Source organism: Phaseolus vulgaris, chromosome 7 (assembly GCF_051622355.1).
Source record: "Phaseolus vulgaris cultivar YP4 chromosome 7, ASM5162235v1, whole genome shotgun sequence".
Lineage (NCBI taxonomy): Eukaryota > Viridiplantae > Streptophyta > Magnoliopsida > Fabales > Fabaceae > Phaseolus > Phaseolus vulgaris.
Window position 1 is genome coordinate 19,507,150 of NC_143504.1, and position 72,089 is coordinate 19,579,238.

General features: G+C 39.7%; 2 protein-coding genes across 2 annotated transcripts in view; one reads left to right on the forward strand and one right to left on the reverse strand.

Annotated features, from left to right (window-relative positions):
* The window catches only part of LOC150025817 (uncharacterized), a 1,269-nt gene extending 765 nt beyond the window's left edge, over window positions 1–504 (reverse strand). The window contains exon 1 of the mRNA XM_090304754.1: window positions 1–504. This exon is cut by the window's left edge and continues 765 nt beyond it. Within this exon, the coding sequence (XP_090160880.1) occupies window positions 1–504 (504 nt within the window).
* A 3,110-nt stretch (window positions 505–3,614) lies between these two features.
* LOC150025818 (uncharacterized) lies at window positions 3,615–41,939 on the forward strand. Its single transcript, XM_090304755.1, has 3 exons — window positions 3,615–4,288; window positions 14,895–14,924; window positions 41,450–41,939. The coding sequence occupies exons 1-3, from the start codon at window positions 3,615–3,617 to the stop codon at window positions 41,937–41,939; spliced, it is 1,194 nt and encodes a 397-aa protein (XP_090160881.1).
* The last annotated feature ends 30,150 nt before the right edge of the window (window positions 41,940–72,089 follow it).

Genomic DNA, 72,089 nt, shown 5'->3' on the forward strand with positions numbered 1-72,089 from the left:
TCTGAACTCTTTCTTGGGATAAAAGTTAGAGTAAGGGCTCACCTTTTGACTTGACGTTTTGCGTAAGATTTGTTGCTCAAATTTAATGCAAAGTTGAACCAAGTCATTCAAGTCTTGGTAAGGTAAGAGCTCCACTCTATCTCTTATCTCAAGTGATAGGCCACTAAGGAACCTAGCTATTGTGGTATCCTCCTCTTCTCTAATGGATGCTCTCATCATGTAGAGCTCCATTTTTTGTCTATACTCTTCCACACTCATGTTTTTTTGTTGGAGTCTTTGAAGCTTGTCCATCAACTCCCTATGGTAGTCGGAAGGTATGTGTCGGCGTCTTAGGGCAACCCTAAGGCCATTCCAATATGTAATGGGAGGTTCCCTATGAAGACGCCTTTCTCTTTCGAGAGAGGTCCACCAATACATGGCGTTCCCTTGGAAGCTAAGGGTGGCTAAGGGTACCTTACGTTCCTCACTTACCCTATGGTAAGCAAAGAGTTGTTCTACCTTCATCTCCCAATCTAGATAGATTTCTACATTTTCCTTACCATGAAAATGAGGTAGGTCTACTCTAGTTTCCCTTGGCACCTCTTGCTCCCTTTGCCTATTCCTTCTAAGGGGTGGTTGGTAGTAGTCATTAATTCTAAGGCTTCCCTCCCCTAGAGACTCATTACTCCTAGATGCATGAGTATGAGTTTTCTTTGATTTTTGTGATTTTTGGGATTTCTCCTCTTGGGCTTTAGCCAATTCATTGATTTTATTCTCATTCTCCAATTGTCTAAAGGAAATCATTTGTACAGCTTGTGAAACTTCTTTTAAAAGAGATTTTATAGATTTGACTTCACTTTCAATAGACTTTGGAGAGTGAGGAGGAGAAGACATGGCTAAAGTTTTTTGTGTATATAAGTGTTTTACCTTAAGGAAATTTAGGAAAGTCAAAGAAGGTAGTTTTCCAGGTAAGGGAGGTGAGTCACAAAGGACTACTTAAGTACCAAGCCTTTGCCTTAGCCAAAAACTATCCCTCAATGTCTTCACACAAAACTTCCTCTTAGTAAACTACTTAGAACACAATTAAGTTGAGAAATCAAAATTTTTTTTTTCAATGCAAGAAAACAATGTATGCTAACTAATCAACAAAGCTAGACGGTTTATCACAAACTTAACAAAATAAGCATGCAAAGCGTCACTACTAAGCAAAAGAAAAGGCAATTACAAACAATTAACAATTGCTAATTAAGAATTCTATACTAGTCGGCCCTAGGTGAGGCTTCTTGGACACTTTGAGCCCTTGAAGACACACTCACCGTCTAAATCGTAATTAAGAGGTAATTAACACAAATTAAGTTGCAAGGAAATTAAGAAAACTCCCTTTGTTGATCCTCTTTTTGCTAATTGCACTTCCTTGTTGTCTTTGCTTGTTGGCACTCCAAGTGTTTGTAGTGTTTTTCAAGAAAGCTTGTTTCGGCCTTGGCTTTGTTTCCCCTTAGAATGAAGGTTTTAATTCTCCAATTCCAGCACCTATCAAAAGACTAGACCTTACCCAAGTCAAGTTTCCATTCAATTAAGCACCAAAGGAGAAATAAATTCCAGCACCAAATTAGAGGTCAAAGAACAAAAGCAAGAAACAATTTAATTGAATAAAACAGTACCACCAAAAGGAGTTAGATTATGACAACTAGAAAGAGGTCCAAGAAATATTAAGCAAGCAAATAAAAGGTACCAAAATAAAGGTACGCACACAAAAGAATCCTAAGAATGGCACTAGAATTAGATGACCAAATAAAAAAACAGCACCACTGGAAAATGTTGTGGGCCAGAAACGTGTTTTTCCCCAATTTATGCTGAGCTGTGTTTTTAAGATATGATTCTGAAATTTGATATGCAAGATATTCAAGATCTTAGCTAAAATCTGGCTTTGGAATCACTCAAAACGCATGCACCATTTGTTTTTAATAAATTTTGCAATTTTGGTGTTCAGTTACGCCAACTGTAGCGCCTCAGATTTGCACACTGATTTTAAAAGATTTATCATTTTTTTTTCTGTTGATTCTTTTGGACTAACTCTTTTTTGGTCCTTTCTATAACACCTCAAACTTGCATATTCCAGAGAATCAAAATTTTCCTATGAGTGAAAATATTTTTCTGGAACAAAACAGCCAGCACAGAAAATTTGAAAAAGGGGATTCTGGAAACTGGAAACAAAAACAGCAAGATACCAAAATTTAAACACAATAGAATTTGTGAAATAGAATTTGTGTAGGATCTAAACACAAATAGTAACTCAAACTAAAATTAAAAAGGCACCAAAAGATCAAAGAACAGCAGATTCAAAGCAATTAAAGATACCTAAAATCAAGAAACAATCAAGCCAAATAAAGGACTACTAAGAATTGTTGACATTGTGGATGAACATGACTTGACAAAACATATATGGATTCAGAAATTAAAGACGCAAAAGCATAATATGAACCAAATAAGAAAGCAATAAAGACTCAAAAGCCTAAAAGAAAACAGCAACTCAAAGGTGTATGGAATCCTATCACAAATTGCACAAGAAATTGTTCAAGATCAATTGAACAAAAGTGCTTCGGTTGGATCTTCCAAAAAGCACACCAAAACAAATTAAAATGTAAAAAACAGCAAGACAATTATGGAAATAAGATGAACAACAAGAAATAAAGAAGAACTAAAAATGAAAAGACCAAAAGCAACTCATCTTGAAGAACCCAAGCTCATGATACCAAATGATGGCAAATTTCATGAAGGTCTTCTTGAATCATGTAAGATATGGTGCGAAAGCTATGTATGAGTGTGTGCAAGATCCTCCTAAGAGTGGTGTTGATCTTGAAGGTGCATGATAGGTATGAATATAGGGAGGTTCGGCCAGCCCAAGGAAAGGTGAAGGATGTGAAGTTTACAGCCTAGAGTTCTAAGGGGAAGCAAAGCTTGGCACAAAATGGCAGCATAACTTTACTCACAATAAACTTGGAAAATACAAGGGATAACCTTCCTATTTATAGGCTATAAAACCGTAAAAGCTAAGCTAAGTGTAAATGAAATGAGAGCCAAATGAAATGCAAGAATGACAAGGCACATGGCAAATGCTCATGACCGGCCAAACACAAAAGAGGTTCTAGAATGTTCACTCAATTATGCTTTCTACACTACTCTAATTACTAAGCACCCCTAATGGGCCTCCATGTAACATGTACAAGGCTTTCTCTCTTCCATCCGTGGCTTCATTCAATTGGGCGTGAATGTGCTTAGCCATTGATCTTGTAATTGGGCCTAGACGGTCTAGGCCTCCCCCTAGACGCTCCATGTGTAGCCTCCCCTCTTCACGTCCTAGACGCTCCTTCCTTGAGTCTAGACGCTCATCATGGTCTAGCTTTGGGTCTTGGCTTTCATGATGGGATGTGCTTGGCCCTCCTCCATCAACAAGTAAATCCAGAAAATAGAGGAGGAGAAGAGAAAATGATGGAGAACAAAGAACTCTGAGAATTGCTGGAATAAAATCAAATATTCCCACATTCAATGGGAAAAGTGATCCTGATGCTTACTTGGAGTGGGAAATTAAAGTGGAGCATGTGTTTGCTTGCAATGAGTATAATGAGGAGCAGAAGATGAAGTTGGCAGCAGCTGAATTTTCACATTATGCCTTAACTTGGTGGAATAAATACCAAAGGGACAGAACTAGATATGAAGAACCCATGGTAGAAATGAAAAGGATTATGAGGAAGAGATATATTCCAGCAAGCTACAATAGGGAGTTGCAACTCAAACTCCAGAGAATGACTCAAGGAAATAAAAGTGTGGAAGAGTACTTTAAAGAGATGGAGGTGACCATGCCTAGAGCTAGAAAGAATGAAGAAAATGAAGCAATCATGGCAAGATTTTTGAATGGATTGAATTGTGATATTAGGGATGTTGTGGAGCTGCAAGAGTATGTTGACATGAAAGAGTTGTTGCACAAGGCTAACCAAGTAGAACAACAACTCAAGAGGAAGGGAATTATGAGGAGTTCTAACAAAAATAAAAAATTCAATTGGAAGGATAAGGCGATGAAGGATAAAGGAGTTCCCTCAAGTTCAGTCACATCTTCAAGTGGGAAGTCACCTCATAGATATAGTAACTCACCACCTAAAAGGAAAACAAGTGAGGTAAAATGTTTCAAATGCTTGGGAAGAGGACATTATGCTTCAGAATGTCCAACAAAAAAGAATATGATCAGTTTATCAAAGACACAAATAGTCAGTGAACCTTCAAGTGAAGAAGAGAAGGAAGAGGTAGAGGTTGAGTTGGATACATTGGAGGGTGATTTGTTGATGATTCTGTTCCGTCTGGTTGACCGGGACGTCTTCGTGCGCGACCTCAACCGTCAGCTAGGGACTCCTTCCCACTGATTGCCTGTGGATTCCTGCAAAAAAAAAGGACAAAGAGGCGCCCTAGCGGCCGTTTGCACTCCGACGCTCAAGTCAGCCAGCAAGAAACACCAAAACTATTCACCTCCGTCTCTGAGCACCGCGTATGGCACTCTGAAGGTGATAAGAAATAACTGTGTACTGGGTATCTGTGTTCTCTCTTTCGGGCAAAAATATTCCCCAGTCCCTTGTTCGTAACTATTGAAGCACGAGCAAGCAACTAGAGAGCTCTGGTAAATTTGCAGAAAGTTCGAACCCTTTTTTCAACATTCTCTGCGCTACTTAAACTACCCAAGCATTTAAAGTGCCTTAAAGCGCTTTTAATCACAAACGTAACGCACTCATTAAAGCGCTTAATTAGAAAACGTAGCGCATTTAAGACGTTGAAACGCTCGGGAGCCATTATAGTACCTGAATGCTCGAAAGGGAAACTGTTCCGTCCGGTTGACCGGGACGTCTTCGTGCGCGACCTCAACCGTCAGCTAGGGACACCTTCCCACTGGTTGCCTGTGGATTCCTGCAAAAAAGAGGACAAAGGAGCGCCCTAGCGGCCGTGTGCACTCCGACGCTCAAGTCAACCAGCAAGAAACACCAAAAACTGTCCACCTCCGTGTCTGAGCACCGCGTGTGGCACTCTGGAGGTGGTGAATTAACTGTGTATATGTGTGTGTTGTCTCCTCCAGGCAAAAATATTCCCCAGTCACTTGTACGCAACCTTGAAGCACGAGCAAGCAACTAGAGAGTTCTCTGGTAAATTTGCCGAAGGTTCCCACCCTTTTTCCAACATTCTCTGCGCTACTTAAACTACCCAAGCATTTAAAGCGCCTTAAAGCGCTTTTACTCACAAACGTAACGCACTCATTAAAGTGCTTAATTAGAAAACGTAGCGAATTTAAGACGTTTGAAACGCTCGGGAGCCATTATAGTACCTGAATGCTCGAAAGGGAAACTGTATTGAATAACTTTTAATTACCTGGCACCTGACTAAAGGGTGTTTCTATTTTGGCATGGCTGTCGTACACGTGGAGGGCCTCACGACGCCATGACCCTATCTGGGGGCGCTTCGGCCCACCTGGGGACGTTTCTACGTGTGAGTCCTCCTGCTGGGAGTGCTACTGCGCTAGGGGTGACTTTTTGGGGTGCCAACTCATGCCCCCAAGTATCTAGTCACTTACTTTGAGAGCGTATCTGCCCTCCTTTTGTACTCTGCACCCGGTTGCCCTGGGCGTGACTTTCCTCTTGAGTCGTATCTGCCCTACGGGCGTCTCTGGGGCGGCAGGAGCACGTCACGAGTCAGGCTGCCCTTCACTGGTACTGTTACTATGGCCTTGAAGCCACCTTTTCTTTCTCTTTACTGCTGCCCCGTGCTATTGGGACCTGAGGCCTTCTCACGGCGTCGCTCCCTCCATGGTCTTTCCTACCCATGGGTATCGGGGAACCACACCGTGATTGCCTTACTTTAGCACTGTTTAATCTGGCGACGCCCTGGCCTTGGCGACGCTTCCTCTTGGCATCTCTACACATAGGCGACGCCTTGCGTTGACTTTTGACCTTCCAGTCGTTGACTTTGACCTTGACTTAGTCAGCGCCCGGATACGGGACGGTACACAAGCCCCCCCAGTCTTAAGCCGAAGACTTGTCTTCAGCGCAAAGACTAAAGCCTCGCCCACGCCGTCCACGTGCCTTCCTGATGACGTGTCATTCTCTGCTGACTCAGCAATTTTTTTGAATTACTGACGTGACAATTTCTGAACCAGAGGTATTCTTAATGGCTGATTGGACATCTCTGAAATGGGAAAAATGATGTCTTTTGAAGTTGCGCTTAATCGCGTGCCACGTGGTTCATCGTGCGGTCGTCTTCAGGAACCCCTCACGCTTCCCTTGAGCGCTTAATCTTGCAACACGTGGCGTCATCACACGGTTACCCCTTCGCACTTCTCGTAACGTTTAAGTTACCAAACCCCGCGATTGCCACTACTGTTACATTCACTTTCTTTGCCCTCAGTCACTGTTCATCTTCTCTAAATCCCTTCTCTTGCGACCCCTGTTCGTTCGTGTTTCCGCTCTCCACACCCTTCAGCCCCCAAAGGTACGGTTTTTCCCTCCTTGATGATTCTCTTTACTGTATGAACTGCCTGGGACTGTCCATATTACCGCATTTCTCTGGATATCGTTTGTATGTTTCTTTGTTCCTCTCGTTTCCCTTCGTTCTCTTGTGGGTAGGGCGCTCCTAGGGTTCTTCCATTTTTCCCTTTTCTTCTCCCAAACCCCTTTTCTCTGAACCCTTTCTTTCTCTTTTGATCTTCAGCATTGGCATTGATGGCGAAAACTAAAACCACCGCGCCTCCCCCGCTCCCCAAGTCTCATTATAAGGGCGAATACGACTGGGCCCCCGACGAACTTCTGGACGAATGTTCCCTCCTGAACTCTGTTGAGGACGTGGAGGCTCATAGGGGGACCCTGCTCTCTATAACTTCAATGCGTTCCACAAGAATCACGACTCCCAAGTCCTGGTAAGCCGGGTGCGACCTGGGATGCCCGTTTGTGCGGACTCACGGGATACTGGGGATGCCCTTTCTTCTTCCTCTATCAGATGGTGCTCAAGAGGGTGGGCCTGCGTCTACCCTTCACTCCCTTCGAAAAAGAGCTACTGACAGAGATAAACACTGCTCCCGCCCAACTCCATCCCAACAATTGGGCTTTCGTGAGGGGGTTTCAAATTCTCTGCGGCTATCTAGGCGTTCCCTCCTCTGTGGACGTTTTTCTTCACTTCTTCGAGGTAAAGAAGCAAGGGAAGAGCCTTTGGATGAGCTTTTCTGGCATCGCCGGGCGCATCATCCTTACGCTCTTCCAGAATTCGTTCAAAGGATGGAAGGGGAAATTCTTCAAGGTACGCGCGACCAAGCGCGATCCTACTATCCTAGAGGGCTTTCCCCTGTACTGGACAGACAAACCCATAACCATGAAGCCCTTGGCTCTGGACGAGCTCGCCCCGCCTGACCGGGATGTATGCAAAGCCTTGGCGGGATTGGAAATAGTCTTCGATACCGCCAAACTCATCGCGAACGAATTCATTGCCCATGGGCTTTCTACCTACTTCGGTATCTGCTCTTGGTGATTTATGATGCATTAGTTGTTGTGGTTATCTGCATGTATTTGGCCATAGAATCTTCCTTCTGATTCATCTGAATCAAACTTATGCTACCAATTTTCGCTGTACAATGTTACTTGCATTTCACGCCTCTTCATGTATTGTGAATTTGCAGAACTGTTCTAGTGCTAATCCTTGTTGATTGGTCTGCCTTGATGTAGGATCGGTGATGGGCGTTTCCAAAAGAATAATGTTGGCGAAAGCACTGAAGGAGGCTCGTGCCGCCTAGGCAGGCGTCTCCTCCAGCCCTGTTGCCAATCCGGTTCTCCCACCGGCTCCGTCACCGCCACCTCCAGTCATTGCTGAAGCTGCTTCTAGCCCATCTCCGACGTCTCCACCTGGCTCCGTCGTGCTTCCAACTCCCAATTCTCCTCCGCCTATCGCCGCCGTTCCCCTAGCTGCGGCCTCGTCACCGGCTCCAACCCCCCTTGACAAAGGGAAAAGGGTTTTGGAGATTCTGTCAGATGACGAGGATTCGGAAGGGGTGGCGCCCTTCAGAAGGAGAAAATTTGCGCGGGTTCCTCTTCTGGTAGGGACGTCGCCGCAGGGAGGGAACCCCTTTATGGACAACCCTCCAAGCGCAACCTCACTCCCTCCTATGACACTCCAAGAGGAGAGGGGCGAAGGCGCCGAATCTGCCCCGCCTCCGCCGCCGCCAGAAACCACTGCTTCCCCGGCTCCCGACGCTGCTGCCCCCGACTTCATCGCCATCCCTCCTCCAATCATGCATCTGATGAGGGGTTTCAGTGGCGGGACTATGCCAGAAGGTACCGACAGGAGGGAAGGCATGCCTTTCTACTTGGGGGCCTTCTTGGCGGTGGCTCTTGAATGGCGCTCCCAGGCCAGAAACGCGGTCCTGCAAGCTCATACCCTCCAAGCCTTGGAAACAAAAGCATCTACTCTGGAAGAGGAAATGAGGACCCTGGGACGCCAGAACGAAGCCTATCAAACTTCCCTGAGACAAATACAAGAGTCCAAAGCGGAAACAGAGAGGCGACTGGCGGAGGCATTGGAGCTCCAGGCAGGCTTCTACACTCGGGAAGTTGCTCTTCAAGTGCAGGTAGCGGGTCTTCAGGAAGTGGTCAAAGCGGATGCAGAAACTCAAAAGGACCTGAAGGACCGTTGCTGCGAACAGGCTGCCAAGGTGGAGCGGATGGAGGAGGAAATGGCCACCTAGGCCAAAGCTATGGACCTTCTCCGAGTTGACTACGACAAACTGCAGGTCGAGGTTAGCCGGCTTCGCGTGGAGAAAGAGGCTCTGGAGAAGCAGGTGACCTCTGGAGACGCCGCCATTGAGGAACTGGAGAAGGAGAAAAAGTCCCTTATCCAGGAGATGGCGGGTACCTTCGAGGAGGGGTTCCAAGAGGCCCTGACCCAGGCGTCCTGCGAGAATCCGGGCGTCAACCTTTCGAGCTGCGATCCCACACACCACGTCGTTGACGGGAAGGTCGTGCCCATGGATCTGGATGACTGAACCGCTGCCTCTCATCCGCCGCCTTCCTCTTCAAGCTCCACTCTTTTATTCTTTACCTTCGTTTCTTGATTTTATCTGTCAAAACTTGTAATTCTTTGAACTATCCGCACTCTTGTTACTGATTTGGGACGTTCGTATGGTTGCCTTTATTTCTTTGTCACATACGATTCTACCTATGCGATCTCATTCTCTTTTCCCTCCACACGCTTTAATTATTTTATCTGTGTTCTGCCCATTTCTTTCACTTTGTTGGGCGGTTTGGTATGATCGGGAAAGGTTGCGCGCCAACCCTCACGCCCATGGAGAGGCTCACTTAGGGACGCCGTATCGTCCACGGGACGTCTCTGATATCGAAAGGCCCTTTCTCTGATCCTTAACGCCCGGCGCCCACGCCTAAGGAGAGGCTTGCTAACAGCAGCACCATTTCGTCCCCGGGTGTCTAAAACGCTGAGCGCTCTGGAGAGGGTCTGTTCCCTCCATGGTCTTTCCTTCCCATAGGTATCGGGGAACGCCCTGCCAGCGATTCGCTGGCGTTTGGCGATCTCATCTCCCTCCACAGTCTTTCCTACCTGTGGGTATCGGGGAGGTGACGCCTGTGACTAACTTTGTCTTTCTTTGATCTCTTCTCCCTCCACAGTCTTTCCTACCTGTGGGTATCGGGGAACGCCCTGCCAGCGATTCGCTGGCGTTTGGCGATCTCATCTCCCTCCACAGTCTTTCCTACCTATGGGTATCGGGGAGGTGACGCCAGTCGGTACTTGGGTTGGCGACGCCCGCGACATCTCGCGCTGTCGTCGCCCTTTACGTCCTTCCTAGCAACGCCTCGGGCGTTACCTTTACTTCGACATTGACCTTAATTCTTGCCTTGGTCAACGCCTGATAACAACGAAGAGCCCAAGGCTTGGTCTATGCCATCCACGTGGCGCTCCTTGTATAGCTGATGGGACCTTCTGTCATTCGACTTGATCCACGTGGCGCTGCTTGTATGGTTGATGGGGTATCTAGTCATTCCATTTTCTGACTCCTGCTGTACCCCTGGCTCACTTTCGACGGCGCATCGTACCACTTGATATTCTGCTGATATGACGTTTTCTGATTTAAACCAGTGGTGTGATCCTTCCGTCTTCTGCCACGTGTATCAATTGCGCGGTGCATCCATTCACGTCGTTTGGCGCTCTAACCGCTTTATTTAACTCTTCAAGCTCTGGAACTGTCTTCATCATTTTCTCACTCTTCATAACCTACTTGCGTTCTTTCTTCTTGCATCCTTCCTTCTTGCACCCTTCCTTCTTGCACCCTTTCGTCTCTGTCGAAGGGTTGTTATAGCCTTCGCTCGCCTCACTCAACTCTTGCGTTTCTGGCAGTCCTGAGCTTGTTAAAGAATGTCCTCTCACGCTGCTTCCTCCAGAGTTCGTCCCAAAGACTTGTACCCTTGGGCTTCGAATGAACTTCTTGACGAGTGTTCATGCTTACTCTTTACCAGGGCCATACGGGAGCACAAAGGAGAGTCATGTTCCTACGACCACCGGGCCTTTGCGAGGAGGCATGACGACGACATCGCTGTGCTCCCTTGCACTCTAGGGGAGCCAGTATGTGGGGACGATCGGGCCAACGAAGGGGTCCCTTTCTTTTACTTTTACCAGGTGGTGTTCAAGACCATCGGAGTGCGCTTACCCTTTTCTTGGTTCGAGAAGGAACTGCTGACAGAGATCAACGTGGCTCCGGCCCAGTTGTATCCCAACAGCTGGGCCTTTGTCAAGGCCTTCGATGTCCTCCTCGGGTCTATGGGTTGTGCGCCCTCGGTTGACCTCTTTCTTCACTTTTTTGAGGTGAAGAGACAGAGACACAACCTCTGGGTAACTCTCAGTAATGTGCCCGGGAGGGTTCTCTTCACACCCTTCCAGAGCTCGTTCACCGGGTGGAAAGGCCGGTTCTTCAAGATCTGTCGTACTGACCTTGTCCCCGACGCTCTGGATGGGTTTCCGCTGTACTGGGTGAGAGAGGAAAAGGTCCTCAAAGCCAAACCCCTCAAGAATCTAGCTCCAAGTGATCAAATAGCTTGCCGGATTCTTGCTGAGGTGGGAGGTTTTGACTCACCCACGGTGATCAGCCTGGAGTCTAATGTCGGGACTCTTGAGAAGTACATATGTAAGAACCGCTGCCTTGGCAACTCCGGCCTTTTTCGCCTTTTGTACGTGCATGACTTGCCTTGGTATCTCTAACATGTCTTTTTCCCTGGTGCAGGTTCGAAAATAAACAAGGAAAAGAGGGCACGACTTATCCGAGCTCTGCGGGCCGGAAAAGAGGCTTCGTCTTCCTCTAGCGATGACTCTGATGACCACTGAGGAATGGCTTGTTGGCCTTTTTGTATGATTTGTAGCGTTTGCTTCGTTTGTACCACTCCCATTACATTGAACATTGTTTGTAACAACAACTTTCAATATCATACTTGATTTTTTGGCAACGCCACTTTACTTTGCATGTGCCTCATATACCACGCGCTTTCCTTTCGTCTCGTTCCGCCCACGATGCATGCCTTCACTTCGGGCTACGCCACGACCTAGGCGACGCCTTCTTCTTTGGCGACACCATGGCCTAGGCGGCGCATCACATTACTTCTAACAAGGGAAGATAAAGGCTGAAAACCAAGGCACTTCTTTTTCTCAACTGGTTTTTCCGTTTATTAGGGTGACCTCATTAAAAAACCCCCGAAAGGGAAAAAGAGCGTCCCCTTCGACTAAATTGTTACATACTGCTTACATAAGTCAACTGAAATAAAATTTTAAGTTGGCTGCATTCCAACTGCGCGGGATAGGGCCTCCATCTAAAGTCTCCAGGTTGTACGAACCATTGCCCTTAGCCTCAGTAACTCTGAAGGGCCCGGTCCACTTGGGAGACAGTTTATTCTGCAACTCGTATGGGTGGGCTTTCCTCATCAACAGTTTACCTTAGAGCTATATTGCCGCTCTACTCTTCTCTTCATCGCTTCAGCTTTTATTCTAGCTTCTTCCCTGGCCTCTTCTAGCAGATCCAGGTTCACCCGCCTCTCTTCATTAGATTCCTCCACTACAATGTTTTGAAAACGCGGTGAGCTTTCGTGTATTTCTACTGGAATCATCGCGTCCGACCCGTATACCAAACTGAAAGGCGTCTCCATAGTAGAGGATTGAGGCGTGGTGTGATATGCCCATATAATCCTTGGCACCTCTTCTGCCCACGCCCCTTTGGCCTTCTCTAACCTTCTTTTTAACCCCCTCAGAAGGACTCTGTTTGCTTACTCTACTTGTCCATTGGTCTGGGGGTGTTCAACCGATGCGAACACTTGTTTGATTCCCACTTCAGCGCACAGATTTCTCAGCTGCTGACTGGCAAACTGGGTCCCGTTGTCAGATATCAGGCGCCTGGGTACGCCAAAGCGACACACGATGTTTCTCCACACAAAATGCTGTACCTTATGCGCAGTGATTTGTGCCACAGGCTCCGCCTCTATCCACTTAGTGAAGTATTCTATGGCGACGATCAGATACTTCATCTGCCTGATAGCCAGTGGGAAAGGGCCCAGGATGTCAATTCCCCATGTGTGGAAAGGCCACGGGCTGTATATAGACCTTAACTCTTCTGGCGGCGCCTTGTGCCAGTCGGCGTGCTTTTGGCATTGCATACACCGCTGGGCGTGCCGTGCGCAGTCCTCTTTCACTGTTGGCCAGAAAAAACCTGCGCGTATTACCTTGGAGGCTAAGGATCTTCCCCCTACATGGCTTCCGCAGATGCCTTCGTGTAGCTCCGCCATTATCCTGGTGCACTCATCGCCACTGACGCATGTTAGGATAGGGTGAGTGAAGCCGTGCCTGAACAGCACCCCATCCACCAAAGTATATCTGGCGGCATTTCTTTTGACTTTTTTGCCCTCTTCAGGGTCCACTGGAAGAGCCCCATCCGCCAGGTACCGTTTATAGGGCGTCATCCAGGTGTCTCCCTTGGACAAAACACAGACCTGCCTCTGCTCTTCCTCAGGCCCACCCGCGTATATGCTGATGCGGGGCGCCTTCGGCGTATCTTGGGTTAAAGAGGAATGGCTCCTCGGCCTTCCCCTTGATGTATAAATCTGGAGGACATCCACCCTGTTGTCTTCCACGAATCGACGCGGAGCTTTGAGAGTCTCCTGTTACAGTGTAGGCGTGTTGACAAGGCGCCAGGTTGACAGTTGGGAAGGAAGTCGGGAGGCACGTGTAGTCGCCGATAGTTAAGTTGGCGTGTTCCGATCTCTAGCTTACCAGGATAGTCGATCGCCAGGTTGAAGACGAAGTCGCCAGATACAGACTCAGGCGACCAGGCAGTCGGAGATCGCCAGAACAAGCACATCGCCGAAGTTAAAGGAGAAGCAGATTATGAAGGCGGTCGGCGAGACCACAGGGAAGGTGTATGAAGGCCCTACCTCGCCAGTTTCAGTAGAGATCGCACTCCTGAGTTAGCTATGCACTGGGCAGTACCATGCATAGGTAACTTAGCCAAAATGAGAGTAGAAGCAGCGCCAAGTCAGTGAGCCTCCAGATGATGGCACATGTACGGTTGGATGCAGGCCACGTGTCCAAGCCTGTAACTGCCAGGAGAGAGAAAACCACCAGGTATATAAGAGTTCCTAACAGATTTTCTAAGGTACGCACGTTCAGTTCATACACTTTACGCTTGCGAGTGACAGAGCTGTTTGTGAGAGAGGTTTGCACGGTTCCAGTCCTTAGTATTTGGTGATACCGTCACTGACTTGAGCGTCGGAGTGCGATCGGCCGCAGCGGCGCCGTATCGTTTCTTTGCAGGTTCTTGAGATAGATCCAGAGGAGGAACGGAAGTGAGAAGCGGCGCGCACGTCGATCCTTTGACGAGGCATTCTCCAGCGTTCCGGTCAACAGGCAGGATCATCAGGCGCCCACCGTGGGGCCGTGTAAAACGTGCTCCCATCCACAGCGTGAGTTCGTGGAGGTTTTGAGGTTTTCTGCGCGGGTTGTGTGCTGGTGCAACCGTCGTTCTTGGTTTCTCTGAGTTTTGTTCGGTGAAGTTTGTGTTTTAAACTATTCGTTTGGCTTTTCGATCGGTGGATTCGAGTGCTTTCGAGTGGTTGTTTGGTTTGCGGAGAAACGGTGGTTTTTGGTGAAGCTGCGATTTTCTTCGAAGGTTCGCGGTGTTCTTGAAGTTCTTGCGCAGTTTCTTGAATCTTCTCCGATCGGTCGCTAGTTCGTTCGTGGTTGAAGTGTTATTTGCTGTATTTCTGTGGTTCGCTGAAGTTGATGAGAAAGATGAGGAGCAATCGTTCCAGTCCCGTGGCTCCCGTCGCAGCTGAAGGCGACGCCACCATGACCATGGCGCAGATGGCAGAAATGATGCGCTCATTGCAGGCTACTGTAGAAGCCTCGCGCGTCGAGCAGGCCAGGATACATGAAGACCTGGTCGCCTCTCGCGCCAGGAACGAGGAGCTCAGCAAAGTAGCTGAAGAGCTACGTCGAGCTCTTCAGGAGCAGCAGGTTCGTTCTTCCGCTGAAGAGGTGGCACCGTCGATGCCGCCTCGTGTTTTCCCAATGCCTTTCATTCAGGCGATTACCGATACGCCAATTCCCACGAGCGTGGTCCCGGTTAAAGCTGTTTTTACTGGCGTGGAAGATCCAGAGGCTCATCTGACCACGTTCCACACACAGATGATGCTGTCAGGGGGGTTGGATGCTGTCTATTGTAAGATGTTCGTGAGCACGCTCCAGGGAACGGCGATGGAGTGGTTTGTGAGCCTGCCTAATGGCCACATAACTAATTTTCAGCAATTCTCGAAAATCTTTGTCGAGCAGTATATTGTGAACAAGGCACCGCCCAGGGTGTCCTATGACCTGTTTGATATAAGGCAGTACCACGGGGAGTCCCTCAGAGACTACCTCAATCGCTTCGGAGCGCAGATGGTCAGGTCGCCGGCCAAGGATGAAGAAATGTTGGTTTATGCCTTCAAGAAGGGCGTGCAGCCAGGGCCATTCTGCGAAGCCTTGATCAGGGCTCATCCAGCGACGTTTGCTGAAGTCAGGCGACTTGCGGTGGCTCACATCGCTGTCGAGAGTGAGGTCGCCGAGAAGAGAGGCAGTGTGGCTCCCGTCAGGCCACGCGCCCAGACCAGGATCCAGCCACAGAGGGTGCTGGAAACGGCAGCGGCGGCCAGAAAGGATCAAAGGACTCGCTATCCTTACGATAGGAGAAATAAGGGAAGAAGCCAAGCGCGCCAACCGCCAGCACGCCGGGAATACAATCGCCCGCCTAAGCACAAATTTGTCATGGGACTAGCGGACCTGATCGCTATCCCTAACATATCTGCTAGGTTGAAGGCGCCCGAGAAGGTGGGCGACAAGGTGCTGGGGTCGAAGCCGGACGTCTGGTGCGAGTTTCACCAGTGCTTTGGCCACAACCTGGACTCGTGTTTGTCCTTAGGATACCAGCTCGACGATCTGGTTAAGAGCGGGTTCCTAAACGACTATCTGCTGGACAGAAGGACCGGAGGAGCGTCGAGTTCCCAGCCGGCAGGGGGAGAAGCCCAGCAACACGAGATGCCCATCCATGGGGAGATCCACACCATTGCAGGGGGTTTCTCAGGTGGTGGATGCACCGCGTCGCAGAGGAAAAAGTACGCGCGATCGGTGATGTCATTAGACATGTTTGAAGATCACTCGCCCGAAGTGGACATTACGTTCACCAAGCAGGATCTTCGGGACGTTGTGCCTCATGACAACGATCCCATTGTTATTTCGTTGATCACGGCGGGGAGGAAGGTCCACCGAGTTCTGGTGGACCAAGGAAGTTCGGCAGACGTGATGTTATGTTCTGGCCGACTTTCACGCAGTTGGAGTTGCCCCTTGACCAGCTAAGGCCCTATGGAGGGTGCTTGTCTGGGTTCGCTGGCGACCAGGTGGAGGTCAGGGGGTACATCGAGCTGAGAACCACGTTTACCGATGAGGCTGGGTCGAGGACGGAGAAAATCAAGTACCTCATCGTAAACGCCCCTTTAGCATACAACATCCTGCTGGGAAGGCCCACTCTCAACAGGATAGGCGCAATTCCATCGACTCGGCACATGAAGGTGAAGCTGCCGTCCATGGAAGGGGTGGTAATCACGATAAAGTCTGATCAGAAGGAAGCGAAAAAGTGCTATGAAAATAGCCTGAAAAATAAAAGATCAGTGAGCTATGTTACAACCACCCCACCGCCCGGTGTGAAGCCCAGACCGCCAATAATGGAGGAGGCCGCTGGAAGGGACGTAAAGATGGTAGATGCTGAGCTGGGGGAGAGGAATGCTGCCCTGGAGGAGGAAGAGGCGCGGGACCGCCCGGAGGAAGCAAGGGAACTCGGAATCACCAAGGCGGTGATCGCCAGAGAGTCCAGGCCCAAACCCGTCGAGCAGTGGCTTGAGAAGGAGATCGGGGGAAAGGTTTTCAAGCTCGGAAGATCTCTGGAGGTCGATCTCCAGGACCAGATCGCCAAGGTGATTGAACGGCATCTGGACGCGTTTGCCTGGTCTGCTTCGGACATGCCCGGGATCGATCCCGACTTCTTGTGCCACCATCTGGCGATGGACAGCATGGTGAGACCGGTGCGGCAAAGAAGGAGGAAGTTTAACGAGGAAAGGAGGCAGGCGATCAAGGATGAGACCCAGAAACTCCTCGCTGCAGGCCACATCAGGGAAGTCCAGTACCCTGAGTGGCTGGCAAATGTCGTGCTGGTGAAGAAGAGCAACGGGAAATGGCGCATGTGCGTCGATTTCACCGACCTGAATAAGGCTTGCCCAAAGGATTCGTATCCTTTACCAAGCATTGATGCCCTGGTTGATAGTGCTGCAGGGTGCAAGCTGCTAAGTTTCCTGGACGCCTTCTCGGGCTATAATCAGATCAAGATGCATCCCATGGATGAAGAAAAAACAGCCTTCATGACGGAGAGGTCGTGCTACTGCTATAAGGTGATGCCGTTCGGGCTGAAGAACGCGGGGGCCACGTACCAGAGGCTGATGGATCGAGTACTTGCACCGATGCTGGGAAGGAACGTGCAAGCTTACGTCGATGACATGGTCGTGACCTCGCAGGAGAAAAGCAAGCACGTTGCAGACTTGGAAGAGTTGTTCACGACGATCGCCAAGTTCAAGTTGAAGCTCAACCCGGAGAAATGCATTTTCGGCGTGGAGGCTGGAAAATTTTTGGGTTTTCTATTGACTGAAAGGGGAATAGAGGCCAACCCGGACAAGTGTGCCGCCATCTTGGCAATGAGGAGCCCGACTACAGTGAAAGAAGTCCAGCAGCTGACCGGTCGGATGGCGGCCCTATCCCGCTTCGTGTCAGCGAGCGGAGAGAAGGGACATCCCTATTTCCAGTGTCTGCGGCGCAATAACAAGTTCGCTTGGACGAAAGAGTGCGAGGAAGCTTTCGTCAAGCTGAAGGAATATTTGGCGAGCCCGCCGGTTTTGTGCAAGCCACTGGCGGGAATCCCTCTCAGGTTGTATTTCGCTGTGACTGAGAGGGCGGTGAGTGCGGTGCTCGCCCAAGACCAGGATCAGGCTCAGAAGCCTATTTATTTCGTGAGTAAAGTGTTGCAGGGCCCAGAAACAAGATATCAGGCCCTGGAGAAGGCTGCATTGGCTGTGGTGTTTTCGGCGAGGAGGTTGCGCCACTATTTCCACAGTTTCACAATACTGGTGATGACTGACCTGCCCATCCAGAAGGTCTTGAAGAAACCTGACGTTGCAGGAAGAATGGTGAAGTGGGCAGTCGAGTTGTCAGAGTTTGACATTAAATATGAGCCTCGAGGACCGATCAAAGGGCAAATCTTTGCAGATTTTGTAGTCGAGCTCTCTTCAGAGGCGACTCGGGTTGAAGGAGATGATTTCCGTTGGGTACTCTCGGTGGATGGATCGTCAAACCAGCAGGGTAGCGGTGCTGGAGTCATATTGGAAGGACCCAACGGCGTGCTGATCGAACAATCGTTGAGATTCGCCTTCAAAGCCAGCAACAATCAAGCAAAGTATGAGGCGCTGATCGCCGGGATTCTGCTGGCTAAAGAAATGGGAGCCAGAGTGCTGATGGCTAAGAGTGACTCGCTGCTAGTCACAGGCCAAGTAACAGGCGAGTTCCAGGCTAAAGATCCACAAATGGCGGCTTACTTGGCGTATGTGCAGGAATTGAAGAGTTCCTTTGCCTCTTTTGAAGTGGTGCATGTGCCCCGAGAGCAGAATGCCCGAGCTGACTTGCTTGCTAAGCTCGCCAGCTCAGGCAAGGGGGGTAGGCAGAGGACGGTGATTCAAGAAACTTTAAAGACGCCGAGGGCATTTGTAGCAGATCACCTGGTCCTTCAGATAAGCAGGTCGACGGAGAGAGCAGCGAGAAGCCATAAGTCTTTGACGCAAGAAACTCTGAGATCGCCAAGGATTAGAGCATGTCGAGGAGAGAAGGTGGACGTGATGCAGGTCTGCGCCACCCATGAGCCAGACACGTGGATAACACAGTACAAGCGGTGCCTGGCGGATGGCCTCCTCCCGCTAGATCCAACAGAAGCTAGGAAGGTAAAGAAAAATTCCAGCAAGTATACATTGATTGATGGCGATCTGTACAGGTTTGGATTCACTCACCCACTCCTGGAATGCATACACGGCGAGAAGTGCACGAGGATTATGGCAGAGCTCCACGAAGGAATATGTGGAAGTCACGTCGGGGGTCGAGCTCTGGCCGCGAGGACTCTCCGTGCAGGCTACTATTGGCCATCCATGAGAGAAGATTGCAAGAAGTACGCCCAGCGCTGCAAACAATGCCAGCAGCACGCCGATTGGCACAAGGCACCTCCCGAGGAGTTGAAGTCGATCTACACCCCTTGGCCGTTTCATACTTGGGGAATCGACATCCTGGGGCCTTTTCCACTGGCGATTAGGCAGATGAAGTACTTGGTGGTGGCGATTGAGTATTTCACCAAGTGGATTGAAGCAGAACCAGTGGCCCAGATCACCGCGCACAAGATCGAAGGCTTCGTATGGAAGAATATTGTGTGCCGGTTTGGAGTGCCTAAGCGCCTGGTATCAGATAATGGGACTCAGTTTGCGAGCCACCTGTTGAAGAAGCTTTGCGAAGGGGTCGGAATTCAGCAAGTGTTTGCATCCGTCGAGCACCCCCAGACTAATGGCCAGGTGGAGTCGGCTAACCGGGTATTGCTGAGAGGTTTGAAGAGAAGGCTCGAGAAAGCCAAGGGAAGTTGGGCTGAGGAGGTACCCCGAATAGTTTGGGCATACCACACCACCGAGCAGTCAGGAACCCATGAGACCCCGTTTAGCTTGGTCTATGGGTGTGATGCCATGATCCCAGTCGAGATTCAGGAGAGCTCGCCGAGATTCCAGAACTTTGTGGAGGAAGACTCGAATGAAGAGCGAAGACTGAACCTGGATCTGCTGGATGAAGTCAGGGAGGAGGCAAGGCTGAAGGCTGAGGCGGTGAAGAGAAGGGTCGAGCGGAGGTACAACTCAAAGGTGATGCCAAGGCAGTTTAGAGAAGGCAATCTGGTGATGAGAAAGGCCCACCAGTACGAGATGGAGAACAAGCTATCACCCAAGTGGACTGGACCGTTCAGAATCACCGAGGCACTCGGGAACGGAGCCTATCGCTTGGAGACGTTGGAGGGGGGGGCGATTCCTCGTACCTGGAACGCCACACACCTGAAGTTGTACTATAGCTAAGAGCTTTGTAAGTAAAGACAAACACAAATATTACATTGCAATGTCTCTGTAAAAACAGTTTTAAGGGGGCACTCTTTTTTCCCTAAGGAGGGTTTTTAATGAGGCCACCCAATAAAAGAAGAGTTTTCGAAGTATAAGGTGTTTTCAGATTGCGTACGTGTTATTTCCAAAAAGTTTCGAAGAAAGACCTTGTCATTCGTACATGATTTAAGGCACGAAAAGATATGTCGCATGTTTTCTAAAGTTTTTAAAGTCCTCATCGTTCTTCGGCGATTAGAGGCACCAGTTAAGTTTTTAAAGTCCTCATCGTTTTTCGGCGATTAGAGGCACCAGTTAAGTTTTTAAAGTCCTCATCGTTTTTCGACGATTTGAGGCGCCAGTTAAGTTTTTAAAGTCCTCATCGTTTTTCGGCGATTAGAGGCACCAGTTAAGTTTTTAAAGTCCTCATCGTTTTTCGGCGATTTGAGGCGCCAGTTAAGGTTTTAAAGTCCTCATCGTTTTTCGGCGATCGGAGGCACCAGATGGAAGACCTCAACGCCCTCGCGCGTTTTGAGGCAAGTTAAAGACCTCCTTGCCGTTGAGCGAGTGCAGGCGAGAAAGAGGAAAAGTCCTCCGTGTTTCTGGGAGCGAGAAGATGTAACTCCCGGGGCAACGTAGAGGCAAGTTAAAGACCTCCTCGCCGTTGAGCGGGCGCAGGCGAGAAAGGTCCTCAGTGCATCCAGGGGGGAGGAGATGTACGCCCTGGGCAAGTTGAGGCACCGGATAAAGTCCTTATCGCCGTTGTGTGAACTAAGGCCCATCAAAGACCTCCTCGCCGTCGAGCGAGTGCAGGCGTGAGAAAAGAAAGGTCCTCAGTGCATCCAGGGGGGAGGAGATGTACGCCCTGGGCAAGTTGAGGCACCGGATAAAGTCCTTCTCGCCGTCGAGCGAGTTAAGGCCGTTTAAAGTCCTTCTCGCCGATGAGCGAGTTCAGGCGAGTAAAAGTCCTTCTCGCCGATGAGCGAGTTCAGGCGAGTAAAAGGCCTTCTCGCCTGTGCGCGAGTATAGGCAAGATAAAATCCTTCTCGTCTTGAACGAGTTCAGGTATGGCGAAGAGGGTGGAAGAAGCTTGAAGGGTGGCTAGGGCAGGTTCGAAGAGAACGCCTAGCCAGCCAGTCTTTAGCTCTGAGGTTCAGGGGAGGTAAAGGAAGGTCCCAAAGAGCATTTCTGCCTCAGATAAAGAGATGACTGCCAAAGCCTGAGGCTAAGGAAAGTTGGTGTCGCCAAGAGGTCTAGGTGATTGCGAAAGTTCAAATACGGCGAGAAGGTTGAAAGACTTGTTTGATAAAGCGGGTCAAGTGGGACGTTGTTTGAACCAATGATTGAATCACAGTTCATTGCTTGGAACTTTTCTTACGATCAGGTTAGTGCCTCAGGGGTACAAGTTGTTTAAAGTGATTATTACTTGAGTTTGAATTGGCTCGAAGCAGTTACGCCAAAGGTCATGTTTGCAAAATCGCTAAGTTAAACGCAGCAGAGTTAACATGCAAAGAAAGTAAAGCGCCCAAGAGAAGTCAGAAGACATATCCAAATTTCGCTATTGAAGTAAATGGCTGTTCAAAATACATGTGCAAGAGTTTTTACAAGATAAAATACAAGTGAATTCATAGAGAGGCAGATGGGGTAGAGTTGGTTGAGCCTTCGGCGGGAACGACTTTCCCATCTACCACTTCGTTGTCTAACGACACCATGCTAAGGTCAAGATCAGGGAAGAGGCATGCAAATTGTTCTCGAGCGGCATCAAACCCAGCAACCAGAATCTGAGCAGAGCTTAGCTTAAGTTCTTCGATTTGCTTTTGAAATCCTTCAACTTGCTGCTTAAGCTCCTTGTTCTGCTGCTCCAGCTCTTCGACCTGTTTTTGGAGTTGTTTGTTGGTCTCTTGAGCTTGGAGAAGGTCGTCAGCCACCTTCTTAGATTCTGTTTGAGTCTGGGCCAACTCGGCAACCATCTTCACCTTCTCTTTGTTGGCCTCGGAGAGATCAGCCATGGCGTCGTCTCTTGCTTTCTCTACTTGCCCGAGTAGTTTCTCGCGGTCGATCGACCTCTGCTCCAGCTTCTGTACCTTGTCGGCATTGGCTTGAATTTGAGCCTCCAGGTTGCTCGCCTTGGTACGCAGAGGCACGATTCTGCTTTCAAGTTCGACCTTTTCTTGGGCAAGTTCGACCTTTTCTTGGACAAGTTCGTGGACTTTGCGGCGAAGGTCGACAGCTTCCTTGCGCGCAAGCCTAAGCTCGGTGTTTAGGGCATCCTCCACTCGAGAATGTTCCATCTCCGCGAGCGTTAGGCTGAATGACACCTTTTCCACCTCGACCTTCATTGTGCTGTTCTCGGTCTTGAGGTTGTAGATGTCATCCTGTAGCCGCCTGGTGGAGCTCTCCACAGCTCTCGTTATGATTGATGGGATATCCTCTGCAATAGTTTTGAGTTTCGCAGTCAGAGGTTCCCACATCCTCGTCACCTCGAGGGAAAGATTTGCAGCTTGGAGAGGCGCTAGGGGGGCTTGTTGAGGGTTCTCGTCGCCGCCTTCCTTAGCAATATTTTCGGTGTTTGCTTCTTGGCGCGGCGACGCAATCGGGGACTCGGTGATTAGGATTGGAGAGGTGTGAGCGACCTCATCCCCGATTGGAATGACTCCTGCAGCTGAGGTGTTGGAAGGAGGGCCCCCTCCTGCTGATATATGTGGAGTAGAGGCGCTCGGGGGGTCCTCTAAGAAGTTTGGCTCTGGGGCCTCAGTTGCAGGTGGCGCAGTGGCCAATGGAACCGCTTGGACTGGTGGTGAAGGGGCTCTTGGCGTTGGCGATGAGGGAGGAGGGGCAGGTGTTGACGGTGGTGTTGAAGCTGGAAGAGGGGGTGGGGCAGGTGGAGAAGGTGGTGCCACCCTCTTCCTTTTTGTGACAAGGCCGTCCTCCGTGACCTTGTCGTCCTCTTCCTCATCCTCTTGGACAACTTGGGGGGCTTTCCGTTTTGGCCTCTCAAGGACCAGTTTCTTTCGTTGGGCGGGCGCCTTAGGCGGTGATCGCCCCTGGATAATGGCCTTCTCGACCGCCGAGTTGGGAACCGTCTGGGAGCCGGTCGCCAACCCGTGGCTGCGGGCGAGCGCCTTTAGATCGGCGAGCATATTCTTACCCAACATGGTATCTGCGTGAAATGAAAGTGCGTAAGTTAGCTCAAAGGAGAAAGGGGTAAGTATACAAGACAATAAGACAGCAAAGCAGGTATATGCAGAAAAGATAAAACCAAAGTCTTGTGTGTATTGCACAAGACGCCCAGAAACAATATCAGAAGTAATAACAAGACAAGGATGTAGCGTCCTAACCTATTTGGAATTCCAACTGGTCCTCAAAGAACTCGAAGGAAATCAGGGTGGGGGTCAAGAATGTTATGTGGGCATCCGCCACCCTCTTCCAGAAGAGACAAAGGTCTCTGTCCAAAGCTCCCATGCTATCAGGACTTCTGGGCCTCCTGAAGCAGCTCTTGGACTCTTTTTTCCCCTTGTCCACCCAGTACAAGGGGAAACCGTCGAGAAGGGAAGGGTCTTTGTCGTTTGCGCGGACCTGGATGAACTTCCCCTTCCAATCCTTGTACGATTGCTGGAAGATGGTGAAGATGGATCTCCCAGCAATGGCGTTCAGACTGACCCAAAGGCGATCGCCTGGGTGTTTGGCCTCAAACAGAAATAAAAATACGTCCACTGACGCAGGCAACCCCAGGTGGGCACATGTTACCTCAAAAGCTCGGACGAACGCCCAGCTGTTGGGGTGAAGCTGGGCGGCGGCGATGTTGAGCTCGGTTAAGAGTTCCCTCTCAAATCGAGTAAGAGGGAACCTGAGTTTAACTTTCTTGAAGAGAGTGGTGTAGACGAAGCAGAAGGGCCCGTCGGCGCTCACTTTATCATCAACACACACTGGCAGGGTGGCTGGGCAAGGCAGCACCATCATTCTCTCATCGTGCTCCTTGTGGAATGATTGGTAAGCCTCGTCCCCATTGGTCAATCGCAGAACCGCTCCCGCGGTGTTCACCGACGACGTTTCCTTTAAGAGGGTCGAGTTAGCCCATGGGTATAACGTCTTGAAGTCTGGCAGTGGGGTGGGGGCTCCTCCAGCGTTTGGTGGAGTCGCCTGGGCCAGAGTGGTTTGAGAAGACGCTGGCCTCACAGCCTGCGATGAGGGAGCACCACGGACTTGCGAAGAGTCGTGTGCTTGTGAAGGGGGGTTTCGCGCTGACGGAGGGGGGTTCGGGGTGATCTTCGTGCGAGTCATGGTAGCAACTGCAAACGAAGGAGGAAGGAAAAATGATCAGGAGGGTTACGAAGGCTGACTCAATCATGAATGGAAGGTGAAAGACGAACGAATGTGAGTTCGTTACGACAATCGGCAAAGCCCTAAGTCACGCAGAAGGAGAAATGGAAAAACAGCCCACAACGTATGCACCAGACAGTTATAGGATGATGCAAATCGGTGAAAATGCAAGAAAACCCAGCAGATAAAGGAAAGTAGTTACCTTTCGATGATCGGGAGAATATTAGGGGGAGTTGGTGATCTAGAGCGTCGAGGAGTGTCGAGAGCTTTCGCAGAAGAGAAGGAGAGTGTACGCAAGTGTGAAGAAAGTGATAGAACAGTAGGAGCGTAAGGGGTTTAAGGGTTTTCGAACGGTTTTGGGAAGCGCTAACGGCAGATGAAGATGGCCGTTGATGAGAGCCACGTGTCGAAGGATGCGCGAAGAGTTTGGTGGAGCGTCAGAGCAGCAGAAAGTACTACCGCTTGGAATTCTGCGCCCATGCCACGTAGACCGGTGTTAACGAAGGCTTTTTTCAGTCTTTTCGCTAGACAAGTCTTCGCTTAAGACTGGGGGGCTTGTGTACCGCCCTGGGGGTCGGATGCGATGACGTGGCATCCTGTTACAGTGTAGGCGTGTTGACAAGGCGCCAGGTTGACAGTTGGGAAGGAAGTCGGGAGGCACGTGTAGTCGCCGATAGTTAAGTTGGCGTGTTCCGATCTCTAGCTTACCAGGATAGGCGATCGCCAGGTTGAAGACGAAGTCGCCAGATACAGACTCAGGCGACCAGGCAGTCGGAGATCGCCAGAACAAGCACATCGCCGAAGTTAAAGGAGAAGCAGATTATGAAGGCGGCCGGCGAGACCACAGGGAAGGTGTATGAAGGCCCTACCTCGCCAGTTTCAGTAGAGATCGCACTCCTGAGTTAGCTATGCACTGGGCAGTACCATGCATAGGTAACTTAGCCAAAATGAGAGTAGAAGCAGCGCCAAGTCAGTGAGCCTCCAGATGATGGCACGTGTACGGTTGGATGCAGGCCACGTGTCCAAGCCTGTAACTGCCAGGAGAGAGAAAACCACCAGGTATATAAGAGTTCCTAACAGATTTTCTAAGGTACGCACGTTCAGTTCATACACTTTACGCTTGCGAGTGACAGAGCTATTTGTGAGAGAGGTTTGCACGGTTCCAGTCCTTAATATTTGGTGATACCGTCACTGACTTGAGCGTCAGAGTGCGATCGGCCGCAGCGGCGCCGTATCGTTTCTTTGCAGGTTCTTGAGATAGTTCCAGAGGAGGAACGGAAGTGAGAAGCGGCGCGCACGTCGATCCTTTGACGAGGCATTCTCCAGCGTTCCGGTCAACAGGCAGGATCACTCTGCCTGATTGTTACTTGCCTTGAAGGCAAAACGCAAGGCCTGCTCGATGAGTATGCCGTCGGGTCCCTCCAACACTATTCCCGCACCGCTCCCTTGTTGGTTTGAAGAGCCATCAACCGAGAGTAGCCACTGCGAACTAGGTTCCACCTCTTGCTCACCTCCGGGCGAAAGTTCTGCTACGAAATCCGCGTACACCTGCCCTTTGATGGACCCTCTAGGCTCGTACTGGATGTCGAATTCTGACAGCTCCACTGCCCAGCGTACCATTCTTCCTGCCACATCGGGTTTCTGCAGCACTTTCTGTATGGGGAGATTGGTCATCACTACCACCGTAAAACTGTGGAAGTAATGACGGAGCCTCCTAGCAGAAAACACTACTGCCAGCACCGCCTTTTCTAGTGTTTGGTACCTCGTCTCAGCCCCCTATAAGGCCTTGCTCACGAAGTAGATGGGCTTCTGACTCTGGTCCTGCTCTTGGACCAACACAGAACTGATGGCCCGCTCCGTTACAGTAAAATACAAACGGAGGGGCACGCCCGTTACCGGCTTGCAGAGGACCGGTGGCGTCGCCAGGTACTCCTTCAGCTTAATGAAAGCCGCTTCGCACTCATCAGTCCAGGCAAAGCGACTGTTTCTCTTGAGGCACTGGAAGTACGGGTGCCCCTTTTCTCCTCCGGCGGAAACAAACCTCGAGGGCGCCGCCATCCGCCCTGTCAACTATTGCACCTCCTTTACCGATGTCGGACTCCGCATGGCGATAATAACCGCACATTTGTCGGGGTTCGCCTCTATCCCCCTCTCGGTGAGCAAAAAACCCAAGAACTTACCGGCCTCTACCCCGAAAACACACTTTTCGGGGTTCAACTTGAGGCGGTATTTGGATATTGTGTTGAACAACTCCTCGAGGTCTGCCATGTGCTGCACCCTACTCGGCGACGCCACCACCATGTCGTCGACATAAGCGTACATATTCCTCCCAAGCATTGGCGCCAGGACCTTATCCATTAGCCTCTGGTACGTGGCGCCCGCATTCTTCAGCCCGAAGGGCATCACCTTATAACAGTAACTGCATGTCTCCGTCATGAATGCAGTTTTGCTCTCGTCTCTTGGGTGCATCTTGATTTGATTGTACCCTGAGAAGGCGTCCAGGAAACTTAACACCTTGCTGCCGGACGCGCTGTCTACCAAGGCGTCGATGCTGGGCAGCGGATAGGAATCCTTTGGGCACGCCTTGTTCAGGTCCGTGAAGTCAACGCACATTCTCCACTTTCCGTTCGCCTTTTTCACCAAGACGACATTGGCGAGCCACTCAGGGTACTGAATCTCCCTAATGTGGCCAGCACTCAGCAGCTTCTGCGTTTCGTCTCTCACCACCTGTTGTCGTTCCTCATTGAACTTCCTCCTTCTCTGACGCACGGGGCGGACCGTGGCATCCATGCTGAGGTGGTGACACAGGAAATCAGGGTCGATGCTTGGCATATCCGAAGCGGACCATGCGAAGGCATCCAGGTGGCGCGAAATCACTTCTACCACCCCTTCCTGTTCTTCTGGGCTTAGCGGACTTCCTAACTTGAAAGCTTTGCCGCCAATCTCCCTTTCTATGACGTTAGCTGCAGGCTGCTCCCTGCTATCATCTTCGACGGACGCCGCCTCTTCGACAGGCGCCGCCTCTTCTACGGGCGCCGCGTCGTCAGGGCCTTCCTCCATTGGCACATCTGCTTCGGGCCTCGCCCTCTCTTCTATGGCCGCTTCAGGCGTCAGCCCAACGGGTGTCGCCTCGACCATCGTCGTGTCCGCTCTTGGCGGACGTTCATACACCATAAATACGCCTCTCTTCGTCTTCAGGCTGTTTTCATAGCATTTCCTCGCCTCCTCTTGGTCTGACCTGATGACTATCACCCGGCCACTGAGGTCCGGTAGCTTCATCTTCATGTGACGGGTGGAGGACACTGCACTCAGACGGTTTAACGCCGGTCTTCCCAGCAAAATATTGTAGGCAGAATTGGCGTTCACGACGAGGTACCGGATGCTCTCTGTACGGGAGGCCTCTCCGTCTGTGAACGTAGTCCTCAACTCCAGGTACCCCCGGACCTCTACCTGGTTATCCCCGAACCCATACAAACATCCCGTATAGGGACTCAGCAGATCGGGGGACAACCGTAACTTATTAAAGGTCGACAGAAACATGACGTCTGCCGAGCTTCCTTGATCAACAAGCACTCTGTGGACCTTCCTTCCAGCTGTGACGACTGAGATGACAACGAGATCGTTGTCGTGGGGCACCACATCTCGGAGGTCTCTTCTTGTGAACACAATATCTGACTCCCAAGGCTCCCCCTAGTGCCTCTCTTCGATTGAATTCACCCCCCTCGCGTATTTCTTCCGCTGGGAGGCGGTGGGTCCTCCGCCGGAAAAACCTCCAGCAATGGTGTGGACCTCGCCAAGCACAGGCATCTCGTGTGCTGGTTCATCTGCCGGCGGCGGCAAGGTGGCGGTCGTTGGGGAATCTGCGACATAATCTTTCAAAAACCCAGTCCTCACCAGCTCATCTAGCTGGTAGCCCAACGACAGGCAATTATCAATTTGGTGCCCGAAAGCCTCGTGAAATTCGCACCAAGAGTCTTTGCGGGGCCCTAACACCTTGTCGGTCTTCGCCGGTCGCCTCAGCCTCTCGGCTATGTTAGGTACGGCGATCAAATCCTTCAACTCAACTACGAAGTTGTACCTCGCCGGTCTTGCTCTTTCTCTGGCGGGGCGTTCGCCTCCTGCTGGGCCCCGGGGTTGGGGCTTTCTGGCCTCGTAGGGGCGTCTCGCCTCTGGCTTCTTTCTCCCCGTCGTGGTCTCATTGACTCTGACGGGTTGAACTCGCGCCGGTCCCATCGGGCGTGAGGGCACGGCGCTGGTGCGCTTCACACATACCTCCCCTTCCGAAGCAATGTGTTCTACTGCCCTGCGCCGTAATTCAGCGAAAGTCCTAGGGCGATTACGGATAATGGATTCTCCGAAGGGGCCGGGGCATACGCCTTTCAGAAATGCATACACGATCATAGGCTCTTCTGTTGTGCCAACCTTCACGACCTGGGCCCCGTAGCGATTGATATACTCCTTCAGGGTCTCCCCCTGATATTGCTTCACGTCGAACAGGTCGTAGGAGACCGGCGGCGGGGCCTTGTTGGCTAAGTACTGTTCTCGGAATAACCGCGACAATTGGCGGAAAGATGTGATATGACCTTCTGGGAGGCTAATGAACCAGTCCATAGCCATCCCGGTCAGGGTGCTCATGAAGAGCTTGCACTTGGCAGCATCAGAACCGCCTATCAGGACCATCTGCGTGTGAAATGCAGCCAGGTGCGTCTCTGGGTCTTCCATCCCGGTGAAGATCACCTTGGGTCCCGCAAACGTGTTCGGGATCACTGCGTCTAGGATCTCCTGTGAGAAAGGAGTGGAAAACTCCCTTGGTGGGGAATGGTTCTCCGTCTCGTCATGCCCAGGCCGCCTCCTATCGTTTCTCAGGCCCTGGCGTAACTCCTCATTCACACGGTGGAGCTCTTCGTTCCGCTCATGCGAGGCGTCAAGGTCTGCCTGCATGCGTTCCTGCTCCATTTTCGAATCCGCCATGTCCTGCTGCAGCCCCCTCCTTATTTCCAGGACCTGCTGCATGGATAGGTCTGCTGGGGCTGCGCGCGCTGCTCTTCGTCTGGTGGGGGCCATTGTCGCTCCAAACTCCTTCAACGTTACTGTAACTTGATAAACCTTCTCGAACTTGTGATGGGACTGATGTTTTATATCGGCCCCACGGTGGGCGCCAAATGTTCCGTCCGGTTGACCGGGACGTCTTCGTGCACGACCTCAACCGTCAGCTAGGGACACCTTCCCACTGGTTGCCTGTGGATTCCTGCAAAAAAGAGGACAAAGGGGCGCCCTAGCGGCCGTGTGCACTCCGACGCTCAAGTCAGCCAGCAAGAAACAACAAAAATTGTCCACCTCCGTGTCTGAGCACCGCGTGTGGCACTCTGGAGGTGGTGAATTAATTGTGTATATGTGTGTGTTGTCTCCTCCAGGCAAAAATATTCCCCAGTCACTTGTACGCAACCTTGAAGCACGAGCAAGCAACTAGAGAGTTCTCTGGTAAATTTGCCGAAGGTTCCCACCCTTTTTCCAACATTCTCTACGCTATTTAAACTACCCAAGCATTTAAAGCGCCTTAAAGCGCTTTTACTCACAAACGTAACGCACTCATTAAAGCGCTTAATTAGAAAACGTAGCGCATTTAAGACGTTTGAAACGCTCGGCAGCCATTATAGTACCTGAATGCTCGAAAGGGAAACTGTATTGAATAACTTTTAATTACCTGGCACCTGACTAAAGGGTGTTTCTATTCTGGCATGGCTGTCGTACACGTGGAGGGCCTCACGACGCCATGACCCCATCTGGGGGCGCTTCGGCCCACCTGGGGACGTTTCTACGTGTGAGTCCTCCTGCTGGGAGTGCTACTGCGCTAGGGGTGACTTTTTGGGGTGCCAACTCATGCCCCCAAGTATCTAGTCACTTACTTTGAGAGCGTATCTGCCCTCCTTTTGTACTCTGCACCCGGTTGCCCTGGGCGTGACTTTCCTCTTGAGTCGTATCTGCCCTACGGGCGTCTCTGGGTGGCAGGAGCACGTCACGAGTCAGGCTGCCCTTCACTGGTACTGTTACTATGGCCTTGAAGCCACCTTTTCTTTCTCTTTACTGCTGCCCCGTGCTATTGGGACCTGAGGCCTTCTCACGGCGTCGCTCCCTCCATGGTCTTTCCTACCCATGGGTATCGGGGAACCACACCGTGATTGTCTTACTTTAGCACTGTTTAATCTGGCGACGCCCTAGCGAGGCGATGCCTCCATCTGGGCTACGCTTTGCCTTGGCGACTCCTTCCCCTGGCGACGCCTTGCCTTGGCGACGCCTGGCCTTTGCGACGCTTCCTCTTGGCATCTCTACACATAGGCGACGCCTTGCGTTGACTTTTGACCTTCCAGTCGTTGACTTTGACCTTGACTTAGTCAGCGCCCGGATACGGGACGGTACAGAAACTGTATTGAATGACTTTTAATTACCTGGCACCTGACTAAAGGGTGTTTCTATTCTGGCATGGCTGTCGTATACGTGGAGGGCCTCACGACGCCATGACCCCATCTGGGGGCGTTTCTGCCCATCTGGGGACGTTTCTGCCCATCTGGGGACGTTTCTACGTGTGAGTCCTTCTGCTTGGGAGTGCTACTGCGCTAGGGGTGACTTTTTGGGTGCCAACTCATGCCCCCAAGTGTCTAGTCACTTACTTTGAGAGCGTATCTGCCTTCCTCTTGTACCCTGCACCCGGTTGCCCTGGGCATGACTTTCCTCTTGAGTCGTATCTTCCCACAGGCGTCTCTGGGGCGGGAGGAGCACTTCACGAGTCAGGCTGCCCTACACTGGTACTATTACTATGGCCTTGAAGCCACCTTTTCCTTCTCTTTATCACTGCCCCGGGTTATCGGGACCTGAGGCCTTCCCACGGCATCGCTCCCTCCATGGTCTTTCCTACCCATGGGTATCGGGGAACCACACCGTGATTACCTTGCTTCAGCACTGTTTGATCTGGCGACGCCCTGGTTGGGCGACGCCTTTACCTAGGCGACGCCTTGCCTGGCCTTGGCGACGCTTCCTCTTGGCATCTCTCCACCTAGGCGACGCCTTGCGTTGACTTTGACTTTGACTTAGTCAACGCCCCGGATACGGGACGGTACACAAGCCCCCCAGTCTTAAGCTGAAGACTTGTCTTCAGCGTAAAGACTAAAGTCTCGCCCACGCCGTCCACGTGCCATCCTGATGACGTGTCACTCCCTGCTGACTCTACAATTCTCGAATTGTTGACGTGACACTCTCTGTACCCTAGGAGCGCTCTTACTGATTGATTTGACCTCCTCTGAAACGAGCATGATAACACCTTTTGGGCTACCCTTGATCGCGCGCCACGTGGCCCATCGCGCGGCCATCCTCCAGAGACCTTTGCGTTTCCCTTGGGCAATTGACCCTCTGACGCGTGGCACGATCCCACGGCCCTCAGTTAGCGCCTCTTGAGTTGCGAAATGTAATGTTTAAGTCACTCCAAACCCCGCGCTCACCCTAATGTTACATTCATTCGCTCTGCAACTCTGCATTGTTCATCGCCTTCAAAACCCTTTTTCTCTGCAATCGCGATTCTCTCCTTCCTGCGCTCTTCTACTACCTCCATTCCAGTAACAAAGGTACGATTTCGAGTACTCACGACTCTTCCCTTTCATCGCATTATAGGATTTATTGAACTGCCTGGGACTGTTGTTATTCACGTATTACTGCATCTCTCCACTTCTTCTTCCTCCTCTGATTTTTCTCGCGTGGGTGACGCTTCCTGGGGCTCTTTCCCCTTCTTGCCATGGCTAAACTTGCTAAACCCTTTTTCCTCTCTTCTTTCTCCAGCTATCTATTTTCACCATGACGTGCGCGAACGCGGAGCCTGATTCTTCCCCCACGACCCCCAAGTCCAACTACAAAGCCTTCTACCCCTGGGCCCCCGACGAGCTCCTGAGTGAATGCACCAGCCTGACTTCCTTCCAGGACCTGGAAGCTCACCGGGGGATCCCCATTTGTACAACTTTAACGCCTTCTGCCGCACACACGACTCCCACATATCCGTTCGTCCCGGCAGGCCTGGGGAACCTGTTTGTATCGTATTCGCTTCTTTGCTTCGTCGGGCGGCCTTGTGTGACCGGGAAAGATAGCGTGCCAACCCTCACACCCATGGAGAGGCTCACCTAGTGACGCCGTATCGTCCACGGGGTGTCTCTAACACCGAAACGGTTCTCTCCTTGATTCTTAGCCTCCGGCGCCCACGCCTAAGGAAAGGCCTGCTACAGCAGTGTCGTATTGTCCCCGGGTGTCTAAAACGTCGAGTGCTTTGGGGGGGGGGGTCGTTCCCTCTATGGTCTTTCCTTCCCATAGGTATCGGAGAACACCCTGCCAGCAATTCGCTGGCGTTTGGCGATCTTATCTCCCTCCACAGTCTTTCCTACCCGTGGGTATCGGGGAGATAACGCCAGCAACTAACTCTGCCTCCTTCACTTTCGTCTCCCTCCACAGTCTTTCCTACCTGTGGGTATCGGGGAGGCGACCCTACTGATATTTGGGTTGGCGACGCCCGCGACGTCTCATGCCGGCGTCGTCCTTTATGTCATTCCAGGCGACGCCTCAGGCGTCTCACGCTAGTGTCGCCTCGGGCGTCGTCGCTGACTTGACATTGACTTTGACCTTGGGCTTGGTCGATGCCTGGGGGCGGCGAAGAGCTCAAGGCCCTTCCCGTATCTTCCACGAGGCGCTCCCTGTATAGCTGATGAGACGTTCAGTCATTCAACTTGATCCACGTGGCGCTTTCTGTATGGCTGATGGGACATTCAGTCATTTCACTGAGTTCTGACTCCTGCTGTGCCCCTGACCCACTTTCGACGGCGCATCGTACCCCTGGATACTCTATTGATACAACGCGCTCAGATCTTCACCAGTGGTGCCAGGGTCATCTTTTCATCTTGTGCCACGTGGATCAATCGTGCGGTGCATCCATTCGCGTCGTTTGGCGCTCTAACCACTTTATTTAACTCTTCAAACTCTGAAACTATTCTCATCATTTTCCCACTCTTCATAGCCTACTTACGTTCTCTCTTCTTGCACCCTTCCTTCTTGCACCCTTTCTTTCTCACGAAGGGTTGTTCCGGCAATCGCTCCCCCCGCTCGACTCTTGCATTTCCGGCGGTCCCCACACCCTTGAAACCCTTGATCTCGTTAAAGAATGTCTTCTCATGCTGCTTCGTCCAGGGTCAGTCCCAAGGATTTGTACCCCTGGGCTTCGAGTGAACTTCTTGATGAGTGTTCATGCTTACTCTCTACCAGGGCCATACGGGAGCACAAAGGGGAGTCGTGTTCTTATGACCACCGGGCCTTCGCAAGGAGGCACGATGACGATATCGCTGTGCTCCCTTGCACTCTAGGGGAGCCAGTATGTGGAGACGAACGGGCTAACGACGGGGTCCCTTTCTTTTACTTTTACCAGGTGGTGTTCAAGACCATCAGGGTGCGCCTACCCTTCTCCCGGTTCGAGAAGGAACTGCTGTCTGAGATCAACGTTGCTCCGGCCCAGTTATACCCCAACAGCTGGGCCTTTATCAAAGCCTTCGACATTCTCTTCGGGTTTCTGGGTTGTGCACCCTCGGTTGACCTCTTTCTTCACTTCTTCGAGGTGAAGAGGCAGAGACACAACCTCTGGGTAACTCTCAGTAATGTTCCCGGGAGAGTTCTCTTTACACCCTTCCAAAGCTCGTTCTCCGGGTGGAAAGGCCGGTTCTTCAAGATTTGCCGTACTGATCTGGTTCCCGACGCTCTGGATGGGTTTCCGCTGTACTGGGTGAGAGAGACGAGGGCCCTCAAAACCAAGCCCTTCAAGAAGCTGGCTCCAAGTGGTCAAATAGCTTGCCAGATTCTTGCTGAGGCGGGAGGTTTTGACTCTGCCACTTTGATCAGCCTGGAGTCCAACGCTGGGACTCTCGAAAAGTACATAGGTAAGAGTCGCTGACCTAGAAACTCCAGCCCTTGTTGTTCTCTGTACGTGCATGTCTTGCCTCATGGCGTCTCTGACACATTTATCTCCCTTGGCGCAGGTTCGAAAATGAACCGAGAAAGGAGGACGCGACTTACCCGAGCTCTGCGGGCTGGGAAAGGGGCTTTGCCTTCCTCCAGTGCTGATTCTGATGACCGCTGACAAGTGGCTCTTTTGTGATTTGCACGATTTGTAATATTCGCCCCATTTGGGCTACTTCAATTGTATTGATCATTGCTTGTAGCACCACCTTTTTCTATACCAATTGATTTTTTGCAACGTCAGTTTACTCTGCATACATTTCACATATTGCGTGCTTTCCTTCGCCCTGCTCATCAGCGGCGCCCACCTCCATCCATCCAGGCGACGCCCTCTTTCTTGATGACGCCTTGACCTAGGCGGCACCTTCTTTCTTGGCGACGCCTTCTGTCTTGGCGACGCCTTCTTTCTTGGCGACGCCTTCTCTTGGCGACGCCTTTCCTTACTTCAAACGGAGAAAGATACAGGCTAAAAACCAAGGCACTTCTTTTTCTCAAATTGGTTTTACCTTTATTAGGGTGACCTCATTAAAAAACTCCCGAGAGGGAAAAAGAGCGTCCCCTTCAACTAAATTGTTACATAACTGGTTACATAAGTCAACTGAAATAAAATTTTAAGTTGGCTGCATTCCAACTGCGCGGAATAGGACCTCCATCTAAAGTCTCCAGGTTGTACGAATCGTTGCCCTTAGCCTCAGTAACTCTGAAGGGTCCGGTCCACTTGGGAGACAGCTTATTCTCCAACTCGTATGGGTGAGCTTTCCTCATCACTAGGTCGCCGACCTGAAACTGTCGCGGCTTCACCTTAGAGCTATATTGCCGCTCTACTCTTCTCTTCGTCGCTTCAGCCTTTATTCTAGCTTCTTCCCTGGCCTCGTCTAGCAGATCCAGGTTTACCCGCCTCTCTTCGTTGGATTCCTCCGCCACAAAGTTTTGAAAACGTGGCGAGCTCTCATGTATTTCTACCGGGATCATCGCGTCCGACCCGTAAACCAAACTGAAAGGCGTCTCCATAGTAGAGGATTGGGGCGTGGTGTGATAGGCCCATACGATCCTTGGTACCTCTTCCGCCCACGCCCCTTTGGCTTTCTCCAACCTTCTTCTTAACCCCCTCAGCAGAACTCTGTTTGCCGATTCTACCTGCCCATTAGTCTGGGGGTGCTCAACCGATGCAAACACCTGTTTAATGCCTACCTCAGCACATAGGTTTCTCAACTGTTGACTGGCGAATTGGGTTCCGTTGTCGGATATCAGCCGCCTAGGCACGCCAAAACGGCACACGATGTTCTTCCACACAAAGTGTTGTACTTTGTGCGCTGTGATTTGTGCCACGGGCTCTGCCTCTATCCATTTGGTGAAGTATTCGATGGCAATGATCAAATACTTCATCTGCCTGATCGCCAGTGGAAAGGGGCCCAGGATGTCGATTCCCCATGTATGGAAAGGCCACGGGCTATATATGGACCGCAACTCTTCTGGCGGTGCCTTGTGCCAGTCGGCGTGCTTTTGACATTGCCTACACCGCTGGGCGTGCCGTGCGCAGTCCTCTTTCACTGTTGGCCAGAAGAAACCTGCGCGTATTACCTTGGAGGCTAAGGATCTTCCCCCTACGTGGCTCCCGCAGATGCCTTCGTGTAGTTCCGCCATTATCTTGGTGCACTCGTCGCCACTGACGCATGTTAGGATAGGGTGAGTGAAACCGTGTCTGAACAGCACCCCATCCACCAAAGTATATCTTGCGGCATTTCTTTTGACTTTTTTACCTTCTTCAGGCTCCACTAGGTGAGCCCCATCCGCCAGGTATCGCTTGTAGGGTGTCATCCAGGTGTCTCCCCTGGCCAGAACGCATACCTGCATCTGCTCTTCCTTAGGCACACTCGTGTACATGCTGATGCGGGGCGCCCTCTGCGTATCCTGGGTCAAAGAGCAATGACTCCTTGGCCTTCCCCTGGATTTATGAATCTGGAGGACGCCCACCCTGTTGTCTTCCACGAATCTACGCGGGGCTTTGAGAGTCTCCTGGATCACTGTCCTCTGTCTACCCCCCCTGCCTGAGCTGGCCAGCTTTGCGAGCAGGTCAGCTCTGGCATTCTGCTCCCTCGGGACATGTATCAGCTCAAGAGCGTTGAATGCTCCCTTCAACAACTGGACGTATTTCAGATACGCCGCCATCTGTGGGTCCTTCGCCTGGAACTCACCCGACACCTGCCCCGTAATCAGCTGGGAGTCGCTCTTCACCAAGAGGTTATGCGCGCCCATCTCCTTGGCCAGGAGCATACTTGCTATCAGGGCTTCGTATTCTGCCTGATTGTTGCTTGCCTTGAAAGCAAAGCGCAGGGCCTGCTCGATCAGTATGCCGTCGGGTCCCTCCAAGACTATTCCCGCACCGCTCCCTTGTTGGTTTGAAGAGCCATCAACCGAGAGCAGCCACTGCGAACTCGCTTCCACCTCTTGCTCACCTCCGGGCGAAAGTTCCGCTACAAAATCTGCGTACACCTGCCCTTTGATGGATCCTCTAGACTCGTACTGGATGTCGAATTCTGACAGTTCCACCGCCCAGCGTACCATTCTTCCTGCCACATCAGGTTTCTGCAGCACTTTCTGTATAGGGAGGTTGGTCATCACCACCACCGTAAAGCTGTGGAAGTAATGACGGAGCCTCCTAGCAGAGAACACTACCGCCAGCGCTGCCTTCTCTAGTGCTTGGTACCTCGTCTCAGCCCCCTGTAAGGCCTTGCTTACGAAGTAGATGGGCTTCTGACTCTGGTCCTGCTCTTGGACCAACACGGAACTGATGGCCCGCTCCGTTACAGTACAATATAAACGGAGGGGCACGCCCGCTACTGGCTTGCAGAGGACCGGTGGCGTCGCCAGGTACTCCTTCGGCTTAATGAAAGCCGCTTCGCATTCATCAGTCCATGCAAAGCGACTGTTTCTCTTGAGGCACTGGAAGTACGGGTGCCCCTTCTCTCCTCCGGCGGAAACAAACCTCGAGAGCGCCGCCATCCGCCCTGTCAGCTGTTGCACCTCCTTCATCGACGTCGGGCTCCGCATGGCGATAATAGCCGCGCATTTGTCGGGGTTCGCCTCTATCCCCCTCTCGGTGAGCAGAAGACCCAAGAACTTACCGGCCTCTACCCCGAAAACACACTTCTCGGGGTTCAACTTGAGGCGGTACTTGGATATTGTGTTGAACAACTCCTCCAGGTCTGCCATGTGCTGCACCCTATCCTGCGACGCCACCACCATGTCGTCTACATAGGCGTACACATTCCTCCCAAGCATTGGCGCCAGGACCTTATCCATTAGCCTCTGGTACGTGGCGCCCGCATTTTTCAGCCCAAAGGGCATCACCTTAGAGCAGTAACTGCATGTCTCAGTCATGAATGCAGTCTTGCTCTCGTCTCTTGGGTGCATCTTGATTTGGTTGTACCCTGAAAAGGCGTCCAGGAAACTTAGCACCTTGCTGCCGGACGCACTATCTACCAAGGCGTCGATGCTGGGCAGCGGATACGAGTCCTTTGGGCATGCCTTGTTCAGGTCCGTGAAGTCAACACACATCCTCCACTTTCCGTTCGCCTTCTTCACCAAGACGACGTTGGCGAGCCACTCAGGGTACTAAATCTCCCTGATGTGGCCAGCACTCAGCAGCTTCTGCGTTTCGTCTTTCACCACCTGTTGTCATTCCTCATTGAACTTTCTCCTTCTCTGACGCACAGGGCGGACCGTGGCGTCCATGCTGAGGTGGTGACACAGGAAATCGGGGTCGATGCCTGGCATATCTGAGGCGGACCATGCGAAGGCATCCAGGTGGCGTGAAATCACTTCTGCCACCCCTTCCTGTTCTTCCGGGCTTAGCGAACTTCCTAACTTGAAAGTCTTGCCGCCAATCTCCCTTTCTACGGCGTTAGCCGCGGGCTGCTCCCTGCTATCATCTTCGACGGGCGCCGCCTCTTCCACGGGCGCCGCGTCGTCAGGGCCTTCCTCCATTGGCACATCTGCTTCGGGCATCGCCCTCTCCGCTATGGCCGCTTCAGGCGTCCACCCAGCGGGCGTCGCCTCAATCATCGTCGTGTCCGCGCTCGGCGGACGTTCATACACCATGAATACGCCTCTCTTCGTTTTCAGGCTGTTTTCATAGCATTTCCTCGCCTCCTCCTGGTCTGACCTGATGACTATCACCTGGCCATTGAGGTCCGGCAGCTTCATCTTCATGTGGCGTGTGGAGGACACCGCGTTCAAACGGTTTAACGCCGGTCTGCCCAGCAAAATATTGTAGGCGGAGTTGGCGTTCACGACCAGGTACCGGATGCTTTCGGTGCGGGAGGCCTCTCCGTCTGTGAACGTAGTCCTCAACTCCAGGTACCCCCGGACTTCCACCTGGTTATCCCCGAACCCATACAGGCACCCCGTATAGGGACTCAACAGATCGGGGGACAGCCGTAACTTGTTAAAGGTCGACAGAAACATGACGTCTGCCGAACTTCCTTGGTCGACAAGCACTCTGTGCACCTTCCTTCCGGCTGTGACGACTGAGATGACAACGGGGTCGTTGTCGTGGGGTACCACATCTCGGAGGTCTCTTCTCGTGAACACGATATCCGACTCCCACGGCTCCCCTGAGAGCCTCTCTTCAATCGAATTCACCCCCCTCGCGTACTTCTTCCGCTGGGAGGCGGTGGGTCCCCCGCCAGAAAAACCTCCAGCAATGGTGTGGACCTCGCCAAGCACAGGCATCTCGTGTGCTGGTTCTTCCGCCGGCGGCGGCAAGGTGGCGGTCGTTGTGGGATCTGCGACATAGTCCTTCAAAAACCCAGTCCTCACCAGCTCATCTAGCTGGTAGCCCAACGACAGGCAATTATCAATGTGGTGCCCGAAAGCCTCGTGGAATTCACACCAAGAGTCTTTACGGGGCCCTAACACCTTGTCGGTCTTCGCCGGTCGCCTCAGCCTCTCAGCTATGTTAGGCACGGCGATTAAATCCTTCAACTCAACCACGATGTTGTACCTCGCCAGTCTCGCTCTTTCTCTGGCGGGGCGTTCGCCTCCTGCTGGACCTCGGGGCTGGGGCTTTCTGGCCTCGTAGGGGCGTCTCGCCTCTGGCTTCTTTCTCCCCGTCGTGGTCTCATTGACCCTGACGGGTTGAACTCGCGCCGGTCCCCTCGGGCGTGAGGGCACGGCACTGGTGCGCTTCACACATACCTCCCCTTCAGAAGCAATATGCTCTACCGCCCTACGCCGTAGTTCAGCGAAAGTCCTAGGGCGATTGCGGATAATGGATTCTCCAAAGGGGCCGGAGCAAACGCCTTTCACAAATGCGTACACGATCATAGGCTCCTCTGTTGTACCAACCTTCACGACCTGGGCCCCGAAGCGATTGATATACTCCTTCAGGGTCTCCCCCTGATACTGCTTCACATCAAACAGATCGTAGGAGACCGGCGGCGGGGCCTTGTTGGCTAAGTACTGTTCCCGGAACAATCGCGACAATTGGCGGAAAGATGTGATATGACCCTCTGGGAGGCTAATGAACCAGTCCATAGCCATCCCGGTCAGGGTGCTCATGAAGAGCTTGCACTTGGCAGCATCAGAACCGCCTATCAGGACCATCTGTGTGTGAAATGCAGCAAGGTGCGTCTCTGGGTCCTCCATCCTGGTGAAGATCACCTTGGGTCCCGCGAACGTGTTCGGGATCGCTGCGTCTAGGATCTCCTGTGAGAAAGGAGTGGAAAACTCCCTTGGTGGGGAATGGTTCTCCATCTCGTCATGCCCAGGCCGCCTCCGATCGTTTCTCAGGCCCTGGCGCAACTCCTCATTCACACGGTGGAACTCTTCGTTCCGCTCATGCGAGGCGTCAAGGTCTGCCTGCATGCGTTCCTGCTCCATTTTCGAATCCGCCATGTCCTGCTGCAGCCCCCTCATTATCTCCAGGACCTGCTGCATGGATAGTTCTGCTGGGGCTGCGCGTGCTGTGCTTCGTCTGGTGGGGGCCATGGTCACTCCAACCTTCTTCAACGTTACTGTAACTTGGTAGATTTCCTCGAACTTGTGATGGGACTGATGTTTTATATCGGCCCCACGGTGGGCGCCAAATGTTCTGTCCGGTTGACCGGGACGTCTTCGTGCGCGACCTCAACCGTCAGCTAGGGACTCCTTCCCACTGATTGCCTGTGGATTCCTGCAAAAAAAAGGACAAAGAGGCGCCCTAGCGGCCGTTTGCACTCCGACGCTCAAGTCAGCCAGCAAGAAACACCAAAACTATTCACCTCCGTCTTTGAGCACCGCGTATGGCACTCTAAAGGTGATAAGAAATAACTGTGTACTGGGTATCTGTGTTCTCTCTTTCGGGCAAAAATATTCCCCAGTCCCTTGTTCGTAACTAATGAAGCACGAGCAAGCAACTAGAGAGCTCTGGTAAATTTGCAGAAAGTTCGAACCCATTTTTCAACATTCTCTGCGCTACTTAAACTACCCAAGCATTTAAAGCGCCTTAAAGCGCTTTTAATCACAAACGTAACGCACTCATTAAAACGCTTAATTAGAAAACGTAGCGCATTTAAGACGTTGAAACGCTCCGGAGCAATTATAGTACCTGAATGCTCGAAAGGGAAACTGTATTGAATGACTTTTAATTACCTGGCACCTGACTAAAGGGTGTTTCTATTCTGGCATGGTTGTCGTATACGTGGAGGGCCTCACGACGCCATGACCCCATCTGGGGGCGTTTCTGCCCATCTGGGGACGTTTCTACGTGTGAGTCCTCCTGCTTGGGAGTGCTACTGCGCTAGGGGTGACTTTTTGGGTGCCAACTCATGCCCCCAAGTGTCTAGTCACTTACTTTGAGAGCGTATCTGCCTTCCTCTTGTACCCTGCACCCGGTTGCCCTGGGCGTGACTTTCCTCTTGAGTCGTATCTGCCCCACAGGCGTCTCTGGGGCGGGAGGAGCACTCACGAGTCAGGCTGCCCTACACTGGTACTATTACTATGGCCTTGAAGCCACCTTTTCCTTCTCTTTATCACTGCCCCGGGTTATCGGGACCTGAGGCCTTCCCACGGCATCGCTCCCTCCATGGTCTTTCCTACCCATGGGTATCGGGGAACCACACCGTGATTGCCTTGCTTCAGCACTGTTTGATCTGGCGACGCCCTGGTTGGGCGACGCCTTTACCTAGGCGACGCCTTGCCTGGCCTTGGCGACGCTTCCTCTTGGCATCTCTCCACCTAGGCGACGCCTTGCGTTGACTTTGACTCTCCAGCCGTTGACTTTGACTTTGACTTAGTCAACGCCCCGGATACGGGACGGTACAGATTCAAAGGCTTATGGGAAGCAAAATCCAAGCTTTGGACCAAACCCAAAGGGAAAATATTTTCCATACTAGATGTTCCATTCAAGGGAAAATATGTTCACTCATAGTTGATGGAGGAAGTTGCACCAATGTAGCTAGTTCACGACTAGTTACCAAATTGAATTTGGAGACAAAACCGCACCCAAGGCCATACAAGCTTCAATGGCTTAGTGAAGATGGAGAGATGACAGTGAGTAAACAAGTGGAGGTGAACCTATCCATAGGACAATATAATGACAATGTCTTGTGTGATGTGGTTCCAATGGAGGCAACTCACATTTTGTTAGGGAGGCCGTGGCAGTTTGACACCAAGGCTATTCATGATGGTTTCACCAATAAAATCTCTTTCATGCAGAATAATAAGAAGATCATTCTCAAACCCTTATCTCCTAGAGAGGTGTGTGAGGATCAAATCAAATTGAGAGAAAAGAGAGTCCAAGAGAAAAAAAGAGATGAGTGAAATACTTAAAAAGAGTGAAACACATGAGAAAAAAATGAGTGGATTACTGAAAGTGAATGAAGTGAAGAAGTTGCTACTTTCTAGCAAACCTCTTTATTTACCTTATTGCAAAGACAACACTTTGGTTGCTGACCATTCTAACCAAATTAATTTTCTTCCTAGTGTTGATTCTGTTTTGCAGGAAATCCAAACTCAAGTTGAAGAATTAATGAACAAAGGATGGGTACAGGAGACCATGAGCCCATGTGTTGTTCCAGTAATTTTGGTGCCTAAAAATGATGGTTATTGGAAGATGTGCACAGATTGCAGAGCACTCAATAACATTACCATTACGTATAAACACCATATTCCCAGGTTAGATGATTTAATGGATGAATTGTATGGTGGTTGTATATTTTCAAAAATTGACTTAAGAAGTGGTTGCCATCAAATTAGGATTAGGAATGAGAATGAATGGAAAACTATCTTTACATCAAAATATGGATTGTATGACTGGCGTGTGTTGCTATTTGGGCTAACAAATGCCTCAAGCACTTTTATTAGATTAATGAACCATGTTTTGAGAGAATTTTTGGGCAAATTTGTTGTGGTGTATTTTGATGACATCTTGATCTATAACACTAGTTTGGAATTACATGAGGAACATTTGTGTGCTGTTTTGAATGTTCTTAGAAAAGAAAAGTTGTATGCTAATCTTGATAAATGCAGATTTTGTACTGAACAAATTGCGTTCTTGTGTTTTGTGGTAAGTGCCAAAGGAGTTCATGTAGATTATGAAAAGGTGATGGCTATCCAAGAATTATGTTTACATCATGTTGAGTTTGCTTACAATATGGTTGTTGATAGCACATCGAATTGTGATCCATTAAAAATTTTGTATGGATTAAATCCTTTAACTCCAATAGATTTGTTAACTATGCCTAGCATTTTTGTTTTAGAGCATAAAGATACACATGCTAAGGTTGACTATGTAAGAAAGCAACATAAAAAGGTTGAAGCACAAGTTGAAGGAAAAGGTGAAGGTTCTTCTAAACAAGTTAACAAAGGAAGAAAGAAAGTAATCTTTCAATCAATTAATAGCGAAAAGAACAAGTTGCAAACATTTAGTTAAGTAATACGCTTGTTTTCAATAGTTAAGATACTTTTAAACTATTATTATACAGAACATTCACTTTGTTATAGTTTCCTAGGTTATAAAACCTTAGATTGTAAATGAAAGAAATATTAAACATATCAAAACACAATTTTAACACATTAAATTGTTTTTCAAAGATATCATAAGTGTTTAAATCAATTAATAGACCTTAGATTGTAAAAGAAGTATTGAACATATCAAAATACAATTTGAACACATGAAATGGTTTTTCAAAAGTATCATAAGTGTTTGAATAAATTAATAGACCTTAGATGGTAAAAAATATATTAAACATATGAAAAAACAATTTTAAACACATGAAATTGTTTTTCAAAGATATTCATAAGTGTTTCAATCAATTAATAGCCTAAAATTGTAAAACAAATCAAAACACAATTTTAACACATGAAATTGGTTTTCAAAGATATCATAAGTGTTTTCAATCAATTAATAGCGAAAAGAACAAGTTGCAAACATTTAGTTAAGTAATACGCTTGTTTTCAATTGTTAAGATACTTTTAAACTATTATTATACAGAACATTCACTTTGTTATAGTTTCCTAGGTTATAAAACCTTAGATTGTAAATGACAGAAGTATTAAACATATGAAAACACAATTTGGACACATTAAATTGTTTTTCAAAGATATCATCAGTGTTTCAATCAATTAATAGACCTTAGATATTAAAAGAAGTATTGAACATATCAAAATACAATTTTTGAACACATGAAATGGTTTTTCAAAGGTATCATCAGTGTTTGAATCAATTAATAGACCTTAGATTGTAAAAAATATATTAAACATATGAAAACACAATTTTAAACACATGAAATTGTTTTTCAAAGATATTCATTAGTGTTTCAATCAATTAATAGACTAAGATTGTAAAAGAAATATTAAACATATCAAAACACAATTTTACACACATGAAATTGGTTTTCAAAGATATCATAAGTGTTTTCAATCAATTAATAGCGAAAAGAACAAGTTGCAAACATTTTGTTAAGTAATACGGTTGTTTTCAATAGTTAAGATAGTTTTAAACTATTATTATACAGAACATTCACTTTGTTATAGTTTCCTAGGTTATAAAACCCTAGATTGTAAATGAAAGAAGTATTAAACATATCAAAACAGAAATTGGACACATTAAATTGTTTTTCAAAGATATCATAAGTGTTTCAATCAATTAATAGACCTTAGATTGTAAAAGAAGTATTGAACATACCAAAATACAATTTGAACACATGAAATGGTTTTTCAAAGGTATCATAAGTGTTTGAATCAATTAATAGTCCTTAGATTGTAAAAAATATATTAAACATATAAAAACACAATTTTAAACACATGACATTGTTTTTCAAAGATATTCATTAGTGTTTCAATCAATTAATAGACTAACATTGTAAAAGAAATCAAAACACAATTTTAACACATGAAATTGGTTTTCGAAGATATAATAAGTGTTTTCAATCAATTAATAGCGAAAAGAACAAGTTGCAAACATTTAGTTAAGTAATACGCTTGTTTTCAATAGTTAAGATACTTTTAAACTATTATTATACAGAACATTCACTTTGTTATAGTTTCCTAGGTTATAAAACCTTAGATTGTAAATGAAAGAAGTATTAAACATATGAAAACACAATTTGAACACATTAAATTGTTTTTCAAAGATATTAGAATTGTTTCAATCAATTAATGGACCTTAGATTGTAAAAGAAGTATTGAACATATCAAAATACAATTTGAACACATGAAATGGTTTTTCAAAGGTATCATAAGTGTTTGAATCAATTAATAGACCTTAGATTGTAAAAAATATATTAAACATATGAAAACACAATTTTAAACACATGAAATTGTTTTTCAAAGATATTCATAAGTGTTTCAATCAATTAATAGACTAAGATTGTAAAAGAAATATTAAACATATCAAAACACAATTTTACACACATGAAATTGGTTTTCAAAGATATCATAAGTGTTTTCAATCAATTAATAGCGAAAAGAACAAGTTTCAAACATTTAGTTAAGTAATACGCGTGTTTTCAATAGTTAAGATACTTTTAAACTATTATTATACAGAACATTCACTTTGTTATAGTTTCCTAGGTTATAAAACCTTAGATTGTAAATGAAAGAAGTATTAAACATATCAAAACACAATTTTAACACATGAAATTGTTTTTCAAAGATATCATAAGTGTTTCAATCAATTAATAGACCTTAGATTGTAAAAGAAGTATTGAACATATCAAAATACAATTTGAACACATGAAATGGTTTTTCAAAGGTATCATAAGTGTTTGAATCAATTAATAGACCTTAGATTGTAAAAAATATATTAAACATATGAAAACACAATTTTAAACACATTAAATTGTTTTTCAAAGATATTCATTAGTGTTTCAATCAATTAATAGACTAAGATTGTAAAAGAAATATTAAACATATCAAAACACAATTTTACACACATGAAATTGGTTTTCAAAGATATCATAAGTGTTTTCAATCAATTAATAGCGAAAAGAACAAGTTGCAAACATTTTGTTAAGTAATACGGTTGTTTTCAATAGTTAAGATACTTTTAAACTATTATTATACAGAACATTCACTTTGTTATAGTTTCCTAGGTTATAAAACCCTAGATTGTAAATGAAAGAAGTATTAAACATATCAAAACAGAAATTGGACACATTAAATTGTTTTTCAAATATATCATAAGTGTTTCAATCAATTAATAGACCTTAGATTGTAAAAGAAGTATTGAACATATCAAAATACAATTTGAACACATGAAATGGTTTTTCAAAGGTATCATAAGTGTTTGAATCAATTAATAGACCTTAGATTGTAAAAAATATATTAAACATATGAAAACACAATTTTAAACACATGAAATTGTTTTTCAAAGATATTCATAAGTGTTTCAATCAATTAATAGACTAAGATTGTAAAAGAAATATTAAACATATCAAAACACAATTTTACACACATGAAATTGGTTTTCAAAGATATCATAAGTGTTTTCAATCAATTAATAGCGAAAAGAACAAGTTTCAAACATTTAGTTAAGTAATACGCGTGTTTTCAATAGTTAAGATACTTTTAAACTATTATTATACAGAACATTCACTTTGTTATAGTTTCCTAGGTTATAAAACCTTAGATTGTAAATGAAAGAAGTATTAAACATATCAAAACACAATTTTAACACATGAAATTGTTTTTCAAAGATATCATAAGTGTTTCAATCAATTAATAGACCTTAGATTGTAAAAGAAGTATTGAACATATCAAAATACAATTTGAACACATGAAATGGTTTTTCAAAGGTATCATAAGTGTTTGAATCAATTAATAGACCTTAGATTGTAAAAAATATATTAAACATATGAAAACACAATTTTAAACACATTAAATTGTTTTTCAAAGATATTCATTAGTGTTTCAATCAATTAATAGACTAAGATTGTAAAAGAAATATTAAACATATCAAAACACAATTTTACACACATGAAATTTGTTTTCAAAGATATCATAAGTGTTTTCAATCAATTAATAGCGAAAAGAACAAGTTGCAACCATTTTGTTAAGTAATACGCTTGTTTTCAATAGTTAAGATACTTTTAAACTATTATTATACAGAACATTCACTTTGTTATAGTTTCCTAGGTTATAAAACCTTAGATTGTAAATGAAAGAAGTATTAAACATATCAAAACACAATTTTAACACATGAAATTGTTTTTCAAAGATATCATAAGTGTTTCAATCAATTAATAGACCTTAAATTGTAAAAGAAGTATTGAACATATCAAAATACAATTCGAACACATGAAATGGTTTTTCAAAGGTATCATAAGTGTTTGAATCAATTAATAGACCTTAGATTGTAAAAAATATATTAAACATATAAAAAAACAATTTTAAACACATGAAATTGTTTTTCAAAGATATTCATTAGTGTTTGAATCAATTAATAGACTAAGATTGTAAAAGAAATATTAAACATATCAAAACACAATTTTACACACATGAAATTGGTTTTCAAAGATATCATAAGTGTTTTCAATCAATTAATAGCGAAAAGAACAAGTTGCAAACATTTTGTTAAGTAATACGGTTGTTTTCAATAGTTAAGATACTTTTAAACTATTATTATACAGAACATTCACTTTGTTATAGTTTCCTAGGTTATAAAACCCTAGATTGTAAATGAAAGAAGTATTAAACATATCAAAACAGAAATTGGACACATTAAATTGTTTTTCAAATATATCATAAGTGTTTCAATCAATTAATAGACCTTAGATTGTAAAAGAAGTATTGAACATATCAAAATACAATTTGAACACATGAAATGGTTTTTCAAAGGTATCATAAGTGTTTGAATCAATTAATAGACCTTAGATTGTAAAAAATATATTAAACATATGAAAACACAATTTTAAACACATGAAATTGTTTTTCAAAGATATTCATAAGTGTTTCAATCAATTAATAGACTAAGATTGTAAAAGAAATATTAAACATATCAAAACACAATTTTAAACACATGAAATTGGTTTTCAAAGATATCATAAGTGTTTTCAATCAATTAATAGCGAAAAGAACAAGTTTCAAACATTTAGTTAAGTAATACGCGTGTTTTCAATAGTTAAGATACTTTTAAACTATTATTATACAGAACATTCACTTTGTTATAGTTTCCTAGGTTATAAAACCTTAGATTGTAAATGAAAGAAGTATTAAACATATCAAAACACAATTTTAACACATGAAATTGTTTTTCAAAGATATCATAAGTGTTTCAATCAATTAATAGACCTTAGATTGTAAAAGAAGTATTGAACATATCAAAATACAATTTGAACACATGAAATGGTTTTTCAAAGGTATCATAAGTGTTTGAATCAATTAATAGACCTTAGATTGTAAAAAATATATTAAACATATGAAAACACAATTTTAAACACATTAAATTGTTTTTCAAAGATATTCATTAGTGTTTCAATCAATTAATAGACTAAGATGGTAAAAGAAATATTAAACATATCAAAACACAATTTTACACACATGAAATTTGTTTTCAAAGATATCATAAGTGTTTTCAATCAATTAATAGCGAAAAGAACAAGTTGCAACCATTTTGTTAAGTAATACGCTTGTTTTCAATAGTTAAGATACTTTTAAACTATTATTATACAGAACATTCACTTTGTTATAGTTTCCTAGGTTATAAAACCTTAGATTGTAAATGAAAGAAGTATTAAACATATCAAAACACAATTTTAACACATGAAATTGTTTTTCAAAGATATCATAAGTGTTTCAATCAATTAATAGACCTTAAATTGTAAAAGAAGTATTGAACATATCAAAATACAATTCGAACACATGAAATGGTTTTTCAAAGGTATCATAAGTGTTTGAATCAATTAATAGACCTTAGATTGTAAAAAATATATTAAACATATAAAAAAACAATTTTAAACACATGAAATTGTTTTTCAAAGATATTCATTAGTGTTTGAATCAATTAATAGACTAAGATTGTAAAAGAAATATTAAACATATCAAAACACAATTTTACACACATGAAATTGGTTTTCAAAGATATCATAAGTGTTTTCAATCAATTAATAGCGAAAAGAACAAGTTGCAAACATTTTGTTAAGTAATACGCTTGTTTTTAATAGTTAAGATACTCTTAAACTATTATTATACAGAACATTCACTTTGTTATAGTTTCCTAGGTTATAAAACCTTAGATTGTAAATGAAAGAAGTATTAAACATATCAAAACACAATTTTAACACATGAAATTGTTTTTCAAAGATATCATAAGTGTTTCAATCAATTAATAGACCTTAGATTGTAAAAGAAGTATTGAACATATCAAAATACAATTTGAACACATGAAATGGTTTTTCAAAGGTATCATAAGTGTTTGAATCAATGAATAGACCTTAGATTGCAAAAAATATAATAAACATATGAAAACACAATTTTAAACACATGAAATTGTTTGTCAAAGATATTCATTAGTGTTTCAATCAATTAATAGACTAACATTGTAAAAGAAATCAAAACACAATTTTAACACATGAAATTGGTTTTCGAAGATATCATAAGTGTTTTCAATCAATTAATAGCGAAAAGAACAAGTTGCAAACATTTAGTTAAGTAATACGCTTGTTTTCAATAGTGAAGATACTTTTAAACTATTATTATACAGAACATTCACTTTGTTATAGTTTCCTAGGTTATAAAACCTTAGATTGTAAATGAAAGAAGTATTAAACATATGAAAACACAATTTGGACACATTAAATTGTTTTTCAAAGATATCAGAATTGTTTCAATCAATTAATGGACCTTAGATTGTAAAAGAAGTATTCAACATATCAAAATACAATTTGAACACATGAAATGGTTTTTCAAAGGTATCATAAGTGTTTGAATCAATTAATAGACCTTAGATTGTAAAAAATATATTAAACATATGAAAATACAATTTTAAACACATGAAATTGTTTTTCAAAGATATTCATTAGTGTTTCAATCAATTAATAGACTAAGATTGTAAAAGAAATATTAAACATATCAAAACACAATTTTACACACATGAAATTGGTTTTCAAAGATATCATAAGTGTTTTCAATCAATTAATAGCGAAAAGAACAAGTTGCAAACATTTTGTTAAGTAATACGCTTGTTTTCAATAGTTAAGATACTTTTAAACTATTATTATACAGAACATTCACTTTGTTATAGTTTCCTAGGTTATAAAACCTTAGATTGTAAATGAAAGAAGTATTAAACATATCAAAACACAATTTTAACACATGAAATTGTTTTTCAAAGATATCATAAGTGTTTCAATCAATTAATAGACCTTAGATTGTAAAAGAAGTAATGAACATATCAAAATACAATTTGAACACATGAAATGGTTTTTCAAAGGTATCATAAGTGTTTGAATCAATTAATAGACCTTTGATTGTAAAAAATATATTAAACATATGAAAACACAATTTTAAACACATGAAATTGTTTTTCAAAGATATTCATTAGTGTTTCAATCAATTAATAGACTAAGATTGTAAAAGAAATATTAAACATATCAAAACACAATTTTACACACATGAAATTGGTTTTCAAAGATATCATAAGTGTTTTCAATCAATTAATAGCGAAAAGAACAAGTTGCAAACATTTTGTTAAGTAATACGGTTGTTTTCAATAGTTAAGATACTTTTAAACTATTATTATACAGAACATTCACTTTGTTATAGTTTCCTAGGTTATAAAACCCTAGATTGTAAATGAAAGAAGTATTAAACATATCAAAACACAATTTGGACACATTAAATTGTTTTTCAAAGATATCATAAGTGTTTCAATCAATTAATAGACCTTAGATTGTAAAAGAAGTATTGAACATATGAAGATACAATTTGAAGACATGAAATGGTTTTTCAAAGGTATCATAAGTGTTTGAATCAATTAATAGACCTTAGATTGTAAAAAATATATTAAACATATGAAAACACAATTTTAAACACATGAAATTGTTTTTCAAAGATATTCATTAGTGTTTCAATCAATTAATAGACTAAGATTGTAAAAGAATTATTAAACATATGAAAACACAATTTTACACACATAAAATTGGTTTTCAAAGATATCATAATTGTTTTCAATCAATTAATAGCGAAAAGAACAAGTTGCAAACATTTTGTTAAGTAATACGGTTGTTTTCAATAGTTAAGATACTTTTAAACTATTATTATACAGAACATTCACTTTGTTATAGTTTCCTAGGTTATAAAACCTTAGATTGTAAATGAAAGAAGTATTAAACATATCAAAACACAATTTTAACACATGAAATTGTTTTTCAAAGATATCATAAGTGTTTCAATCAATTAATAGACCTTAAATTGTAAAAGAAGTATTGAACATATCAAAATACAATTCGAACACATGAAATGGTTTTTCAAAGGTATCATAAGTGTTTGAATCAATTAATAGACCTTAGATTGTAAAAAATATATTAAACATATGAAAACACAATTTTAAACAAATGAAATTGTTTTTCAAAGATATTCATAAGTGTTTCAATATATTAATAGACTAAGATTGTAAAAGAAATATTAAACATATCAAAACACAATTTTACACACATGAAATTGGTTTTCAAGGATATCATAAGTGTTTTCAATCAATTAATAGCGAAAAGAACAAGTTGCAAGCATTTAGTTAAGTAATACGTTTGTTTTCAATAGTTAAGATACTTTTAAACTATTATTATACAGAACATTCACTTTCTTATAGTTTCCAAGGTTATAAAACCTTAGATTGTAAATGAAAGAAGTATTAAACATATCAAAACACAATTTTAACACGAGAAATTGTTTTTCAAAGATATCATAAGTGTTTCATTCAATTAATAGACCTTAGATTGTAAAAGAAGTATTGAAAATATCAAAATACAATTTGAATACATGAAATCGTTTTTCAAAGGTATCATAAGTGTTTGAATAAATTAATAGACCTTAGATTGTAAAAAATATATTAAACATATCAAAACACAATTTTAAACACATGAAATTGTTTTTCAAAGATATTCATAAGTGTTTCAATCAATTTATAGACTAAGATTGTAAAAGAAATATTAAACATATCAAAACACAATTTTACACACATGAAATTGGTTTTCAAAGATATCATAAGTGTTTTCGATCAATTAATAGCGAAAAGAAGAAGTTGCAAACATTTAATTAAGTAATACGCTTGTTTTCAATAGTTAAGATACTTTTAACCTATTATTATACAGAACATTCACTTTGTTATAGTTTCCTAGGTTATAAAACCTTAGATTGTAAATGAAAGAAGTATTAAACATATCAAAACACAATTTTAACACATGAAATTGTTTTTCAAAGATATCATAAGTGTTTCAATCAATTAATAGACCTTAGATTGTAAAAGAAGTATTGAACATATCAAAATACAATTTGAACACATGAAATGGTTTTTCAAAGGTATCATAAGTGTTTGAATCAATGAATAGACCTTAGATTGTAAAAAATATAATAAACATATGAAAACACAATTTTAAACACATGAAATTGTTTTTCAAAGATATTCATTAGTGTTTCAATTAATTAATAGACTAACATTGTAAAAGAAATCAAAACACAATTTTAACACATGAAATTGGTTTTCGAAGATATCATAAGTGTTTTCAATCAATTAATAGCGAAAAGAACAAGTTGCAAACATTTAGTTAAGTAATACGCTTGTTTTCAATAGTGAAGATACTTTTAAACTATTATTATACAGAACATTCACTTTGTTATAGTTTCCTAGGTTATAAAACCTTAGATTGTAAATGAAAGAAGTATTAAACATATCAAAACACAATTTTAACACATGAAATTGTTTTTCAAAGATATCATAAGTGTTTCAATCAATTAATAGACCTTAAATTGTAAAAGAAGTATTGAACATATCAAAATACAATTCGAACACATGAAATGGTTTTTCAAAGGTATCATAAGTGTTTGAATCAATTAATAGACCTTAGATTGTAAAAAATATATTAAACATATGAAAACACAATTTTAAACAAATGAAATTGTTTTTCAAAGATATTCATAAGTGTTTCAATATATTAATAGACTAAGATTGTAAAAGAAATATTAAACATATCAAAACACAATTTTACACACATGAAATTGGTTTTCAAGGATATCATAAGTGTTTTCAATCAATTAATAGCGAAAAGAACAAGTTGCAAGCATTTAGTTAAGTAATACGTTTGTTTTCAATAGTTAAGATACTTTTAAACTATTATTATACAGAACATTCACTTTCTTATAGTTTCCAAGGTTATAAAACCTTAGATTGTAAATGAAAGAAGTATTAAACATATCAAAACACAATTTTAACACGAGAAATTGTTTTTCAAAGATATCATAAGTGTTTCATTCAATTAATAGACCTTAGATTGTAAAAGAAGTATTGAAAATATCAAAATACAATTTGAATACATGAAATCGTTTTTCAAAGGTATCATAAGTGTTTGAATAAATTAATAGACCTTAGATTGTAAAAAATATATTAAACATATCAAAACACAATTTTAAACACATGAAATTGTTTTTCAAAGATATTCATAAGTGTTTCAATCAATTTATAGACTAAGATTGTAAAAGAAATATTAAACATATCAAAACACAATTTTACACACATGAAATTGTTTTTCAAAGATATCATAAGTGTTTTCGATCAATTAATAGCGAAAAGAAGAAGTTGCAAACATTTAATTAAGTAATACGCTTGTTTTCAATAGTTAAGATACTTTTAACCTATTATTATACAGAACATTCACTTTGTTATAGTTTCCTAGGTTATAAAACCTTAGATTGTAAATGAAAGAAGTATTAAACATATCAAAACACAATTTTAACACATGAAATTGTTTTTCAAAGATATCATAAGTGTTTCAATCAATTAATAGACCTTAGATTGTAAAAGAAGTATTGAACATATCAAAATACAATTTGAACACATGAAATGGTTTTTCAAAGGTATCATAAGTGTTTGAATCAATGAATAGACCTTAGATTGTAAAAAATATAATAAACATATGAAAACACAATTTTAAACACATGAAATTGTTTTTCAAAGATATTCATTAGTGTTTCAATTAATTAATAGACTAACATTGTAAAAGAAATCAAAACACAATTTTAACACATGAAATTGGTTTTCGAAGATATCATAAGTGTTTTCAATCAATTAATAGCGAAAAGAACAAGTTGCAAACATTTAGTTAAGTAATACGCTTGTTTTCAATAGTGAAGATACTTTTAAACTATTATTATACAGAACATTCACTTTGTTATAGTTTCCTAGGTTATAAAACCTTAGATTGTAAATGAAAGAAGTATTAAACATATCAAAACACAATTTTAACACATGAAATTGTTTTTCAAAGATATCATAAGTGTTTCAATCAATTAATAGACCTTAAATTGTAAAAGAAGTATTGAACATATCAAAATACAATTCGAACACATGAAATGGTTTTTCAAAGGTATCATAAGTGTTTGAATCAATTAATAGACCTTAGATTGTAAAAAATATATTAAACATATGAAAACACAATTTTAAACAAATGAAATTGTTTTTCAAAGATATTCATAAGTGTTTCAATATATTAATAGACTAAGATTGTAAAAGAAATATTAAACATATCAAAACACAATTTTACACACATGAAATTGGTTTTCAAGGATATCATAAGTGTTTTCAATCAATTAATAGCGAAAAGAACAAGTTGCAAGCATTTAGTTAAGTAATACGTTTGTTTTCAATAGTTAAGATACTTTTAAACTATTATTATACAGAACATTCACTTTCTTATAGTTTCCAAGGTTATAAAACCTTAGATTGTAAATGAAAGAAGTATTAAACATATCAAAACACAATTTTAACACGAGAAATTGTTTTTCAAAGATATCATAAGTGTTTCATTCAATTAATAGACCTTAGATTGTAAAAGAAGTATTGAAAATATCAAAATACAATTTGAATACATGAAATCGTTTTTCAAAGGTATCATAAGTGTTTGAATAAATTAATAGACCTTAGATTGTAAAAAATATATTAAACATATCAAAACACAATTTTAAACACATGAAATTGTTTTTCAAAGATATTCATAAGTGTTTCAATCAATTTATAGACTAAGATTGTAAAAGAAATATTAAACATATCAAAACACAATTTTACACACATGAAATTGGTTTTCAAAGATATCATAAGTGTTTTCGATCAATTAATAGCGAAAAGAAGAAGTTGCAAACATTTAATTAAGTAATACGCTTGTTTTCAATAGTTAAGATACTTTTAACCTATTATTATACAGAACATTCACTTTGTTATAGTTTCCTAGGTTATAAAACCTTAGATTGTAAATGAAAGAAGTATTAAACATATCAAAACACAATTTTAACACATGAAATTGTTTTTCAAAGATATCATAAGTGTTTCAATCAATTAATAGACCTTAGATTGTAAAAGAAGTATTGAACATATCAAAATACAATTTGAACACATGAAATGGTTTTTCAAAGGTATCATAAGTGTTTGAATCAATGAATAGACCTTAGATTGTAAAAAATATAATAAACATATGAAAACACAATTTTAAACACATGAAATTGTTTTTCAAAGATATTCATTAGTGTTTCAATTAATTAATAGACTAACATTGTAAAAGAAATCAAAACACAATTTTAACACATGAAATTGGTTTTCGAAGATATCATAAGTGTTTTCAATCAATTAATAGCGAAAAGAACAAGTTGCAAACATTTAGTTAAGTAATACGCTTGTTTTCAATAGTGAAGATACTTTTAAACTATTATTATACAGAACATTCACTTTGTTATAGTTTCCTAGGTTATAAAACCTTAGATTGTAAATGAAAGAAGTATTAAACATATCAAAACACAATTTTAACACATGAAATTGTTTTTCAAAGATATCATAAGTGTTTCAATCAATTAATAGACCTTAAATTGTAAAAGAAGTATTGAACATATCAAAATACAATTCGAACACATGAAATGGTTTTTCAAAGGTATCATAAGTGTTTGAATCAATTAATAGACCTTAGATTGTAAAAAATATATTAAACATATGAAAACACAATTTTAAACAAATGAAATTGTTTTTCAAAGATATTCATAAGTGTTTCAATATATTAATAGACTAAGATTGTAAAAGAAATATTAAACATATCAAAACACAATTTTACACACATGAAATTGGTTTTCAAGGATATCATAAGTGTTTTCAATCAATTAATAGCGAAAAGAACAAGTTGCAAGCATTTAGTTAAGTAATACGTTTGTTTTCAATAGTTAAGATACTTTTAAACTATTATTATACAGAACATTCACTTTCTTATAGTTTCCAAGGTTATAAAACCTTAGATTGTAAATGAAAGAAGTATTAAACATATCAAAACACAATTTTAACACGAGAAATTGTTTTTCAAAGATATCATAAGTGTTTCATTCAATTAATAGACCTTAGATTGTAAAAGAAGTATTGAAAATATCAAAATACAATTTGAATACGTGAAATCGTTTTTCAAAGGTATCATAAGTGTTTGAATAAATTAATAGACCTTAGATTGTAAAAAATATATTAAACATATCAAAACACAATTTTAAACACATGAAATTGTTTTTCAAAGATATTCATAAGTGTTTCAATCAATTTATAGACTAAGATTGTAAAAGAAATATTAAACATATCAAAACACAATTTTACACACATGAAATTGGTTTTCAAAGATATCATAAGTGTTTTCGATCAATTAATAGCGAAAAGAAGAAGTTGCAAACATTTAATTAAGTAATACGCTTGTTTTCAATAGTTAAGATACTTTTAACCTATTATTATACAGAACATTCACTTTGTTATAGTTTCCTAGGTTATAAAACCTTAGATTGTAAATGAAAGAAGTATTAAACATATCAAAACACAATTTTAACACATGAAATTGTTTTTCAAAGATATCATAAGTGTTTCAATCAATTAATAGACCTTAGATTGTAAAAGAAGTATTGAACATATCAAAATACAATTTGAACACATGAAATGGTTTTTCAAAGGTATCATAAGTGTTTGAATCAATGAATAGACCTTAGATTGTAAAAAATATAATAAACATATGAAAACACAATTTTAAACACATGAAATTGTTTTTCAAAGATATTCATTAGTGTTTCAATTAATTAATAGACTAACATTGTAAAAGAAATCAAAACACAATTTTAACACATGAAATTGGTTTTCGAAGATATCATAAGTGTTTTCAATCAATTAATAGCGAAAAGAACAAGTTGCAAACATTTAGTTAAGTAATACGCTTGTTTTCAATAGTGAAGATACTTTTAAACTATTATTATACAGAACATTCACTTTGTTATAGTTTCCTAGGTTATAAAACCTTAGATTGTAAATGAAAGAAGTATTAAACATATCAAAACACAATTTTAACACATGAAATTGTTTTTCAAAGATATCATAAGTGTTTCAATCAATTAATAGACCTTAAATTGTAAAAGAAGTATTGAACATATCAAAATACAATTCGAACACATGAAATGGTTTTTCAAAGGTATCATAAGTGTTTGAATCAATTAATAGACCTTAGATTGTAAAAAATATATTAAACATATGAAAACACAATTTTAAACAAATGAAATTGTTTTTCAAAGATATTCATAAGTGTTTCAATATATTAATAGACTAAGATTGTAAAAGAAATATTAAACATATCAAAACACAATTTTACACACATGAAATTGGTTTTCAAGGATATCATAAGTGTTTTCAATCAATTAATAGCGAAAAGAACAAGTTGCAAGCATTTAGTTAAGTAATACGTTTGTTTTCAATAGTTAAGATACTTTTAAACTATTATTATACAGAACATTCACTTTCTTATAGTTTCCAAGGTTATAAAACCTTAGATTGTAAATGAAAGAAGTATTAAACATATCAAAACACAATTTTAACACGAGAAATTGTTTTTCAAAGATATCATAAGTGTTTCATTCAATTAATAGACCTTAGATTGTAAAAGAAGTATTGAAAATATCAAAATACAATTTGAATACATGAAATCGTTTTTCAAAGGTATCATAAGTGTTTGAATAAATTAATAGACCTTAGATTGTAAAAAATATATTAAACATATCAAAACACAATTTTAAACACATGAAATTGTTTTTCAAAGATATTCATAAGTGTTTCAATCAATTTATAGACTAAGATTGTAAAAGAAATATTAAACATATCAAAACACAATTTTACACACATGAAATTGGTTTTCAAAGATATCATAAGTGTTTTCGATCAATTAATAGCGAAAAGAAGAAGTTGCAAACATTTAATTAAGTAATACGCTTGTTTTCAATAGTTAAGATACTTTTAACCTATTATTATACAGAACATTCACTTTGTTATAGTTTCCTAGGTTATAAAACCTTAGATTGTAAATGAAAGAAGTATTAAACATATCAAAACACAATTTTAACACATGAAATTGTTTTTCAAAGATATCATAAGTGTTTCAATCAATTAATAGACCTTAGATTGTAAAAGAAGTATTGAACATATCAAAATACAATTTGAACACATGAAATGGTTTTTCAAAGGTATCATAAGTGTTTGAATCAATGAATAGACCTTAGATTGTAAAAAATATAATAAACATATGAAAACACAATTTTAAACACATGAAATTGTTTTTCAAAGATATTCATTAGTGTTTCAATTAATTAATAGACTAACATTGTAAAAGAAATCAAAACACAATTTTAACACATGAAATTGGTTTTCGAAGATATCATAAGTGTTTTCAATCAATTAATAGCGAAAAGAACAAGTTGCAAACATTTAGTTAAGTAATACGCTTGTTTTCAATAGTGAAGATACTTTTAAACTATTATTATACAGAACATTCACTTTGTTATAGTTTCCTAGGTTATAAAACCTTAGATTGTAAATGAAAGAAGTATTAAACATATCAAAACACAATTTTAACACATGAAATTGTTTTTCAAAGATATCATAAGTGTTTCAATCAATTAATAGACCTTAAATTGTAAAAGAAGTATTGAACATATCAAAATACAATTCGAACACATGAAATGGTTTTTCAAAGGTATCATAAGTGTTTGAATCAATTAATAGACCTTAGATTGTAAAAAATATATTAAACATATGAAAACACAATTTTAAACAAATGAAATTGTTTTTCAAAGATATTCATAAGTGTTTCAATATATTAATAGACTAAGATTGTAAAAGAAATATTAAACATATCAAAACACAATTTTACACACATGAAATTGGTTTTCAAGGATATCATAAGTGTTTTCAATCAATTAATAGCGAAAAGAACAAGTTGCAAGCATTTAGTTAAGTAATACGTTTGTTTTCAATAGTTAAGATACTTTTAAACTATTATTATACAGAACATTCACTTTCTTATAGTTTCCAAGGTTATAAAACCTTAGATTGTAAATGAAAGAAGTATTAAACATATCAAAACACAATTTTAACACGAGAAATTGTTTTTCAAAGATATCATAAGTGTTTCATTCAATTAATAGACCTTAGATTGTAAAAGAAGTATTGAAAATATCAAAATACAATTTGAATACATGAAATCGTTTTTCAAAGGTATCATAAGTGTTTGAATAAATTAATAGACCTTAGATTGTAAAAAATATATTAAACATATCAAAACACAATTTTAAACACATGAAATTGTTTTTCAAAGATATTCATAAGTGTTTCAATCAATTTATAGACTAAGATTGTAAAAGAAATATTAAACATATCAAAACACAATTTTACACACATGAAATTGGTTTTCAAAGATATCATAAGTGTTTTCGATCAATTAATAGCGAAAAGAAGAAGTTGCAAACATTTAATTAAGTAATACGCTTGTTTTCAATAGTTAAGATACTTTTAACCTATTATTATACAGAACATTCACTTTGTTATAGTTTCCTAGGTTATAAAACCTTAGATTGTAAATGAAAGAAGTATTAAACATATCAAAACACAATTTTAACACATGAAATTGTTTTTCAAAGATATCATAAGTGTTTCAATCAATTAATAGACCTTAGATTGTAAAAGAAGTATTGAACATATCAAAATACAATTTGAACACATGAAATGGTTTTTCAAAGGTATCATAAGTGTTTGAATCAATGAATAGACCTTAGATTGTAAAAAATATAATAAACATATGAAAACACAATTTTAAACACATGAAATTGTTTTTCAAAGATATTCATTAGTGTTTCAATTAATTAATAGACTAACATTGTAAAAGAAATCAAAACACAATTTTAACACATGAAATTGGTTTTCGAAGATATCATAAGAGTTTTCAATCAATTAATAGCGAAAAGAACAAGTTGCAAACATTTAGTTAAGTAATACGCTTGTTTTCAATAGTGAAGATACTTTTAAACTATTATTATACAGAACATTCACTTTGTTATAGTTTCCTAGGTTATAAAACCTTAGATTGTAAATGAAAGAAGTATTAAACATATCAAAACACAATTTTAACACATGAAATTGTTTTTCAAAGATATCATAAGTGTTTCAATCAATTAATAGACCTTAAATTGTAAAAGAAGTATTGAACATATCAAAATACAATTCGAACACATGAAATGGTTTTTCAAAGGTATCATAAGTGTTTGAATCAATTAATAGACCTTAGATTGTAAAAAATATATTAAACATATGAAAACACAATTTTAAACAAATGAAATTGTTTTTCAAAGATATTCATAAGTGTTTCAATATATTAATAGACTAAGATTGTAAAAGAAATATTAAACATATCAAAACACAATTTTACACACATGAAATTGGTTTTCAAGGATATCATAAGTGTTTTCAATCAATTAATAGCGAAAAGAACAAGTTGCAAGCATTTAGTTAAGTAATACGTTTGTTTTCAATAGTTAAGATACTTTTAAACTATTATTATACAGAACATTCACTTTCTTATAGTTTCCAAGGTTATAAAACCTTAGATTGTAAATGAAAGAAGTATTAAACATATCAAAACACAATTTTAACACGAGAAATTGTTTTTCAAAGATATCATAAGTGTTTCATTCAATTAATAGACCTTAGATTGTAAAAGAAGTATTGAAAATATCAAAATACAATTTGAATACATGAAATCGTTTTTCAAAGGTATCATAAGTGTTTGAATAAATTAATAGACCTTAGATTGTAAAAAATATATTAAACATATCAAAACACAATTTTAAACACATGAAATTGTTTTTCAAAGATATTCATAAGTGTTTCAATCAATTTATAGACTAAGATTGTAAAAGAAATATTAAACATATCAAAACACAATTTTACACACATGAAATTGGTTTTCAAAGATATCATAAGTGTTTTCGATCAATTAATAGCGAAAAGAAGAAGTTGCAAACATTTAATTAAGTAATACGCTTGTTTTCAATAGTTAAGATACTTTTAACCTATTATTATACAGAACATTCACTTTGTTATAGTTTCCTAGGTTATAAAACCTTAGATTGTAAATGAAAGAAGTATTAAACATATCAAAACACAATTTTAACACATGAAATTGTTTTTCAAAGATATCATAAGTGTTTCAATCAATTAATAGACCTTAGATTGTAAAAGAAGTATTGAACATATCAAAATACAATTTGAACACATGAAATGGTTTTTCAAAGGTATCATAAGTGTTTGAATCAATGAATAGACCTTAGATTGTAAAAAATATAATAAACATATGAAAACACAATTTTAAACACATGAAATTGTTTTTCAAAGATATTCATTAGTGTTTCAATTAATTAATAGACTAACATTGTAAAAGAAATCAAAACACAATTTTAACACATGAAATTGGTTTTCGAAGATATCATAAGTGTTTTCAATCAATTAATAGCGAAAAGAACAAGTTGCAAACATTTAGTTAAGTAATACGCTTGTTTTCAATAGTGAAGATACTTTTAAACTATTATTATACAGAACATTCACTTTGTTATAGTTTCCTAGGTTATAAAACCTTAGATTGTAAATGAAAGAAGTATTAAACATATCAAAACACAATTTTAACACATGAAATTGTTTTTCAAAGATATCATAAGTGTTTCAATCAATTAATAGACCTTAAATTGTAAAAGAAGTATTGAACATATCAAAATACAATTCGAACACATGAAATGGTTTTTCAAAGGTCTCATAAGTGTTTGAATCAATTAATAGACCTTAGATTGTAAAAAATATATTAAACATATGAAAACACAATTTTAAACAAATGAAATTGTTTTTCAAAGATATTCATAAGTGTTTCAATATATTAATAGACTAAGATTGTAAAAGAAATATTAAACATATCAAAACACAATTTTACACACATGAAATTGGTTTTCAAGGATATCATAAGTGTTTTCAATCAATTAATAGCGAAAAGAACAAGTTGCAAGCATTTAGTTAAGTAATACGTTTGTTTTCAATAGTTAAGATACTTTTAAACTATTATTATACAGAACATTCACTTTCTTATAGTTTCCAAGGTTATAAAACCTTAGATTGTAAATGAAAGAAGTATTAAACATATCAAAACACAATTTTAACACGAGAAATTGTTTTTCAAAGATATCATAAGTGTTTCATTCAATTAATAGACCTTAGATTGTAAAAGAAGTATTGAAAATATCAAAATACAATTTGAATACATGAAATCGTTTTTCAAAGGTATCATAAGTGTTTGAATAAATTAATAGACCTTAGATTGTAAAAAATATATTAAACATATCAAAACACAATTTTAAACACATGAAATTGTTTTTCAAAGATATTCATAAGTGTTTCAATCAATTTATAGACTAAGATTGTAAAAGAAATATTAAACATATCAAAACACAATTTTACACACATGAAATTGGTTTTCAAAGATATCATAAGTGTTTTCGATCAATTAATAGCGAAAAGAAGAAGTTGCAAACATTTAATTAAGTCATACGCTTGTTTTCAATAGTTAAGATACTTTTAACCTATTATTATACAGAACATTCACTTTGTTATAGTTTCCTAGGTTATAAAACCTTAGATTGTAAATGAAAGAAGTATTAAACATATCAAAACACAATTTTAACACATGAAATTGTTTTTCAAAGATATCATAAGTGTTTCAATCAATTAATAGACCTTAGATTGTAAAAGAAGTAATGAACATATCAAAATACAATTTGAACACATGAAATGGTTTTTCAAAGGTATCATAAGTGTTTGAATCAATTAATAGACCTTAGATTGTAAAAAATATATTAAACATATGAAAACACAATTTTAAACACATGAAATTGTTTTTCAAAGATATTCATTAGTGTTTCAATCAATTAATAGACTAAGATTGTAAAAGAAATATTAAACATATCAAAACACAATTTTACACACATGAAATTGGTTTTCAAAGATATCATAAGTGTTTTCAATCAATTAATAGCGAAAAGAACAAGTTGCAAACATTTTGTTAAGTAATACGGTTGTTTTCAATAGTTAAGATACTTTTAAACTATTATTATACAGAACATTCACTTTGTTATAGTTTCCTAGGTTATAAAACCCTAGATTGTAAATGAAAGAAGTATTAAACATATCAAAACACAATTTGGACACATTAATTTGTTTTTCAAAGATATCATAAGTGTTTCAATCAATTAATAGACCTTAGATTGTAAAAGAAGTATTGAACATATGAAGATACAATTTGAAGACATGAAATGGTTTTTCAAAGGTATCATAAGTGTTTGAATCAATTAATAGACCTTAGATTGTAAAAAATATATTAAACATATGAAAACACAATTTTAAACACATGAAATTGTTTTTCAAAGATATTCATTAGTGTTTCAATCAATTAATAGACTAAGATTGTAAAAGAATTATTAAACATATGAAAACACAATTTTACACACATAAAATTGGTTTTCAAAGATATCATAATTGTTTTCAATCAATTAATAGCGAAAAGAACAAGTTGCAAACATTTTGTTAAGTAATACGGTTGTTTTCAATAGTTAAGATACTTTTAAACTATTATTATACAGAACATTCACTTTGTTATAGTTTCCTAGGTTATAAAACCTTAGATTGTAAATGAAAGAAGTATTAAAGATATCAAAACACAATTTTAACACATTAAATTGTTTTTCAAAGATATCATAAGTGTTTCAATCAATTAATAGACCTTAAATTGTAAAAGAAGTATTGAACATATCAAAATACAATTTGAACACATGAAATGGTTTTTCAAAGGTATCATAAGTGGTTGAATCAATTAATAGACCTTAGATTGTAAAAAATATATTAAACATATGAAAACACAATTTTAAACAAATGAAATTGTTTTTCAAAGATATTCATAAGTGTTTCAATATATTAATAGACTAAGATTGTAAAAGAAATATTAAACATATCAAAACACAATTTTACACACATGAAATTGGTTTTCAAGGATATCATAAGTGTTTTCAATCAATTAATAGCGAAAAGAACAAGTTGCAAGCATTTAGTTAAGTAATACGTTTGTTTTCAATAGTTAAGATACTTTTAAACTATTATTATACAGAACATTCACTTTCTTATAGTTTCCAAGGTTATAAAACCTTAGATTGTAAATGAAAGAAGTATTAAACATATCAAAACACAATTTTAACACGAGAAATTGTTTTTCAAAGATATCATAAGTGTTTCATTCAATTAATAGACCTTAGATTGTAAAAGAAGTATTGAAAATATCAAAATACAATTTGAATACATGAAATGGTTTTTCAAAGGTATCATAAGTGTTTGAATAAATTAATAGACCTTAGATTGTAAAAAATATATTAAACATATCAAAACACAATTTTAAACACATGAAATTGTTTTTCAAAGATATTCATAAGTGTTTCAATCAATTTATAGACTAAGATTGTAAAAGAAATATTAAACATATCAAAACACAATTTTACACACATGAAATTGGTTTTCAAAGATATCATAAGTGTTTTCGATCAATTAATAGCGAAAAGAAGAAGTTGCAAACATTTAATTAAGTAATACGCTTGTTTTCAATAGTTAAGATACTTTTAACCTATTATTATACAGAACATTCACTTTCTTATAGTTTCCAAGGTTATAAAACCTTAGATTGTGAATGAAAGAAGTGTTAAACATATCAAAACACAATTTTAACACATGAAATTGTTTTTCAAAGATATCATAACTGTTTCAATCAATTAATAATCCTTATATTGTAAAAGAAGTATTGAACATATCAAAATACAATTTGAACACATGAAATGGTTTTTCAAGGATATCATAAGTGTTTTAAATCAATTAATAGCGAAAAGAACAAGTTGCAAACATTTTATTAAGTAATACGCTTGTTTTCAATAGTTAAGATACTTTTAAACTATTATTATACAGAACATTCACTTTGTTATAGTTTCCTAGGTTATAAAACCTTAGATTGTAAATGAAAGAAGTATTAAACATATCAAAACACAATTTTAACACATGAAATTGTTTTTCAAAGATATCATAAGTGTTTCAATCTATTAATAGACCTTAGATTGTAAAAGAAGTATTGATCATATCAAAATACAATTTGAACACATGAAATGGTTTTTCAAAGGTATCATGAGTGTTTGAATCAATTAATAGACCTTAGATTGTAAAAAATATATTAAACATATGAAAACACAATTTTAAACACATGAAATTGTTTTTCAAAGATATTCATTAGTGTTTCAATAAATTAATAGACTAAGATTTTAAAAGAAATATTAAACATATCAAAACACAATTTTACACACATGAAATTGGTTTTCAAAGATATCATAAGTGTTGTCATTCAATTAATAGCGAAAAGAACAAGTTACAAGCATTTTCTTAAGTAATACGCTTGTTTTCAATAGTTAAGATACTTTTAAACTATTATTATACAGAACATTCACTTTGTTATAGTTTCCTAGGTTATAAAACCTTAGATTGTAAATGAAAGAAGTATTAAACATATCAACACACAATTTTGACACATTAAATTGTTTTCCAAAGATATCATAAGTGTTTCAATCAATTAATAGACCTTAGATTGTAAAATAAGTATTGAACATATAAAAATACAATTTGACACATGAAATGGTTTTTCAAAGGTATCATAAGTGTTTGAATCAATTAATAGACCTTAGATTGTAAAAAATATATTAAACATATGAAAACACAATTTTAAACACATGAAATTTTTTTTCAAAGATTTTCATTAGTGTTTCAATCAATTAATATACTAAGATTGTAAAAGAAGTATTAAACATATCAAAACACAATTTTAAACACATGAAATTGGTTTTCAAAGATATCATAAGTGTTTTCAATCAATTAATAGCGAAAAGAACAAGTTGCAAACATTTAGTTAAGTAATACGCTTGTTTTCAATAGTTAAGATACTTTTAAACTATTATTATACAGAACATTCACTTTGTTATAGTTTCCTAGGTTATAAAACCTTAGATTGTAAATGAAAGAAGTATTAAACATATGAAAACACAGTTTGGACACATTAAATTGTTTTTCAAAGATATCAGAATTGTTTCAGTCAATTAATGGACCTTAGATTGTAAAAGAAGTATTGAACATATCAAAATACAATTTCAACACATGAAATGGGTTTTCAAAGGTATCATATGTGTTTGAATCAATTAATACACCTTAGATATTAAAAGAAGTATTGAACATATCAAAACACAATTTTACACAAATGAAATTGGTTTTCAAAGATATCATAAGTGTTTTCCATCAATTAATAGCGAAAAGAACAAGTTGCAAACATTTAGTTAAGTAATATGCTTGTTTTAAATAGTTAAGATACTTTTAAACTATTATTATACAGAACATTCACTTTGTTATAATTTCCTTCGTTATAAAACCTTAGATTGTAAATGAAAGAAGTATTAAACATATCAAAACACAATTTTAACACATGAAATTGTTTTTCAAAGATATCATAAGTGTTTCAATCAATTAATAGACCTTAGATTGTAAAAGAAGTATTGAACATATCAAAATACAATTTGAACACATGAAATGGTTTTTCAAAGGTATCATAAGTGTTTGAATCAATGAATAGACCTTAGATTGTAAAAAATATAATAAACATATGAAAACACAATTTTAAACACATGAAATTGTTTTTCAAAGATATTCATTAGTGTTTCAATTAATTAATAGACTAACATTGTAAAAGAAATCAAAACACAATTTTAACACATGAAATTGGTTTTCGAAGATATCATAAGTGTTTTCAATCAATTAATAGCGAAAAGAACAAGTTGCAAACATTTAGTTAAGTAATACGCTTGTTTTCAATAGTGAAGATACTTTTAAACTATTATTATACAGAACATTCACTTTGTTATAGTTTCCTAGGTTATAAAACCTTAGATTGTAAATGAAAGAAGTATTAAACATATCAAAACACAATTTTAACACATGAAATTGTTTTTCAAAGATATCATAAGTGTTTCAATCAATTAATAGACCTTAGATTGTAAAAGAAGTAATGAACATATCAAAATACAATTTGAACACATGAAATGGTTTTTCAAAGGTATCATAAGTGTTTGAATCAATTAATAGACCTTAGATTGTAAAAAATATATTAAACATATGAAAACACAATTTTAAAAACATGAAATTGTTTTTCAAAGATATTCATTAGTGTTTCAATCAATTAATAGACTAAGATTGTAAAAGAAATATTAAACATATCAAAACACAATTTTACACACATGAAATTGGTTTTCAAAGATATCATAAGTGTTTTCAATCAATTAATAGCGAAAAGAACAAGTTGCAAACATTTTGTTAAGTAATACGGTTGTTTTCAATAGTTAAGATACTTTTAAACTATTATTATACAGAACATTCACTTTGTTATAGTTTCCTAGGTTATAAAACCCTAGATTGTAAATGAAAGAAGTATTAAACATATCAAAACACAATTTTAACACGAGAAATTGTTTTTCAAAGATATCATAAGTGTTTCATTCAATTAATAGACCTTAGATTGTAAAAGAAGTATTGAAAATATCAAAATACAATTTGAATACATGAAATGGTTTTTCAAAGGTATCATAAGTGTTTGAATAAATTAATAGACCTTAGATTGTAAAAAATATATTAAACATATCAAAACACAATTTTAAACACATGAAATTGTTTTTCAAAGACATTCATAAGTGTTTCAATCAATTTATAGACTAAGATTGTAAAAGAAATATTAAACATATCAAAACACAATTTTACACACATGAAATTGGTTTTCAAAGATATCATAAGTGTTTTCGATCAATTAATAGCGAAAAGAAGAAGTTGCAAACATTTAATTAAGTAATACGCTTGTTTTCAATAGTTAAGATACTTTTAACCTATTATTATACAGAACATTCACTTTCTTATAGTTTCCAAGGTTATAAAACCTTAGATTGTGAATGAAAGAAGTGTTAAACATATCAAAACACAATTTTAACACATGAAATTGTTTTTCAAAGATATCATAACTGTTTCAATCAATTAATAATCCTTATATTGTAAAAGAAGTATTGAACATATCAAAATACAATTTGAACATATGAAATGGTTTTTCAAGGATATCATAAGTGTTTTAAATCAATTAATAGCGAAAAGAACAAGTTGCAAACATTTTATTAAGTAATACGCTTGTTTTCAATAGTTAAGATACTTTTAAACTATTATTATACAGAACATTCACTTTGTTATAGTTTCCTAGGTTATAAAACCTTAGATTGTAAATGAAAGAAGTATTAAACATATCAAAACACAATTTTAACACATGAAATTGTTTTTCAAAGATATCATAAGTGTTTCAATCTATTAATAGACCTTAGATTGTAAAAGAAGTATTGATCATATCAAAATACAATTTGAACACATGAAATGGTTTTTCAAAGGTATCATAAGTGTTTGAATCAATTAATAGACCTTAGATTGTAAAAAATATATTAAACATATGAAAACACAATTTTAAACACATGAAATTGTTTTTCAAAGATATTCATTAGTGTTTCAATAAATTAATAGACTAAGATTGTAAAAGAAATATTAAACATATCAAAACACAATTTTACACACATGAAATTGGTTTTCAAAGATATCATAAGTGTTTTCAATCAATTAATAGCGAAAAGAACAAGTTGCAAACATTTTGTTAAGTAATACGGTTGTTTTCAATAGTTAAGATACTTTTAAACTATTATTATACAGAACATTCACTTTGTTATAGTTTCCTAGGTTATAAAACCCTAGATTGTAAATGAAATAAGTATTAAACATATCAAAACACAATTTGGACACATTAAATTGTTTTTCAAAGATATCATAAGTGTTTCAATCAATTAATAGACCTTAGATTGTAAAAGAAGTATTGAACATATGAAAATACAATTTGAAGACATGAAATGGTTTTTCAAAGGTATCATAAGTGTTTGAATCAATTAATAGACCTTAGATTGTAAAAAATATATTAAACATATGAAAACACAATTTTAAACACATGAAATTGTTTTTCAAAGATATTCATTAGTGTTTCAATCAATTAATAGACTAAGATTGTAAAAGAATTATTAAACATATGAAAACACAATTTTACACACATAAAATTGGTTTTCAAAGATATCATAATTGTTTTCAATCAATTAATAGCGAAAAGAACAAGTTGCAAACATTTTGTTAAGTAATACGCTTGTTTTCAATAGTTAAGATACTTTTAAACTATTATTATACAGAACATTCACTTTGTTATAGTTTCCTAGGTTATAAAACCTTAGATTGTAAATGAAAGAAGTATTAAACATATCAAAACACAATTTTAACACATGAAATTGTTTTTCAAAGATATCATAAGTGTTTCAATCAATTAATAGACCTGAAATTGTAAAAGAAGTATTGAACATATCAAAATACAATTTGAACACATGAAATGGTTTTTCAAAGGTATCATAAGTGTTTGAATCAATTAATAGACCTTAGATTGTAAAAAATATATTAAACATATGAAAACACAATTTTAAACAAATGAAATTGTTTTTCAAAGATATTCATAACTGTTTCAATATATTAATAGACTAAGATTGTAAAAGAAATATTAAACATATCAAAACACAATTTTACACACATGAAATTGGTTTTCAAGGATATCATAAGTGTTTTCAATCAATTAATAGCGAAAAGAACAAGTTGCAAGCATTTAGTTAAGTAATACGTTTGTTTTCAATAGTTAAGATACTTTTAAACTATTATTATACAGAACATTCACTTTCTTATAGTTTCCAAGGTTATAAAACCTTAGATTGTAAATGAAAGAAGTATTAAACATATCAAAACACAATTTTAACACGAGAAATTGTTTTTCAAAGATATCATAAGTGTTTCATTCAATTAATAGACCTTAGATTGTAAAAGAAGTATTGAAAATATCAAAATACAATTTGAATACATGAAATGGTTTTTCAAAGGTATCATAAGTGTTTGAATAAATTAATAGACCTTAGATTGTAAAAAATATATTAAACATATCAAAACACAATTTTAAACACATGAAATTGTTTTTCAAAGATATTCATAAGTGTTTCAATCAATTTATAGACTAAGATTGTAAAAGAAATATTAAACATATCAAAACACAATTTTACACACATGAAATTGGTTTTCAAAGATATCATAAGTGTTTTCGATCAATTAATAGCGAAAAGAAGAAGTTGCAAACATTTAATTAAGTAATACGCTTGTTTTCAATAGTTAAGATACTTTTAACCTATTATTATACAGAACATTCACTTTCTTATAGTTTCCAAGGTTATAAAACCTTAGATTGTGAATGAAAGAAGTGTTAAACATATCAAAACACAATTTTAACACATGAAATTGTTTTTCAAAGATATCATAACTGTTTCAATCAATTAATAATCCTTATATTGTAAAAGAAGTATTGAACATATCAAAATACAATTTGAACACATGAAATGGTTTTTCAAGGATATCATAAGTGTTTTAAATCAATTAATAGCGAAAAGAACAAGTTGCAAACATTTTATTAAGTAATACGCTTGTTTTCAATAGTTAAGATACTTTTAAACTATTATTATACAGAACATTCACTTTGTTATAGTTTCCTAGGTTATAAAACCTTAGATTGTAAATGAAAGAAGTATTAAACATATCAAAACACAATTTTAACACATGAAATTGTTTTTCAAAGATATCATAAGTGTTTCAATCAATTAATAGACCTTAGATTGTAAAAGAAGTATTGAACATATCAAAATACAATTTGAACAAATGAAATGGTTTTTCAAAGGTATCATAAGTGTTTGAATCAATGAATAGACCTTAGATTGTAAAAAATATAATAAACATATGAAAACACAATTTTAAACACATGAAATTGTTTTTCAAAGATATTCATTAGTGTTTCAATTAATTAATAGACTAACATTGTAAAAGAAATCAAAACACAATTTTAACACATGAAATTGGTTTTCGAAGATATCATAAGTGTTTTCAATCAATTAATAGCGAAAAGAACAAGTTGCAAACATTTAGTTAAGTAATACGCTTGTTTTCAATAGTGAAGATACTTTTAAACTATTATTATACAGAACATTCACTTTGTTATAGTTTCCTAGGTTATAAAACCTTAGATTGTAAATGAAAGAAGTATTAAACATATCAAAACACAATTTTAACACATGAAATTGTTTTTCAAAGATATCATAAGTGTTTCAATCAATTAATAGACCTTAGATTGTAAAAGAAGTAATGAACATATCAAAATACAATTTGAACACATGAAATGGTTTTTCAAAGGTATCAGAAGTGTTTGAATCAATTAATAGACCTTAGATTGTAAAAAATATATTAAACATATGAAAACACAATTTTAAACACATGAAATTGTTTTTCAAAGATATTCATTAGTGTTTCAATCAATTAATAGACTACGATTGTAAAAGAAATATTAAACATATCAAAACACAATTTTACACACATGAAATTGGTTTTCAAAGATATCATAAGTGTTTTCAATCAATTAATAGCGAAAAGAACAAGTTGCAAACATTTAGTTAAGTAATACGCTTGTTTTCAATAGTGAAGATACTTTTAAACTATTATTATACAGAACATTCACTTTGTTATAGTTTCCTAGGTTATAAAACCTTAGATTGTAAATGAAAGAAGTATTAAACATATCAAAACACAATTTTAACACATGAAATTGTTTTTCAAAGATATCATAAGTGTTTCAATCAATT

What these genes read in the sequence shown, in the direction of transcription:
- LOC150025818 (XM_090304755.1), top strand. Translation starts at nt 3,615, where the DNA reads ATGAAGTTGGCAGCAGCTGAATTTTCACATTATGCCTTAACTTGGTGG. An exon ending in AAGGAAGAGGTAGAGGTTGA is followed by an intron (nt 4,289 to 14,894) that starts GTTGGATACATT and finishes GGCACCGCCCAG; the next exon opens with GGTGTCCTATGACCTGTTTG. An exon ending in GACCTGTTTGATATAAGGCA is followed by an intron (nt 14,925 to 41,449) that starts GTACCACGGGGA and finishes ACAGATTCAAAG; the next exon opens with GCTTATGGGAAGCAAAATCC.